The 61,764-nt window shown below is 35.6% G+C and overlaps 1 protein-coding gene across 1 annotated transcript; it reads right to left on the bottom strand.

The window, feature by feature from the left end:
- Positions 1 to 9,269: 9,269 nt before the first annotated feature.
- LOC110093637 (uncharacterized GPI-anchored protein At1g61900) lies at positions 9,270 to 41,122 on the bottom strand. The gene is made up of 8 exons (XM_020818585.2): positions 40,693 to 41,122; positions 33,471 to 33,674; positions 32,770 to 33,375; positions 32,094 to 32,339; positions 31,601 to 31,612; positions 27,266 to 27,409; positions 20,201 to 20,245; positions 9,270 to 9,679 (listed from the first exon to the last, which is right to left on the bottom strand). Exons 1-8 carry the CDS (start codon positions 40,730 to 40,732, stop codon positions 9,612 to 9,614), a joined length of 1,365 nt encoding a protein of 454 aa, XP_020674244.1. The 5' UTR covers positions 40,733 to 41,122; the 3' UTR covers positions 9,270 to 9,611.
- Between the last annotated feature and the right edge of the window lie 20,642 nt (positions 41,123 to 61,764).

The raw sequence follows: 61,764 nt of genomic DNA on the forward strand, positions 1-61,764 counted from the left end.
TTATTTGCCTGCTTGTTCAATTATTCAAATCGGAAGGTTTTATATAAAATTGAGATAAAATTCGCTAAACGTTAAAAAAATAAAGCTGAGATGAGCAGCTTTCACTGTGGGAACGGTATCCTATCTGTTTCCGTTTTCGTGTATTGCGCATTTATTATTCGTAACTGGTTTAATTATTTAGGCTTCGTTTGGGACGATTTTTTTCTACTTTTTAAAGCGATTTTTTATATAAAAATTTTAACTTTTTAACTAGAAAGTAGTTTTAAGAAGCAGTAAGAAAGCCGTCCCAAAGGAAGACTTAATGAAGCTACTGCAAGGCTGAGATGATAAGCCTTCCAATGGACTGATTTATGAAAAATAATAATTCTATCTATATATATAGAATTTAATTTTAATAAAGAAATCAATTAAATTTGAAAAGCATCAAATATTTTTACTTGGAAGAATTTTTTTCTTAAATAATCTTAATAAATATTTATGCAATAATTTTTTTTATTTATGCAATATAAATGATTAAAGGATTCACATATATACCATACAATTTTAATATAATTGTATATCTAACTAGGGCTGCAAACGAACCGAGCCGAGCTGAGTATGTGAGTGTTCGTGTTCGAGTTCATTTATTATCAGCTTGCTCAAATTTGGTTCATGTTTGATTCTAGATTTATTGTTTGTGTTCATATTTAGTTCGTTTAAATTAATGAGTGTTTATATTTAATTCATGTTTGGTTCATGTTTGGCTCGTTTATTGCTTATCAAGCTTTAAACAAATAAGCCTTAAAGAGGCTATAAGCGAGCTCTACTTCTAGATGTTCATTAACTTAACAAACGAGCTTTATCGAGTCTCCTAACAAACGATTACATTAAGCATATTCGTGAACATATTTAGCCGTTTTTTAGTTAGCATATATTATAATATTTAATTACTTTAATCTTTCTTATTTAACAATAATTATATCATTATGTTATAATAAATATTAAATATTTATATTATATATATTTATAAATTTTATAATCAAATACTAATTGAGTTTTTATCGAGCTTATTAAAGAGTTCTGAATCAAACACGATTCGAGCTTAATGTCGAGCTTGTTCATGAGCTTTAAATGATGTTGTTCATGAACATAAATGAGCCTAGCACATTAGTGTTCAAGCTTATTTATTTACGGACCGAGTATTTAAAATTTTTCTTAAATTTATTTGTTTAGTTAATTAAATGATCACAAACAAGCATTAATCAAACTGAGCAACAAATAGCTCCTTGAACATTTAGTTTGATTGTAGCCCTATATCTAACATCTAAATTTTAATATTTAGTAATATAATATTTAAAATTTTACTCATCAAAATTATCAGTGAGATTCAATTTTCTTAAATGAACATTAAAGTACTAAACTATTATACAAGTAAATATTAAATTTATATGTTAGATATGTAAAAATATAAGAATTAGGAGGTGCATATGTAAATCTTTCTAATTTTTTATGTAATTTTTTTAGAACTATCAAGTATAAATAATTTTCTTTTAGGGGCTCAATGGTTGAATTCTAAATGAGTGTAAAGTATTTCAAATATGAAATAATATAGGGGTTTTTAAAATTTTTATATTTTGTTGGACGAAAAAAAAGTGCAAAATAAATATAGTGTAAATCATTCTGGTTCCTTTTTGAGATAAACCAAACTCCCACAGTTTTAAGTGAAACAATTTACACTGCAAACAAGCTCATTTGACTGCCATCGACCACCACCTCCGGTCTCCACTTGCCTTCGGCCGCCAGGGGCGAAACCCCCTTGAGCCCAGGAGGCGAAATGTTCAATAATTTTTTTGCTAGTAATCTCTTAAAAATTAAGCATAAAAAAAGAATAAAAATGATTAGTATAGCCAACACCACGTAATAGAAAAAATTAAAAAGGGTTGATGTTATCGTTGTTGTGATAAACAAATACTGATAAAAATATTAACATATTCACATAGGGGCCTACATATTAATTTAAATAGAAAATTACAAGTTCTTAAAGAATCAAAAGCTCTCTAAAAATATAACATTTAAAGTAAAACCTACGAGCTATTGATTCTACTTATTAAAATAAATAAGCAAAATAAGAAGAAGTCAACAAAAACAACCAAACCCATTAATAGAAGCAAAGCCAAACAGCTTCTCCATAGACAAAAAAGTTAAAGTCGGCTCAAGGGAGCAGCAGGAAGAACCTCAATCAGTAGAATTGAAGCCACACGAACCACCAACCAAATACCTGCAAGATAAAGAAAGCGCCAAGAAATACAACCCACAAAACTTGAGCACAAACTATTTGCTTATGGTTGTTCATATTTTGGTTTATTTAGTAGCACAATCAATTACAATCGTATTTTTAAACTTGATAGATTTCTTAATAGGCTAAATAAGGCTCTATTAGTTTGCTAACAAGTTCTTTTATAATCTTACTTAGGGCATCTCCAACCGAAACTATCATTTTTCACTGCAAAATGCAGTAAAATCAAAAAGTGTCGTGATTCATCTCCAGTGTAACGCCATTTTGCCCCCAAAACTTCGTTTGGTTCTTTCGCGCCTTTCTCAGATGAGTTCGGTAGAGAGAAAGAAATGGCACGTACAAGTGAACAGTGAGACGTCAATATTGGTGTTGCACTGTACAACTGCGATCAAATGGCGGAAGAAATGGCGTTCGATTGCGACGTTTGAGGATCTCCATTCAGCTGTTTGCTGAAGGGTTGGAGATGGTCTTATTAATATCGTTGATAAAGCAAACGAGCTATTTAGTAGTTTTGATCCTTATTATTCCGATAAGGCTCATCTGATAAGCTAATAGAAAACTCAGTAGTACAGCTCATTAATGGACTTGATAAAGCTCATTTATTTACTGGATAAGGCGATAAGCTACTTGATAATAGCTCAATACTTCATTGTACAAGAGTCGCTTTAGAAGTGAAGGGAGCCCACAAAGGGTTAGGTAGGAAAGCCTAAGGAGATTTTGACTGCTGCCAGCCTCTCCTATACCAACCACATTGGTGCAATATTTTGAAAAATATTTAATTGATAAAGATAATGAAAGTTATTATATAGAAATGGTTGCTCTACTTAAATTTAGAAATATATTTTTTTTAAATAGAATTAAAATTTATTTTTTGGCCACATTTTTTATTTTTTATGCTTCTATTTGATAAAATATGGTGTGAAACTATGGGTATATCTATTTACTAATAGTTTTTAAGGAAATCAAATGAAAAATTTTAATGACAAGATTAATTAAGAAAGTATGATTAAGAAATTAAAATGAGATTAAATTTTTTTACAAGGCTAAATTTGAATAAAATAGAAGATGAATAAAATTGATTGTATTTTTTCACTTAAACCTAATTATTAATTATTTATTAATCTACAAGAATTAATCTAACTCAGGGTCTTCCTAGGGCTTTATTTTTCAAATAACAACCACAATCTCATTTGCCTATTATTATTATTATTTTATTTTTTTCCTGCTTTTTATAAAATTATTTTTTACAATCAAATTAGCTAATGCTTCTTTTAGGATAGTTTTTTTGTAATTATTTTTTTAATGCTTTCGAGATATTTTTGTACTAAAAATTATTTTAAAAACTATAAAAAAACTATTCTAAATAAAATCTAAATTATTTTTTTTTAATGGCAACTTAGACTTCGTTTGGGATGTCTTTCTTATTGCTTCTTAAAGCAATTTTTTAGTTAAAAAATTAAAAATTTGTATTTAAAAACTATTTTAAAAAGCAATAAATAAGCTATCACAAACGAAGCCTTAATTTACAACCAACTTTATAGCTATCTAACCGCTCACAAGTCATAAAGTTTGGCCAATCAAACATTAGTTCAAAGATCAACAAAATAAATGAAATATTTGGTGGCCTACTCATAAATAAATATAAAATTAAAGGTGGATAATAAGTAGTACATATAAATAATTTAAATATTTTAAAGCTATATATTAATATAAATTTGCATCTACTAATTACAGATTAAATATTTATTAATTATTTTCTCATTAGAGCTTTCACACCAAGCACATGCCATGCAAACATAGCCCACAAATCGATCATCATATTTAAGAGAAAATAGGGGACAGTTTCTGATGGATAATATAAAAATAAAAAAAAATAAAAAAAAAAAATACTGCACTCAGTAGCCATCACCAGCTTGACAGTTCATACTCACAAAATCTAAGTTTTTATTTTTTATTTATTTTGAAATGATGATATTATATTATAATAGTATAGTATATAGTACATTAAGATTATAAAAAAATGTTACTAAATTAAATACATTTATAAATTAAACCCTTTACATTAAAAAATATTAAAAATTATATTAATTAAGAATGGTTGAAAGATTTAATAACAGAAGATCCAATGAACTGAGAGTCTGTTTTTAGAAGTCTTCTCATCCACAGAAGGGTCGCAAGAAATAATTATATCTATGAAGGCAAATAAAGGAAAATTCTAGAAGAATTTTTAAGAACAATTAATTATTTAGTATCAAAAATTTCTATTAATTTAAGCGTAGAAATAAGTTCTCTCTCACATTAATTAGTAAATAGTAAAAGGTAGGACGGTCAAAATCGCGTCACCAATTGGGTTCAGGTTGAATCCGAAATTGAACCGACACTAGTTGGCCCAACTTGAACCTGACCCATTTTTGCAAAAGGGCCAGATATTTCAACCCGGACCTGACCTGCGCAGGTTATCTGGTTGACCCGACCTGACTCACGAACACGACAACGGCACGATAGTGGCAGCGGCTTTGCAACGCCGCTAGCGGCATGGCAGCACCGGTAGATGCGACGTGGGAGAGGAAACACAACTCACACAACGAAGACGTGACCGGTGACTCATGCGAAAAGGCGTGACTCAACACGGGCAGACGAGAGGCAGCTTGGGCGATCGACTCGGGCAGTATACGCGGTCAGCGGATTTGGCTATGTCATTCTGGTTCATTCCAAGTTTTCGGGTCAACCCAAACATGACCCGATTTTTGAAATGGTCAGATTTAGGTATGAAATCTTGTACCGATTAATTTTAAGATTGAGTTGGGGTTGATTTGAAAACTCAAAATTTATTAGAAATTGACTTGATTATGATTCAGGGTTAGATTAAACTGGTTGTGTTCGAGTTAAATATATCATTTTCGGGTTAAACGGGTCGTATTTGGATTACATGAGTTGTAATGATCTATTATACAATCTATATAATAAATGCATTACACAATTTGGGTTTGAGTTAGCGAGTTCGGATTGAGTTGAGATCAAGTCAAACATTTTGATTCATATGAGAAATGAATTAGATTCAAGTCAAACATATTCAGGTCAGACTCGAACCCAAATCACCAACTTGATTTGACACCTCTATGCATGAGAGTATTTTCATATTTTCAATAATAATTTATTATATAAGAATTTCAAAATATGAGCTATTTTCTCATAATACTCTAATGCTTATTTTATGAGATATTCTACTATATAAATACTACACCTATTGTGAAGTAAAAAGTAATGGATTTGTGAAATTTTAAGCTTTCAATGTAATATATTTTGGATATCTTTTGTGAAGATTAATGAAACCATTTATCAATGAATTCTTTCAGTGAGAAGCTTATTTTTGATAACATGCTTTCTATTCCAACCTCGATCTTACGGATTTTTTTTGTAAGATGTTTTCAAGTATATATCTTTTAATTATTTGTAAAGCAGAGGTTTTATTATAATTTTAAATAATTTCCTTTTTCTTTAGATAATTTTCTTGAATCACCTCTAATGTTAAAAGATAACTTTATAGGGTAGAGTGTCCCGTGAAAATTGATGAATGCGCTTACTAGATCAATCAGGGGTACTCTTATCCTGCAATGGAGTAAAATTTTCTCCTCCTATTGGAGGAGGGCAAATTATTACATCCAGTGTCCGGATTCGTCCGGACATCAATTCAGACGCACCACGTCACCAAAATATATCGGGCCCAGTGTATTTGGGTGACATGGCACGTCTGGATTGGGTGTCCGGATGTCCGGTGATCGGACGTAATAATTCACCCAATTTTTTATCACTGTTTTTTCTCTACTTTTAAGATATTTTTATACTAAAAAATAACTTTACAAATGAATAAGAAAGCATTCTAGATTTCGTTTGGGATAAATTTATTACTATTTTCTAAAGCTACTCCTCGTACTCAAATTATTATTTCACAAAAAAAATTATACTAAACAAATATTTTAAAAAATAATAAGAAATCTGCCACAAACACAACGTGTTTGAAGAGTTTAATAATACTCCTTAAAGTTTGCTACACGTTGTCCCACATATATTCATGTACAAGAATCGCTTTAAGAATCGCTTTAGAAGTGAAGGGAGCCCACAAATGGTTAGGTAAGCCACTTTGCATGAGGAAAGCCTAAGGAGATTTGAATTGCTGCCAGCCTTAAGCTATAGCTACTATAATTACCAGCCACATTGGTGCAATATTATGAAACTAAAAATATTTTCTTTTTATGCTGATTAAATTAATATATTTTAATGTTGCTTTCATTATTCATCAAAAGATAAGTACCATTTTTCTGGGATGAATTATTATTATTATTTTTAATTATCACAAGAAAAATAATATAGGTATTTTTGCTCTACCAAAAAATAAGGTAATCACAGCACAAATTTTGAGCTATCGCGGTGGTTTTAACCGTCACAATTTTCTTTGCAGCGGTTCTAAAACCGCTACGAATACGCTGTAATTACTATGCGCTGCAACAACATTCCACAGCGGATTTACGACCGGCGGGGTTGCAGTTGCGAATCGCTTGCTTTTGCAGAGGTTATGACCGGTACAAATAACCAGATTTGTGCTGGTTAAAACCGATGCAAATTCGTCAAATCTGGACATTAACAAAAAAGTAGAAAAATGAGAAGAAGAAGAAGAAGAAGAGGAAGAAGCAGAGGAGACTCACAATGAAGCCAGCCGGATGTGTCGTCGCGTGAGGAGAATACCGAGCAAAATGCGAGCGGGATGTACCGGTTTGGTCCTCTCCGATAGTGCAACACTCCATTCCCTGATTCGCTTGAGTCGTGCACAATAGGGAGAAGGGGGATTGGAGACGAACCCTCGAATGGTCCGCTTGAGTCGCGCGCAGCTAGGAGAAGAGGGATCGGCCGCTTGAGTCGCACACAGGAAGGAGAAAGCTAGGGATTTGTTCTATTGTATTTGCATGTAATTTGATTTGTTGGAAAGAATTGTGAGCATGAAGAGTAAGGGGTGTTCAAATATGAGTTAGGTTATGCTTATCTTAATGATATTTATGTAGGTATTTTCTTCTCAAATCATGGTGTAAAAATATGTTGGCGCTAATGTTTATGAACATTTATTAAAAGTGTTTTGATAAAGATAATTATGTGACATGATGAAAAACTTAGGCTTCGTTTGGGGCAGCTTTCTTATTACTTTTTAAAACAACTTTTTAGTACAAAAATTAAAAATTATGTACAAGAAAATTGCTTTAAGAAGCAATAAGAAAGTCGTCCCAAACGAAACCTTAGGCTTCATTTAGGATGACCTTTTTATTGCTTCTTAAAACAGAATTTCAGTTAAAAATTTTTAATTTAGTTAAAAAAATTTAATTTTTTTTTGGGACATTTAGGCCATTTAAGGCAAAATCACACACACAACGCATACACAAAGACTCGAACCTTGAACCTCTTAGTTGGAAGCCTAAGCTCTCAACCAATAGGCCATTTTTTAAATAAAATTCTATTTTAAAAAGCAATAAAAAAATAATCATAAACGATTCCTTAATCATTTATTTCTTCTATCATGATATATCATGAATATTAAAGTTTTTGTGTATGTTATGAACAATTGCAAAAAGATTGATTAAAAAAATTCTAATATAGATCCTAAATTGAGAGAAACTTGTTATGATTTCTTAAAGAATTAATTTATATATAATGAAAATTAGAATCAAAATTATACTCACATGCCTTGCCTTTACTTGATGTGATCCATTTTTGCAAAAAATAATTATATTAGATTGGGATGTGACATTACTGGGGGTTAGGATAGACCTCCTTATGGAGGTAGCGAAAGACTTGATTTAAAAATATAAAAGGTGGTCAATGATGACTTCAAAATTTGGTTAAAATTTTAGAATTTCCATATCATCCAAAGTTTATAACATTCAAAATGAGCACAAATGTTATTCATTTAGATATGTTAAGAGTAAAATTATAGCCTTTATCTTGATTATGTTGAAATTTTTCTCATTTATATTTTCTTAAAAAAATTTTTACAGTAGAAAGCTGTTTTCTACAACAGATTTCAAAAAGGTTACTAAGGTTACTCGCCAAGACACAAACACATCATTAAGGCCACCAAAGTACTCGTCAAGATGCAAAGGCACTTGCTGTAACCAACATGGTACTCATTAAGATGCTACTGCATTCATAGAGATACTCAGGATTCGTTTGGGACGGCTTTCTTACTGCTTTTTAAATCAACTTTCTAATTAAAAAATTATAATTTTTATACTTGAAAGCTGCTTTAAAAAGCAATAAGAAAGCCATCCCAAACACATCCTTAGACATTCATTGAGATGCCAGCATGCTTGTCGATACACTTGACACTAGCTGAGACCACCAAAGCACTCATTGAGACACTAATGAATACGTTGAGGCATCCAGGAACTTACCAAGACAATACTGCACTCGCCTAACCACTAAGGTACCCATGGAGGTATCAGTGCATTAACTGATGCACTTATGGAAGATGCTAGTGTACTGGTTAAGACCAATGTGCACTCGCTGAGATATCTATGTGCTTATTTTGTCTGCCTGTCAAGTCTCCTATGAATGTATCGAATTAGCCCAACATACACACTATGCAATCGGCTAAGTTTATATCAATTTGTGGAGAAATTATTATGTGCAAACACCGGACAGAGAGAACCGTCCGGATTTGCTGCGCTTTTGCAAAAGGTCAGCAAAAGTGCAGCAAATATTTAATGTTTACTAAATAATTGATTATTTGTTACGTTTTTGCAAAAGGATAGTAAAAACACATTCATAATTAAATAATTGCTGTCATTTTACTATCTTTTGCAAAAGCGCAACAAAAAGGTAGCAAAAATGCAGCAAATCTGGACGGTTCTCTCCGTCCGGTGTCCGCACAGAATAATTTCTCCAATTTGTGTCACGAGCGCAGAAATTCCCCCCCAAAAAAAGTTCAAACAAAGTGAAGAATTACATATAGCGAAGCTGAAATTCCAACAAGCTGAAATTATATACACTACTGCAAATAAGCTAACGTGGAGAAGAAGCTTCAAAGAAGTTCTACATGTTACAATGATCGCATACTAAGCATTAGGAAGTCGCTCTTCTGGCGTTTTTTTTTTTTTTTTACAAGAATGGTTTACAGACAAACAAAATGATGAAACAGACTAATCAGCCCTGCTAAATTAACAAATTTGATCGTGTATGCAACTCAACTTTAAAGAAATTGCTTCCATTAGCATAATTGAAGATTATCTTTGTTGCAGGATGTGAAATTTCTTCAGAAAATTGGCTCTTTATGGGAGAAGAACGGTGAAGATCATACAAGAATCAGAAGGAACAATGAGGTAAAAAGCAGATGAAATTTCATAAGTATTCCTTGTTTACCTGCAATAGAAGAATCGTTTTTATTCTGTATGTCGATGACTTCTTAAATAAGCAGATGAGCTGAAGTAACTTAGCGTAAACCAGAAAAAAAAAAAATTAAAGCAGAATCATGAACCAAATCCTTACATAAACTGACTACATAACTCTAGAATGAAGTTAAAATTAAACCAAAAAATGTTAAGAGTCCCATTTCCCATTTACAAATGAGAGATCCTCTTGTCATGGGAAGACTTAAATATACCCTCTCTCTTACTCTTTTCTAGCCTCCATTCCATGCTTCCTAAATTTTGAACCCAAATCAACCTCCAAAAAATCATCCTAACCTAATTGAATTTGGAGAGTGCTAACCATGCCATAAAAAAATACCAAATAAGACCACTTTCTAGCTAAACCATTTGTATAATCCTTGAAGAAAGTCCTTTCCTTGAAATCCTCAGCAAATCATTCAAAGTTCGAGTTTGAATGTCCCATAAAGACCGATATAGCGGACAATATTACTCACATTCAATTACAATGTAGGCCATCCTTAATTGATTATCACAAATAAAAGAATTCAAATGGAATCAAGGCTTCGTTTGGGATAGCTTTCTTACTGTTTATAGTAGCTTTCAAGTACAAAAAAATTTAATTTTTGTTCTAAGAAAATGCTTTAAGCAGTAATAAAGCCGTCCCAAACGAAGCCCAAGTCTGACAACCATGAAGAATGTATTAAAATAATATTTCCCACAAATTTGTCTTTGGGCAACTAGTTGAGCTTTGCACTGATCTACCAAATGAGTAGGAAAATTTTTGATTTGGAACACCCAACAAAAAAATCAAATGTATGAAGACTGAGTAGAGCAATCATTTTAACATTTATAGCTTGTTTCTATAGAGGACTATGCAAAGCTTCTTGATATGTCATGAGATTATATAAATATGATTGGGAAGAGACAAATGCATAGAAGAATGCGATAAATGATCAAACAATACATAAGAGGGAGTGGGATGAGCAATAAAATGTTTTTTTAACTCTATGTAAGGCAATTGATAAAAGTATTATTACAGAGCTCATCAAAAGGAGGATGCTCAATCAATTATGATAACGTGGATGAAGATAATGTTGTAGAATATCTCAGTTTTTATGAGCAAATCTTTAGAGGAGAAGAGGTAGGCATAGGAGCTTTTGGAGGAAAATGAACTTGTAAAGCTATGAAAGAGGAGGAGAAAACAAAGGGGTAATCATCTCATGAAAAGTAACTTCAGCCTCTATGTATAAGTTTAACAAGGGGACCATAACAATATATTATTTCTAAGTGCGAGTATACTTGAAAAAATATACACTTAACAACATGAGGAAAAAGCTAGTGATGCAAGTGAAAAGCGTGAAACAAGAAAACAACAGAAAACCACAGGTGTTAAAAAAATGTAGTTTAATCACGATAAAAGTACGTATGAAATAATAGTGAGAAGAGCAGAGAGAAAATACAATTGAGGAGACAGTGGGTTGTCCATATTACATACCCCTAAAATTGATAAGGGACTTCCATAAAACATCAATGGCCTAGTAACATCAAGCAAATGATGGTTTTTACATTTAGCAATACTATTTTGTTGAGGTGTATTAGGAGAAGTTTATTAAATAATACCATTTTAAGAGCAACAAATTATGGGCGGCCGGAAGGTTGCCATGAGTAAGGTTGAGAGACCGAAGGCAGTTTTTTGTTCGGACATCTCCTTCGCTTAGCGCATCTACCTGAAGCTTTCGAGTTCCCCACCAGCTTTAGTCGCACCGCCCGCTCATAGATCATCATTACTCAGTGACGGATCTTAGATCTTTTATTGGAACCGCTCCGGGGGCTTATTCAAATAGAAACTCCATCTTTGCTCCGCATCTTTGCCTTCGTTGTTGGGTACACAGCTGCGACAAACCCTAATCTCTCACAAGGCGGCCCGCCGGGCTGTCCGGCCGATCATTTCGCTGGCATCTTGCATTCACACCCCCGTAGTCAAACTCCTGTTCCCGTTCGTGATCCCCGGACAATGAAAACTTCCGGATACTCATGCCCGATCGTGAGACTGTCTGTTGAATGTTGATGGCATGTTGCTCCGACCTGAGCTATGAAACAACGAGATTTCCCTTGATCTTTGCCGGATGTGCTTGACGGTCCCCCATAAGACGCTAACTTGGGGACTTCTTACTCCAGCTGTTCCAAGAGTCTCCACTAGTAATCTCGCATTCAACCTTGTTTTATCCATCTCCGTCCGAGATGGCTACCCCTGCCGCATGTGTATGAAATCAAATAGGTCTTGCATTGGTCTTCAATTAGTCAATAGCTTAGTTGTTCCCGTATCCTAGCTTTCATAGATGCATGTCACCCTACTGTGGTTGTCATCCCACTTTCTTCCCGTCCACTCATCTTTCTATTCACTAATATAAGATTTGTCTAAATTTTAGAGCATTATTTGTGCATAAATTTTAATTAAAGTGGACATAATAAATCTTATTATTTGAAAAAAAAAGTATGAAATACATCGAAAACTTTTGATCGAGTTTTGACAAAAGTAGACTGGCGATCTTTGGAAAATCATCAATCAAAGTGACAAAATAACATAATGATAAGTATGAATAGGAGAAGGAACCCAAAGGTCTTAGTGAACTAACTCAAAAAAGGAAGATTATGCCTAGTGGTAAATGAAGTAGAAGACAAATGATAGTGTATGGAACTCGTAGACGGGATAACCAAACTTGGAGAGAGATAAGGAGACAAAATCCAAAAGTCTATACAAAGGAGGATGAACTAATCAATAGTGTCATTAATAAGAGTTATATTAGAAGATTGGTGGAAGGTTCATCAGTAATCAAGTAGTGAATTTTGCCAGCTTCAACACCTCTATCAATTGTCTTCTTTACACTGAAATACTAAAGAATAAAATGAGGAATAAAAAGTTATGGAACAATTATAAGTTTTAATATGATAGTGAATAGATACTAGGTTTATAGGAAACTATGGTACATATTGTTGAACCCAGATTTGTTCGGTGGATGATGCTAGGATACTTTATGCTACCTGTAAGCTTGAGAGCCTGTGAGCGAGGATGATGAAGGCAAAGAAAAAGATGGAGAGAGGAAAAAAGAACGAAAAGTAGATGCAGACAAAATTTTTATTAACCCAACCAAAAAGAACAAGAATAAAAGAACGAGAGCTTAAGCTAGAAAAAGGAATATTGGCATAGTATCTCTCTATATATTTTGGCATACTCTTAACTCAAGCTTTGATTGCTTTTCTCTTCTTCTCCTATCCCATATTTATAGGGTTTGGAGAGTTATAATGGAAGTTGCACGAAGTACAGGAGTTGTACTATCGGCTTTCGATAGAGCTCGACCGGCTTTGTAAAGTGACGTGGTGATTCTTGTGAAAGAGTAGGCATTGAGTAGGAGGCCGATTATGATGTCGTCCTGTTAAGGTGAGAAGGAGCGAGTAAGACCTTCATGCGGGTCTTCTAAGATCGAGCTGGCGTTGAGTGGGATGCTGGTTTGGTGTCCCTCCGTTGGGAGTGAGTAGAGAGTTGTCGCAGATCACTGAGCTCAGTGGCGATCAAAAGGAGATCTTGTGGATGAGATATGTGCCTTTAACTTGATTTTTGATAAAAGACTTGACTTTGGTCGAGATGAATAAAGATTTATCCGACTGGGAGAGGAACTTCCGTGGTCGCCCTCACTGAGGACTGTTGCCTGGAGTATGTGGTCAGAGGTCGTCCATCATGCTCTAGTGATCAGCACATGCATGTGTCCCGCAATCGGATCCTCCTGGCGGGGGAGAGTGAATCTCCTTCCGCACAACCCAAACGTAAACTGTAAGATACCTGCGAGAAAGTACTTGCACAAGCAACCATGGATGCACACATATTATGTCATCTCTTCTGCTAGATCCATTGCTAATGTTTCAATTTTTATGTCTTGAATTTTAGATTCAAGCGCTTTTTCTCATATGGTAACCGCCAACCACTTTTCTCTCTTTATATGTCCTATTTACCCCACTTTCATTTTTGTTAATGGTCCTCGATGCAAAGAGAGTTTAAGCAGACAATTATAGACATCCTTCAAGAGAATAACATATCCGAAGTTGGAAGCACTAAAAGGAGTAGGTCGGTCTAAACTGATTGTGAAAGCATGTTGGGTATGGAGCAATAACTAAATTTTTCCTAGTAATGCTCAAGAGGGTGATTGATTCAGTTGTAATGATAGCAAGTTGAAAAGACATTACAAATATAGCCACTGTTAGCACATGTAAACAAACGGCTCTACTACACCATAATAAAGAACGCATGCACCCTGTTATTCCAATGTGCAGAGCTACACGGCACAATGAACAGCTTAACAAACTGTACTTAGTCATTCTATATATACACTATTACAAGCACTGGAATGAGACGATTTTGTAATGCAAACGTTACAGTTTTTACTTCCCTTCTACTTCTATTTTTCTTGCTCAGCTGCTCTCTGATAATCAACATGGTATTAGAGCACTAAAGGCTACTGCCACTTTTCTGTCAGATGGAAGAACAGGACTTCCAGCACCCAACAAGCCTCCTCTCTCTCTACATCAATGGTCGAATATACCATAACTTCTCCTCTCAAATTTCTGATGTCCAAAATCAAACTCATTGTCAATCTTCAACTAACAAATCACAATTATCCTATTTAGCGATTGCAGGTGTTTAAACTGTTCTCAGTAAACGGATTTGAAGGCAATCTAACAGAGTTTTCAGTGCCCACCCGAGCCCACCTCCTCTCTCCCAATCCCACCTCAGAGCTTATCAACTATCGCTTATGGCAACTAGTCGACCAAAATATAGTTTCATCTCTCCTCTCAACCATCTCCCCATCTATTCTACCCTACATCCTTAATCTCATAATTGCTCATGAAATATGGACAACTCTCGAACTTCAGCTTCAACTTACAAACTGATCTTGTGTGATTCAATTAAAAAACGAATTACAACATATTCAAAAGGGTGATAGCACCATAACTCAATATCTTACCTAAATCAAAGCACTGGTGGACAACATTGCGGCTACTAGCACTCATGTTGATTTCGTAGACTTAATTCTATACATCCTTAATGGTTTGCCCTCTACCTATAACTCCTTCAAAACCTCCATTCAAACGACCCTATCAACGTAGATAAAGAGACGTGCTTTAATCATTACTTTGCTGTGAGGAGATACACCAACACATTGAATTGCTTATAGATTCAATCCCTCCCAAAGATCATCAGGCACTTTACAATAGCAGACCCTCAGCTACACAGAATCGCAGTCGTTCATTGTCCAACCATTCTCGACATCCTCATGGCCAAGGATCCTCACCCAGACCATCCTTCTCCCTTGATCGCGGCCAACAAGCCTCAAATTCTCCTCAACCAACCTGCCAAATCTGCAACAAACTGGGTCATGCCACCATGTCTTGTTGGCATTGCTGCAACATCCAACATGAAATATGCTCCCACAACCACCTGGCCAACCTGTGCACTCTTCTCCCCGCAGCTATCTTCCACCTCCTCCAACTAGGTGCTAGACTCCAACGCACAAATCACCTCACAGCTGATGCCTCCAATCTTCAGCAATCTGCTCCTTATCAAGGCGTATACAGTGTTTCAATTGCCAACGACAACTCTCTTCCGATACACCACAGTGGCCAAGGCATCCTACCCCTTCCTGAATCCCTTCGTAACCTATTTCTTCGTAATCTTCTACATGTTCCCTCACTTTCTCATAAATTGCTTTACATTCATAAACTTACATCTAACAACAACTATTCCGTATCTTTCGACTCCACAGGCTTCATCATCAAGGACCTTATGGACAACCACATTCTCCTTTGTGGTAGCAGTCGTGAAGGTTTCCATCAAGTTTAAGCATCTCCCAACAATCCTACCATAGCATTTCATAGCACCCTCTCGTCAACCTTCCTATGTCATGCTCACCTCAGACATCCACATCAGGAAGTTATGCACACTATAACTAAACTTCAACCATCTCTATTTATCTCTACTCTTTACATTCTCTGCAAGTCTTGTAAAATGACCAAGAGCCACAAATTGTCATTTTCTTCTAGTTCTACCACTATAAATTCTCCGTTCTCTTTAATACACATGGATGTTTGGGGTCCGATCGCACTTTCATCCCTAAATGGGTATCGGTATTATGTGACATTTATTGATGATTATTGCAGATTATGTTGTCTTTTTCTCACTCATAACAAAGCAGAAACTCTAACCAAACTCCAATAATTCATTAAACTTGTCGAAACCCAATTCACTTGTAAAATTAAAAATCTTCGTTCTGATGGAAGTGGCGAATACATCGGCTCCACCTTCATGCAGTTTTTGCAAACTCAAGAAATACTGCACCAACTAAGTTGTCCCGACACCCCAGAACAAAATGACATTGTGGAACGTAAAAATTGTCATCTCTTAGACACAACCAGCATGCTCCTTCACGCAGCTAACCTTCTGCTTCAATTTTGGGCTAAGACTGCACTCACTTCAAACTATCTTATCAACATCCTCCCTACACAACCCGCAATTTTCAAACGCCCTTTCAATTACTACATGGCCATCTTCCTTCATACAGTCATCTACGCATATTTGGTTGTCTTTGCTTTCCCCATCTGAAACATCTTTCCACCAACAAACTTATCCTGGCTCTCAACCCTACATCTTCCTAGGCTATTCTACCTCACACAAAGGATATAGGTGCTTTGATCCTCATACTAAGAAAATTCATATATTTAGACATGTTACCTTTCATGAATTGTATCCCCGCCAACATCTCCCACTGTTTCGTTCCCATCAGCGCCTCTTTCTCCTCTGCTACTTATTCCAACTTCCACTATCACCTCTCCACACTCCACTAAAGCCCGCTCTACCACAGTTTCTCCATCCTCTTCCACAACCATCCCTTCTCCCTCCTCGTCTCACCATATTGCCACCGAACCAATTATGTTCCACTCAGCATCTACTCCCATCTCTGTCATCCCATAATGTCATTACCTATCTCAGCTCACCCATGCAAACTCATCTTAAAATAAGACATCTAAAACCCAAACAAATCTTTGATCTTCTAGCCACCTCTCAACCCACTCCCACTCCCACTCCCACCAATTACACTGAAGGTGATGAATCCGAACATTGGCGTTTCGCCATTTCCTTTGAGTTTCAAGCTTTGCAAAAATAGGGCACGTTGTCACTGGTCCCAACTCCCACCAACAAGCCAGTGCTTGGCTGCCGCTGGACCTTCCGAACAAAGCTTCAAACCAACGGTCAGATTGATCACTACAAGGCTCGTTTGGCAGCATAGGGCTTCACTCAGGAACAGGGTGTTGATCATCAGAAGACCTTCAATCCGGTTGCAAAGATCCCAACAATTCACATTCTTCTCATTATAGCTCTTCAACGCAACTGGCGAGTCACTCAGCTAGCTGTCTCCAACGCGTTTTTGCATGGTGAACTATAGGAAGATGTTTATATGCGTCAACTGCCAGGTTTTCTTGATGCACAATTTCCACATTACGCCTAGAAGCTTCACAAAGCTATCTATAGCCTTCAGCAGGCTCCGAGACAATGGTTTCACAAATTTACTACGATGCTCATTCGTCTTGGCTTCTCCTTCAACAAATTAGATCCCTCACTCCTCATCTACTCTAATGACAAGGTACAAATTTATCTACTGATGTATGTAGATGATATGTCAAAGAGCTCGGCTCTATCTCGATGTTTGTGAGCATTCAAATAGTTCACAACTCTCACGATTATTTCCTTACTCAAACACACTATGCTCGCAACATCCTAAAGGAATCCGACTTTGATTAATGCAAACCAACACTCACTCCTATGCCCACCAAACCTTCTCAGTGTCAACAAGCTGATCATCTATATGAAAATCCTCGACTTTATCGTCAACTCGCAGGGTCTCTACAATATCTCACTTTTACTAAACCAGATATCGCAATCGCTACCAACCAGATCTACCAACATATGCACAATCCCACCAACCGTCATTACCAATCTCGCAAACAACTTCAAAGGTACATTCGAGGAACTCTCCAATACGATTTTCCCCTCGTTCGCAGCAATCTCTAGCTCAGCACATTCGTGGATACTAATTGGGCGACTGATCCCTCCGACCGCAAGTCGGTTACAAGTTACTGCACCTTTCTAGGGCTTATCTCCTGGAGTGTTAAAAAGTAACCTACGATGGCCAAATCCTCCACAAAAGCTGAATATCGAGCATTGGCTTCAACAACTTCAGATATCATCTGGCTTCGACGTCTTTTAGCTGACTTCAAGCATCTCAACTCTCTCCTACGTTTCTACACTGCGACAACGCTTCAGCTTTGGCTCTAACAAACAACCCTGTCTTTCACGCCAAAATAAAGCACATCGAGATTGATTATCATTTTATCAGTGACCACATCAAGTCTAAGGAGATTGCAGTTCATCATATCAACTCTCTCGATCAGCTTGCAGACATCTTAACAAAGACACTTTCAGAAACCCATTTTCATGCCCTCTGATGCAAATTAACAATCCATTCCATGGATCATTAATTTGAGAGAGGCTATTAGCACATGTAAATAAATGGTTGTACTATACCATAATAGAGAATGCAGGCACTCTGTTATTCCCATGTGCAGAGCTACATGGCATAACAAGCTGTACTTAATCATTCTATATATACACTATTACAAGCACTGTAATGAGATGATTTTGTAATGCAAACGTTACAGTTTTTACTTCCCTTCTACTTCTATTTTGCCTGTTCAGCTGCTCTCTGATATTCAACAGTTTTTACTTCCCTTCTACACCATTAGTTTGGATACCACATCCATAGTTCTCACGACCACCCTTAAAGCTAATGGCCAAGGCTAATTGGTCAAGGAATCGAAGGTTGAGGAATTAAGAGCATGGAAAATCCAAGAGAGAGGAATCACAATATTAGGAGCCAAAAAAATCTTCCATCAGATATAAGCCCAAGATAAATTTGTTTACAAGAGCTTCTAGCTTTTGTTTCTGCATAACAATCAGATTAGTAGTAAATGGGCGATATTGAAGTAACTCATCCCACTTTCTTCTAAATATTTTATAATATTTTTGAATATGCATATCATTTTGCTAATGAGGAATTATCTTAGAGTAAAAAATGTAAACATACTAAATGTTGCTTTCTAAAAGTAGGGTGTAATGAAGAACGTCATGAATCATTTTGATAGAGACCTGAAACATGATAATGGAGGCAATGGATGGTTCAAGATAATTGAGTAGCCAATGTAAGAACAGTGTAATCGGATGCTTGTCACCTTCCAAACTTGATAATCATGGTGGTTTGGAAGATAAACATCAAGTTGATGGAGCTTGTTTTGAAAACTACTAAGTGAAAGCCGCTTAACCATAGAACATGATTTATACCATAGAATTTGATAGCATAATTGATATTGGAGGAAGGTTTTGAATTCTTGAGAGCCAATGACACTTTGAGAGAGAGAGAGAGAGAGAGAGAGAGAGAGAGAATTCGAAAAGATGGGGATTGTTGATGTAAGAAGTGTGTGGATGGTAGTGGCAACATCATCAATGACCAAGTGCAATAGTGGGGGTAGGGGGAGTACAACGTACTTTGGGAAAGATTAGGAGTGGGGGCACAACAATAAGACACAATCATGCGGGTGAGGCCGATGATGAAGATGTATAGAAGAATGGTGAGGTGAGAGGGCGTAAGGCTAGGGACGATCTGAGAAGGGAGATTGGAGGGGGACTGACTGGAGAAGGTATGAGTGGTGTGCATGTGTCCTAACTAGGATTAGACCAACTATGCTCTGACACCACAATAGAGGAGAAAAGTCTTTCTTATGTCTTATTTATTAGAGGACCCCTCTATTTATAATAGATGAACAAGTATAATATTCCAAGGAACAACTAAATAAGCATATACTATTCAGCAAATATTAGGTGCTTTCCTAATTTGATATTTCCTACGCTAATACATAACACATAACATATGCTCAAATAGTACAAATTGAATTAAAAAGAGTTGGTCTTTATAAAGAAACAACTGGCAGTTTGATCTTCAGCTATATTAAGTCCACAGCATGAAGCTGAGATTTTTAAAAATAGTAGCATTGATTTAGTTAATAGATTGCTAAGAGACAAATCCCGGACTATATAAAACTTGAAAGATCAACTCCAAAGTACACTTTTTGGACATAGACACTTGTTAACTCTCATATAAAACATCAAAAATCAGATAAAAAGTAGATTTTTTCTAATAATTTTTATCATCTTCATCAGTAGATTTATGCCAACTATTTGGGATTGGCTAAAATAAATCTTATCTAGTTTGTAAACATATAATGTACAGCATGATTAGAAAAAAAAGAATAATATTCCGTACGGAATTCTTCTGAGATGTACATGAAGTTTACTGTGATAACAAGAATTTTTTTTTTGGGGGGGGTGGATGCGGGGGCTTAAGATCCTTACCCATCTGCGCAGATGTTGCAGCTGGAAGTTCTGGATAATTAGTTGCTGCAGAAAACAAAATGAAACAACAAACAAGTTCATTAAGTACCCCGGAGGCAGAAAAAGTGAAGATAAGAAAAATGAATAATAAGAAACATGTACTAAACATGTTATTCAGCATAGCTAATTCAACTAGTTTTCATCAATGTATAGCAGGTGGCTTCAACTAACCAATCAAAAGAAAGCATAACTGGTGATTAAATTGCCTAATGTATACATAAATATATGACAGCTCACAACGTCAACAATAATCTCTAGACACTTCAGAACAACTATAGCAAAATCAACATCGATGTCAAAATAATCTTTTGGAAGCAGGATATGTCATAGATATAGCTACACTTCCACAGAAAAGCAAAAAAAAAAAAAGGAAGGAAAGCTTCCAAAGCATAACGTGAAAGGGAGGGAAGAAAGGGTATGTGGGCTTCGATTCAATCCATTAATCGTGGTTCGGCTTGTTTGAGCTTGGATTTAGGTCTTATTGTTGTCATTGGAATCATTATGTCAAGAAGATTGTTTCAACCATTAGCATGCAAAGGAGTCCATTTTTTCTTCAAAATTTTTTTTGAAGTTTTTGGACAGCCGTCTTAGTGTTTTGAAGTTATAAATTCACATTAATTTTTGTGTGTGACCGTGATAGAATGCTTAAAAGGTCACTCCAATGGTAGATAAGATTGGAGAGAGACGCCTTAGATGATTAGATCACATAAAACACCAGCCTTCCGATGAAGTAGATGTCTTAGATTTGGCTTATGTTAAAAAAGTTAAGGTAGACGTAAAAAGACTTTGTTGGAAAATATTAAAAATGACATTTATTTATTAGACTTAAATGAGAATTTGACTTTTAACATGACACAATGGAGAAAAGGTATTCATGTAACCGACCCCACATAGTGGGATAAAGGCTTCATGTTGTTGTTGTTTTACCATGATGAAATGTTGATAATACATTAAGCATTATAGTAAAACCAAGGGCTGGTGCAATGATCTGTCACTTGGAGTGATTCCAAAACCACCCTTGTCTACACAAGTGAAATATGATTGAAATTTTGTTTACCGGATGTTCTCCTCATATTATTTCAACGTCTAGAGCATCTATATGATGAAAGAAATGGTGAGAGATTTTGACAATGTAATTCTAAGCTTTGGTTTGTGTCAAGAAGAAGCACTCATGATTCCTACTTTTTCACATTCTAAACTATAGAATTATAGAACCCTCTAGTGTTATGATAACTTTTACAAATCCAAATAACCGTGCTGATGTTCTCTAGATCCTCCTTGTATTACTATTCATGGCCAATTGATCATCCAATTCCTCCACTCAAAAAAGGAATTGCCTCGATCATCCCCATCCCGTTCACTGCCAAACAATCATCCAATTCCTCTTTCCAAGAGAGGAATTAGGGCTACAAGCGAACCAAATGTTCGACGAACTACTCGTTGTTCGGTTCGATTAAAGCCACAAATAATAAAGCTCGAATCAAACACGAACCAAACATGAACAAGCGAATGTTAAACAAACACAAACATGAACACTCACATACTCGGCTCGGTTCGGTTCGTTTGCAGCCCTAAGAGGAATTATCCTGACCACCCTCCGCCATTTATCATTAAATAATGCTCTTATTCCCCCTCCTTCTAAGAGTAGAATTTCCTCAACCACCATTTATAGCATTTGTTGTTTTTCAGTCATGCAGCCTTTTATGAAGATGACTTCACTGATTACCCTTTATCACCCGCAAACTATCACTGTCCCAATCTCCCACTCTTTCAGGAGATGAATATACAAACATTCGTCTATCTCTTGCTGACATCTGATCGCATATTCTCCCCTCCCAAAAGAAAGACTACACTGATTGTACTTCATTGCCCGCCTATTTTCAATTGCCTAGTCTCCCTTCCTTTTTAGAGAATGATTGCATCGGCTACCCTCTATTGCCCGCTGATTTCTACCTACCCAATCTCTTCTTTTTCCTTACAAGTGAGGGATTTTCCTAATCTCCTTCAATTATTTGATGCCTCCTAGCGTTCGGCTCCTCCATCCCTTTAAGAAAGGGGATGTCTAATCTTCTTCAATCATATGATGACCGTAAAACATTCAATCCCCTATTTCTTGTAAAAGAACGATTATTCTAACTGCCCATTGCCACTATTCATGGCAAAATCTCCAAATTTCAACTAAGTCTATTGTCGCTCTCAAATCGTGTCATCTCCACCATTAAGGGAAGATCAATTCAACTATCTTTAAAAACCTTCATTCCATTCTTACGCTGCCCAAATCTTCCACCTAAAGATCATACTATCATTGCCCCTACGAAGACGATAAATGTGATCACCTCCATCCACCTAATCAATTTTATTACATTTCTAACCAGAAGAATACCAAGAAAAACTTAATTTAAATTGTATTTTATTGTATAGCACCGTCTCCAAGTCCAAGGAAAGACAATCCTCTACAACGTATGCCAAAAAACTTAGTGAAAGATATTTCAATTAGGGAAGCCCCTATGGTACTCTTTTGGAATTTTCCAAATAAATTTTTTTTATCATATGCTCTCTCGACTTTCCTTCTTTGATTATGTATGAGATCTCATACATCACTACGGCGATCAAATCCTCTTTTTACCAACTCAGGTTCATGCAGACAGTCATACTCTTAAGTTTATTTGCGCCTAAGTCACATCATGTCAAATGTCACAATATCTAGCTTACATTTGTGGCTAATTAAAATTCAGGTGTAATGATTTCAATAACATGGAGTTTAGCAGAAACAGGCCAAAGCAAATTGGTCTTATTTAGCTACGAGATCGTGCATCCATCCCCCCCTAAAGTATAGTGGAGAGCTTGGGCATCAAGTGGTTACTGAAGATAGAAGTTGTTCAGTGCCATCACTATGAGTTGAGAAGAATTATGGTGCAAAAATCAAACAGCTTGAATAAGAACTATTGGATGCAAATTAATTTACCTTCAATCGTCTTTAATTGGATAATGCGATAATACTTACAAATATGCATAAATCCCAATTGAATATTTATGACTCAACTTTAAAGGATTAGAAATTAATTAGGTTTTTCCTTAGTTCACTTAAAATTTGTTAATTTTGATTGAAATAATATCCGAGCATGAAATTAATCAATTATTTAAGGAATTAGGAGTAATTTCATGCTTTGGGATGAATTTCAAAAATTTATAAAAAATTCTTATGAATTTTGAAATTTTAAGAAAATAAAAATAATTAATTATTAGATCACTGTCATTAATGGTTTTTAAATGTTATCAGATCATTACTACGACTTTAGAGTTCATTTTTTTTAACATAGGTCAACATGAGAAGTCATCAATATTTTCGAGAATCTAAATAATCTAATTTTGTGGACATCTTATATTGGTAGGTGGAACAATTATTTTATAGAAATTTGGAGTTTCTTCGCTCCAAATATATTAATACTAGTATGCTATTCAGAGTCGGAACCGGCCTTAACTCTTGGGAGGCGGGGGACATACAAAAATAAAAATATATATATAAGACAAAATTCAAAACAAAATCTTATATTGCATTATAATTATTAAATAAAAAATTACAAGCTTAGCACTCTATTTTGCATTTGCTGATAATATTGTATTACAACTTCATTTGAAATCAAGTCAAATACTTCTTTCTCAATATATAACACTAGACAATCGATGAGCTAGTCATCACACAATTTAGTGCGTAATCGATGTTTAATAATTTTCGTTATAGAAAATACTCTCTTCACTATAGCAGTGGCAACTGACAAAGTTAATGCAATACAATAAGCCTATAAACTAAGGAATACACTTCATTTTTTTAGCCTTAATAAATTATTTTGCAAAATCAGCAATGCTACCCAAATATGAGAACTACTCTCTTGTACACATATCAAGAATGTATGTTGAATAGCTGCTCTCTTGCACGCACGCACGCGCACACACACGCACACATATATATATGTATATATATATATATATATATATATATATATATATATACTAATATAATTATAATAATATATATATATATATAGTAGGGGTGTCAATTTCGGGTCACCGGGTCGGGTTCGGGTCGAACCCGGAAATGACCTGGCACTAATCGGGTTCAACCCGAACCCGACCCGCTTCGGGTTCGGGTCAACCCGACCCGACCCGCGGACACGCAGGCCAGGGAGCAGCGGTCACGAGAACGGGATGCGGTCACGCGGCGATTCACGATCGGATTCGGACACCGGGGCGGGATTCGCGATCGATTCGCAGCGCCGGGGGCGGGATTCGCGATCAGTTTCAGCAGCGCCGCTGCGCGGGGCGGGAATCGGACAGGGCCCTGGGGCGGGGATCCGCATGCGTTCCGCGTCCGCGGGTCGCGGGGGTTTCACGAAGCGGCAGCGCCTCGGGCAGCCAGACCGCTGGCAACGTCACGCGCCAGCGGGGGGAAGCCGGACCGGTCCTCACGCGGGATTCGCCGATTCGGGCAGGGGCGGGATTTGAAAAATGAAAAATTTTAAATTCAACGGGTTTCGCGGGTTGACCCGACACCCGTCGGGTCAACCCGAACTCCGACTCGTTTTCAAACGGGTCAATTTTTGGAAACCCGAACATGAACCCGTTTTGAATCGGGTCGGGTCCAACCCGAATTTTCCCGGGTCGGGTTTTCGTTGTGTCAAATATTGACACCCATATAATAATATATAATATATATAAAAATTATTATATATATATATATATTATGATATATATATATTATATATATATAATTATATATAATATAATAATATATATATATAATATATATATATATATATATATATTATAATATAGTGTTATATTGTACTGATCGTGGTGAGGTATGTAATTGTAGGAGGTTGCCGGTGTTTTACTAGTTGGTTAGTCGTTATGCGTGAAGAATGCCTAGAGCCCTTCTCAAAAGCGTAAAAGCCCTAAAAATATCGCAATCACAGCCTTCCGTAGCACCCGCAAAGCCCACATATTTGCAAACTACACATACCTTATTTTGATTACACACCTCGACGCCTCCACAGGGTACAAGAAAGGTGCATAATGATCAATAAGAAGCTTTCCTTAGGGCCTCGCGCTCTAAACACATTGGGCAGGTGAAAAACACCTCGAGCTGTCAGTGCTCGAATCTTTTCTATGAACGCTTTAGCTGCTTCGTCAAGTCTGATGAGAGAGCCCTGATCTTGAGACGGTCGAGCCTCGCCTTGCTGGTATGAGGCGTACGCCTATATATATATATATATATAAACTTACTTAAATCCTAAACTAAAGCCCAAACAAATTACGCCTTCATGCATCCCCGAGTCACAACAACTTTCTATCAATTACCTCGACCTCCAACCGAATGCCTCGACCTCTATCCATCCTCCTTCGCCACAACCACCACTATTGTAATCGACGTCGGGGATCACTTGAAAGCTACACACTACCACCACATCCTCTAAAAATTTGGGAGTATTACTCTCATCTTTATTTTGATGAAAAACAGTTATGAAAGATGAAGATGACTTAAATAAATGAAGAAGCATATTGTGGGCATTGGACTTCACAGGATGAGGCAGGAGAGTGACCAATTTGTTATGACGTCTCCTCAAATAAAGGCCTCCATCAGTGATAAAAATACAGATGATTTCTGAGTTGTCGACAACTATCACATCTTTCTTAAAGAATTAAATGTGGTTGAGTAGGGAACTTGAAAGAAGGAATTTGGAGTTGAACTTGATGTTATATAATACTTATATGCAATTCTTTTATTTTATGTTATTTTGCTTTTCTAATATTTGGGTTTCAATTCTATTTCGCACAATTTATTATTTTCCACTTTACGTCTTGTACAATTTTTTGTTTCATATATATGTCAACTTGTCGCTTCATAGTTCAATAGAAATTATCATCTTTCAACATATTATTTGGGTATTATATTGAAAATTGCTTTTAACATTTCTTTTCACTTTACTCAATTTTTTTATTTTAAGGCTTACACCTCAAAACTGCTTAAGGCTTATGCCCCGCCTTACAAACAAAAAATGTCTTAATACCAATTGTGCAATTTTAAACCTTGATATATACTATAAGAAAATTTCAGTTATAGCGCTATAATAAGGAAACAATGGAGCATTACACGCATAAAAACTTTTAACCTTAACATGGGCAGATATTTTTTAGAGCACATATTCAGTCCAGGGAAAGTTCGAATTTTATGAACAGATTGCTACTAGTAGATCTCTATATTAAATGCTGGTTTCTTATATCTCTTCTCTGTTAAGTGGTGGATGTAGCGGCATTACCTATCAAGAAGATTATCCTAAATGACTGGTTTCCACGATATCTTTGCACAAAATTGTTTGAATTTCATTATGCTACATCAATTCTGGCCAGAACAAAATTTACAAGAAAACCCACTATAACATCATCATGATAGGAACAAGAAAAACTTCCACCGCAGGAAAGGCAGAATAGAAATGTAGACTTTGTATAACAATGATGTCCAGCATCTCAGGATTTACACAAGCATGAATTCTGTGATGTGTAATGATCATGGAAGCAAACAAAAGATTAAAAATTTTGACATAAAGGAATTGTATTATCATGGCAGGAATACATACAACATTATTTACGGTTCCAGTAATTTTATTCAGATATTAATTCAGAAATTTATCATCAACATAGCCAACACCTTATCAATCATTTGGATTAAGCTTATTAACTCTCAGAAAAAAACAAAAAAACAGTCGAAGATTCTAATGTTAACCTAATAATGATTTTGTTTACTCAAATAATTAAAAGAAGAATTTTTAACAAAAATATATGCAGTATACATGTAATTATATTCAAGCATCGTAAAGGTAACAAGGTAGCAGGTCCTGACACTTATTTTCTTTCAGTGATACCAGAGTTATTAAGGGCAGCATAGATGCTCTATAATTTTGCAAACCAGACAAAGTCAGTAAAACTAAGAACTTGAACAACTTTTGAATAACAAATAAAAAAGCATACATTTATTGCAGGAAGTTGAAGGTGACTGAAAAGCAGAGGGCCACGGAGCTGCGATATTGTCATTCAGATCACAAGTGAAGCTGATCCCAGTAGAAGGGTCAAGTGTTGCATCTGAAGGCAAACTTGGCAGGAGACATCCAGATTCTGTAGAAATAGATAAAGCCTAGTCAGATCTGGAAAGAGCACCACTTAAGAAATTTAAAAAGAGTTGGAAAGCTTGTTATTTTGTCATAGAGTGACCACTAGGTTGTTTATTGCTTCTATTAGTGAGTAAGCTTATAAAGTAGTTTATATAAAGAGTTCCAAATCCCTCTTTTGAAATTAAAAGACGAAATTACAAAACACAATTCAAGGTCAGCAATAAGAAGCTTAGCAAGGTAAAAGGACCAGGCATTCTCCTTTTTTTAAACTTTACTCCGTGTAAACCATTTGCATAAAATTCACCATATATACAAAAAAATTCAGTAAGTGATATACAAATGTAACTAAGATGATGTGGAGCATGCTATCATGCAAAAGAAAATAAAATATTCACATATTACAAGTATAAATTTAAAAAAAAAAGAAAAAAGAGGATTCACATTTAAGTTATAAATTATATCAAGAAGTTATTTTCTTTAAATGAAAATAAGCGTTCGTAGAGTTTGAGTCCAATTGATAACCAAATAATCATAAATATCCAAGAATATCAGGAAGAATATCGAAATAAATAAAATCAGGGAAAAAATATATTAATTTTCATAAGATCAAATTCCTAGTCTATTATTATATCAATAATTTTGGAGTTTATGACTTGAAATTTTTCACCATATATTTAAAGCAAATGATGGGGGAATGATGACGGACCCGATCAAGATTCCATAATTCTGTCGTTCCGGGCTATCATGGTCCCTAATCTACTTAGTCAGAGAATATAGTCAAAAAAACCTAAGAGAAGGATCATTGTCAGCAACTATAGGTTGTGTCGTCCAAGGGTCTAAGGGGGTGAATTTAAGGCAACCTTAGCTGACAAAGAGCTTTACATCTTATCGAGCGTCCTATAATTTATTACTTAAAGGGGTTTTTAACCATTAGGGAATACGGGCTTTGGTCGTGACTATAATATAGCGGTGCTATTTTGGGACAAAACCACTTCGTTAGAGGGCATGCGCCACATCTCTACTGGCAAAAAATCAATTGATAATGAATTGTGGCAATACATTTAACAAGACATTTATTCTTTGCAAGCTGAATTATTCTTCAATTCCTCATCCTCGCCAAATTGTTGTGAATGTGGATGGATTTTGGTTTTTTTTTTTTTTTTAGAAATGGATTTCATTTGAAGAATTTAAACTTTTAGTAAGATTTTAATCTGTGAAATGGATTTCATTTATTCTCATGCCTTCATAAAAACTGAGGCTCAAATTTAGATGCAAATGATTCTTTAGCCTAATTGTGCAAAAGGTGATACTACTTATTCTTACTTATTACAAGATTAGCAAAACATTGCCGACCTTGTCTATTGCTAGGCGGCCAGAAGCAGAATTTAAAAATACACCTTGCTCGGAGACCTTTAGTCAAGCATAACTTCTATTATCCAAGGGGTCAAGGATCAGTTAAACTACTTTGTTACCCTCTTTTTAATATGAGGTATAGCTACGTTACTATTTCTTTCTATACTATCTATCAAGTCCAGTGTAATATATGTTTTGACATGATATATTCGGACTTTGATATCCTTATTGACTATAATATTACTTCTCTTGGATGCAGTAAGAGCAAACAACTAAACTTGATTATTTTTAACAAAATGATGCACTCTCATAATATGTATCAACTCTCCTAGAAACAGTGAATTTTAAATTTACTCAAAATATAATGCAAATTGAAAAATATGCTTGGGTCATAAAATGTGGTCAGGTGCATCATTTTTCCATGATATCAACTATCAAATTAGACATAAACCCACAGTGTTGTTTTAGGGCCTTCAATGATCTCATAACGCAACAATAATTCTTCTAAAGTGTGCACGTATTTAATGCAATTTTTTAATGAATCAAATTCATCAAGAAATCAATCTATTCATGAACGGAAAATATTATTCTTTTAATTATTATTTCATTTCAACCCATGTGATAATATGTTCCCTTCCAAACATCTCTATACTCATCCGCTAAATTTTAGCTTGAACAATTAATTTCATTTTTGCAAATCACATTAATCACTCATCACACATAGTTTAGCATTCAAGGAAATTATTTACATCCAATAACTAATCAATAATAGCATTAGGATCAATTTAAGCATTATAGGGAGACACTTCCACTTTAATATTTATTGTTATGCCATTACCTATATCTATTTTTTTACATAAATAATTTCCATAAATATCATCAATAAAGACCATGAATTGTCAATGAAGTTGATTGCACTACCTCCTATCAAAATTAACATTCAAATGAATTGCTTCATCATTGTGATTGTAATCTACTTCAAGTTCACATCAATGAACTCGATTAGGTTTCAAATTATCAAATTCATATTTCAGTTGGATTAATGTCATCAAATATTTGATTTTTCTTGTTCAGCAGTTCAACCAATTTATTTGTAAAGTTGTTAAAATTCCATGCCTTTCGAACTATGTTAAAATGCCCTAATGATCAGCCCTATTTTTAAGGGATATTATGAAAAACTAAAGCTCTGGTACAAATTTAATCTAGGATGAATTAAGGTTAGGCTTCCTGATGTAAGTAATATGACATTTAATATGCTTTCATATAAAGGAAAGCAGAGGATTCATATATCACAAGTTATTAATTATACAAGCAACTTTCTTCCTTTAAATGAAGATAAGTGACAGTAGAGTTTAAGCCAAATTGACAGTGAAATAATAGTAAATATAAAAAAAATTTAGCAAGAATTTGAAAATAAATAAAATCAGCAAGCAAATGAATTCATTTCCATAAATTTATATTTTTAATATAATCAAAGCACTAAATTAGCCAATAACAAATTATGTATAAAAAATAGATAAAGAAAGAAATAACCCAATAAATATAAAACTAGGCCTCACACCTGTACAAGAAGATGGCTTTCACCATAATCAAGTAGTCTCACTTGAACCATAGTTTAGAGCTAACAAGATTCAACAACAACAACAATAACATCAAGCCTTTGCTCTACCTACGTGGGGTCGGCTACATGAATTTTTTTTCCTTTGTGTCCTATTAAATGCCAAATTCTTGTTTAAATCTAATAAAGACATATTTTTTCTAATATTTTCTAACCAAGTCTTTTTAGATCTACCTCTACCTTTCTTAACATAAGTCTAATCTAATACCTCTATTTTCCTAACTGAGTCATTGGAAGGCCGTCGTTTTATGTGACCAAACCATCTAAGGCACTCAAAAGATTGAAAAATAAAAAAGAGAAACTTTATTCAAGCCAAAAATTGTGAGTTATATGTTTAAAACCACTATTTATAGACTCTTTGTAACCAAGATTAATAAATATGGTTGGCATAGGATCTTTCTCAACTTAAAACCACTATTTATAAACTATTCACAATTGTAATATGAAATCATCAATTTTATCATTAAAAACTAAATTTGAACTGCCAAATTCATGGAATAGCAGCAGACATAGATCATACATGCTAATTCCGTCAAACCCATGCCGCCTACGGCCTACCTATGCAATTCCTTTCAAATCAAACAGTATGTAACAGGATAAGCGCAAAGCAAAAAACTTGCATGCCACCACCGAAACTCAAAGCCCGCAAATTGGGACAGGTATCAGCATAAGTAGGAATTCCACATGCCACTGTTGCTTCCTTATTTTTTTAAAATGGATAATTCCAACACCATAACACAACAGTAGTTTCATTCATATGATGCAAAGACCTATCTCTGCTTTTATATATATATATATATACTTAAAATGATAAATAAATTCAGTAAGTCGCATAGCAGCATAGTGTCATACGTGATTAGGTACACTTTAATATTTTCCACCATGCAATTTCTGATGAAAAAATGATAATACTCATTAAAGATTATGTAAGCAGTTTAAGAAACTCCATCTCTATGCATCCAACCAGGTCATCATCTGTACTTCTGATTATTTAATATGCCCGTTTGATTGGTTCCAATAAATGGTATGGAAATAGCTAAATGAAAAAGCTAATACAATATCATACATATAGAAGTGCTTTGTGCCATTTATAACAAGGCATCTCTAGATGTGGTAGTATTGTAGTAATAAATATGAAAGGATTGAGGTGCCAGCAAACCACTTGTTATGGTTTGTCACTAGAAAGAATTTCAAATGATACTAAGCTTAAGATGATTATCTTACCTTGAGATCCGACTGCATTCAATCATGCAATTTGAGCAATCAACCATCCATAGCAAAGGAAAAGAAGAAGAAAAATCATTAGCAAATCACTTAAACTTATTGAGTCAAAAGCTGCAAAAAATAATTAGCCGATATAAACAGAAACATTTCACAAATTATGAAAACAGTTCTTAAAAGTAGCGGTTTAATGGCTCCATTATGACCCCAAGATCACAGGTTCCAATAATGACAAGAAGTTGTTTGGAAATTTATAATACTAAGGTTGCATGAATCAACTTTGTCTTAGGCTTCGTTTGGAACGACTTTCTTATTACTTCTTAAAGCAGCTTTCTAGTAAAAAACTTTATTTTTTATTAAAAAACTATTTTAAGAAGCAATAAAAAAATCATCCCAAACGAAGCCTTAGTTAAGAGTCTCTTGCACCGAGAGTATACCATAATTCCTAAGAGTCCAAGCATTTATATTATCTTCCTTAATGTTCAATTTCACTAACCTTGGAGAGAAAAATCTTTCAGAGTGATTTGACAGAGTCTGTAAACGTCGGTGCTAACATTAGCATTTTGCAAATGCAGAGCCAGTTTTGAAGCGCAATCCACTGCTTGCAAATTGGTTATGAAGCTTTGTTTCTGCAAGTGAGCTACATATTTATTCACAGCATGGCAGCATGTAGTATGGTTTTTTATCTTATTTCCGCATTCTTTAGCAATATTTTTGGTATCTGGGAAGACAAGCGGACAAACTGTGGCAAAGAAAATAAAATAAATGCGTTACTTTAAGAAGTTGAGTATCGTGCACATCCAAGAGCATCTGAACAACATACCCAAAGTTAAAAAAGAAAAAAAACTAGCAAATAACAAATAAAACCCATATGCAGTAATGTGAGAATGATGAAAGAGGTAGAGACTGTTCACAATCTATAGATTTTTGTCTAACTCAGGCTTCATTTGGGACAGCTTTCTTACTTCTTCTTAAAATCGTTTTTTAGTTAAAATATTTTAATTTTTTACTAAAAAGCTGTTTTAAGAAGCAGTTAGAAAGTCGTCACAAACGAAGTCAATCAAATCAATTTCACAATTAAACAAAATAAATTTTGCACAAGGCCATAAATTCATCGCATCATGAATCAGCTGTCAAAAAGTGCCAAATAGCAGCACTACATGTAATCCTACCTCCATTGACATTACAGTTGGATACCCTTCGAAGTACTTTTGTAGCAGAAAGTGTGTCAAGCCTACTTGATAACCATCTGAGGGCAATACTTCTACAATCATCAACACTTGATGCTTTATCTGCCAAATTCTTTGTTATTCCCATCCTCGTTAAGGCTCCACCTCTCATGGAAATCTTCTCAGCAGCATCAAGAATAGCGGTCTGACATACTTTGCTGCAGCACTCATTCACCGGGTCAACTTTTTTGCATGCAGCAAGGAATTTAGAGGAGTCAATAGCACTTTCAACCCCATTAACATCACTAACAGGGCAAGAACCTTCACTAAGATTAGATGGATAAATTGAACAAATTTGCTGAAGCTCTAAACTGGCTCCCTGACTTCCTAAAATCTGCAGAACATCTGATAGGCAATAGTTTGCATGCCTTGAATCAAGGGCAAGCATTCCCGTTTGCTTGCTTGATTGGCCTAAAAGGATATCAAGGGTAGCATGCAACTGAGGGCAACAAATCACATTGGCCAACAAAGGAGCGAATGAAGTCAAGCAATCAACTGCGGTTGTTTTCATCAAATCATTGATAACACTGAAGTTTAGCCCGCATCGCCCTACAGAAATTAAGCAAACCTGATATAATTTCATAGGAACTAGCAATTAAAATAAGTAATCTGCAAAACTACAAATGATTTTCTTCCAGTGCTACCTGATAGTTTTGGTGCAGTACTGTTCATAAATGGTGCCAAAGGAGAAGGTGCAAGCAGTGGAATAAATGGCCGGGGAGAACCATTTGGAGAAATATAAGGCAGAAGTGTATTCTCCTTCTTCGCATTCGTCAAAACAATGGCATGCTTCCGCAGCGAGCTATTAGCAGAAACATAACCCAATATGCAGAAAATATCTTGTAAACCTGAATGAACTCAATATGTTACTGTTCAGATAGGAATACCAGATATTACAGTATATGAAGCATAATATACTTGATTACAACTGCAAGAAACCAGCATCATAGAGCTAAAAAATAGAACAAAATACAGTTAAATGACAAAAGAACAACACATCACTATAAACAAAGGCAGATTTAAGAGAGGGCATAAGGGGGCATGCATAAATTTTAATTCATATTAAATAATAAATATATATTAATAAAAATAAGCTATTTGAAGTTTCTAATAATAAAAATGTAATTTCTAAGTCTCCACTAAAGAAATTTTTCTAACTCTACCACTACCTATAAATGAAAGCATCTAACAATATAAAGCATGCAATAAATAGAGCGCACAACCATTTTCAGGAAACTCATTGGTGTATACTCCTGATTTTTTTCTTGAGAAATAAAATTATTCGAGAATTGCATTTGCTCTGATAGTGGTAAAACTATCTAAAAAAAAAAAAGATATTACTGACAAAGTTTAAAAAGAGGCATAGCAAGAACAGTATCAGAATGTAAAACTTGTCAACTAGATAACGTTAAAAGAAATAATATTGGAGTTCATAATCACTTATCTATTTCTTATAAATACTAGGAAAATGTTAGGATAAATTTCATGCTAGGATTACGACTAATTTCAAGAATTATAATTTTACCCTTGTCATCTAACTTGATTTTATCAAATGAAATAATTTCTTCTTTTTTTTTTAAGTAAAAAACTATCCGTTACATTTGAGGGAGGTAGTTAAATGGCATGAATTAACTAAAATTATGATGTGATATTTTATCAGTGCTACCTAGGAAGCTTTATGAAAAAATGATAATTCAATTAAAATTTTCCTTATCATCAACAAAATAATGGTAAACTAAAGGAGTTGATAGAAGTTTAAGTGATCCATTACAATGTTCGATATATACAACTAATTGGGGCTGAGTTTATATATAACTCATCAATCAATGGGTCTACAAATATGCATCATTTTAGATATGGGATTTCAAGCAAGAAAGATGTGATTGGCCTTTCTATTATGTTTAGGTCTAAAGAAACTCATGGTTAATTATGGTAACTATAAAGCTATTGTAGATGGGAAAAAGATCCGTGAAATTCAAATATGATGAAAAAGTAATGATTTGTCTAAATCTAAAAAAATTAGTTACAAGAATCCAAGAACTTAACAGCTATAAAAATGGGATAGGAAATTGAAATATAGGTATTCTTATAGACAAATTAATAGAACTAATGAAACATAGAAAGATAAATATTCTATGTATTCAGAAAGTTAAATGGGTTGGAGAAAAGGTCAAAGAGATTGCATGTATCAAGTTACTTGAATTTGAACATTTTTTCTAAACATTTCTACATAATCTTTATTTTAAATAAACTAGCTTTACCAACTCCATCATGATCATTAGACTCATTCAAACCAATTGGGTTCGTCTTTATGAATCATCATTTTTTATTTATTTATGCTAAGTGGTGCCTAGGGTGTTAAACCTATTCTTCGTAAATCATTTTGAACAACTTTTATCCATGCAACCTTAGGCGGTTAGGCCTGTCCATTCTCTTCCCTAATCCCTTGACACAAGTTTTATCTACTCATAACTTCAGTACATTTTTTATCATTCTTTGTATATATCTAAATCACATAAGTCTATTTTCAATTATATCATCTTCAATAGACCTCACTCCAACAATCCCTCTAATAATATCATTTCTTAATTATCATATTAGACGGACGGTCGAAATGGTGTCTATTAAAGATAATGTACTTTGCTACAGTCTTGAATAACTCCAAAAAACAATGTTTAAATTTTGGATGAGTGTAAAAAGTAAAATAAAAGTAGGTGATTACTTTTTTTTGTTTGGCTTGAAGTCAAATGATTGCAGTGTAAAGCTCAATGATGGTGGTGGTCAGTGGCCGACAGCAATGCTGATGACGGTAGTCGAAGGATGAAAACAATAGAGAGTGGTCGCTAGGGGTGTCAATTTTTGACACGACCCGAAACACGACCCGGACCCGACTCAGAAAAATCCGGGTTCGGGTCGACCCGGTTAACAAACGGGTCGGGTTCAGGTTCGGATATTTGACCAGTTTGAAAAAATGGGTCGGGTTCGGGTTGACCCGGAACCCGAAATCAACCTGAAGTTGACCCGGGTCCTGGTCTGTTAGCCCAGCCTAGCCGGCTTCTCGCTTCCGCGGTTCCGCCCTAGCCTGCTTACCGCAGTCCGGCACGACCGCACGAGCCCACCTTTGGACTCCCAACGCCCAAGGGAACTAGCTCCCCACACGGCCACGCCCCCACCTCCGCAGTCTGCCAGTCCCCACGGACCACGCGGCGCACCTCAGCAGTCCCCAGGTGCGGCCCGCGGCACCTCCGTAGTCCGCTAGTCCCCATGAGGGCACACGCGCCTTCGCTGCTCCGCAGTCCCCATGTGCGGCGCCGACACGAGATCCACGCGGACGCCCTTACCTGGCACGAGGCCGCAGTCCCCAGACTTCCCACGCGCGCCTACCTTCGCACTCCGCAGCCCATTTTTGTGTCGAATTGTATCAACCCGACAACCCAGCGGGTCGGGTCCAGGTTACATTTTCTGACCCGTTTGCAAAAATGGGTCGAGTTCGGGTCGTGTCAAATAGCACCGGGTCAATTACGGATTCAACCAGAACCCGACCCGTTGACCTGAATTGACACACCTAGTGGTCGCAGCCACAAACGGTGGAGGTGGTGTGAGTGGAAGATGGCAGCATTGGTTGGCAACTAACAGCTCACGATGGCCGACATAGGTGATTTTGGTGATGGCAGTTAGCACGGGCCAACTGGCAATGGCGGCAGTAATGGCAAAAAAAATCACAATGTATTTGAAAGTTAGTCAAATCTAACAATTTTCAAATACACCAAAATTGAAATAAAATGTGACTTCCAAATACTTCAAAACTATACTCTGCATTTCTTTTACTTCAAGTCAAACATCAATATTTTCAAAATCCTTACACATGGAATAATTTACACCCTTCTTATTCAAAACAAACAACCCCTAAGCAAAACCATGGAATGCAACATCATATATACTATTTCTAATCATAAAGAATGTGCAAAAGAAATAAAAAAAAATATGGCACGAAAAGTAAACCGGAAAACTCATGTTTGGAAAATATAAAACAAGAACGTAAAACATATAGTTCAAGATAACATATCATGCTACACAAAATGCTAGTTAAGAAGTTTGCTGTTTGGGATATATTCAGCCATCAACACTGAGAACCTTCCTTCACCTTCTAACTGTTGGAAGTTTCTTGATATGATTATTCGGTAATTTCTTTTTTCTTCATGTAAGGACGAAGATGAGGATAGTATTAGACTTTTATGATGAAGAACAAAAATTAAATGCATGTTATCTTATGCAGGATGTCTCGCCCTTAATTCAATAATCACCTTCCAAGTCTCAATACATAACCGCAATGCCAAAAAAATATTTCATATTTTGAGCCACTAGTTCCATTAAAACCTAAAATATAAATTAAACTTTCAAATCCCCGACCACGGCCAAAACATCAACCTTCCTTTCATTTCAGGTCATTATCAGCTTCAACTATACTTTTTTGTTCTGCAATGCATTGATAATGTACCATGAACCATAGAATACTATTAACTAAAGGTGAAATCTCACCCACTGAACTTATATCCTTTGTTTTCTTCGCAACATGAACCCAAATTCCATAAAATTCATTAATTAGTTGATGCCGACTGCTTAAGAGAACCCAGTTAACACACTGCTGTTTGTAGTTTGTACAAATCTTATGTTGCTCTTCTCATCTATGGAAATGATTCACTTGTCGAGTCTGTTAAAAGAATTCGATCAACAAATCTACTAAATAGTAATTCATGTGAAAAAACTCATAGCCCACCCAAATAAATTGACCATAATGCATGGCTTTCTGACAATCTTTTTGGTAGTCAGAATTTAAGAAGGAAGAAAGCATTGCAAAAAGAATAAAATGGAATCCACTGTTTCATAGCTGTATTAAACAATTAAAACGTTTGTTTTGTGTATTTAAAAAGCATAATTTAAGAAATCAATAAGCTAAAGTTAGGTACGTTTATACTGTAACACCCAATTTCTAATTAAGCATCATATCTTGCTAGAGTGAAACAAAAATTGCTCATTAATTTAAGTTCTTATAGGCTCAATCTAAAAGCCCTTTCACAGATCTTACTTTTATCTAAACCTAGGAATGAGATTACCATAAATATCAACCATTAAAAAAGAGGCATCAACTACAAATCCTCAACTGCTAAATAATATGTATATCCCATCAATTATAGAAATTAAGCTCATCATGAGTCATTCGATCAAAAGTTTTTTAGGGACCTCCATAATATGATAGTGGGTTAATAGTTACAAATTTATAATAGATAAATTGGGTTGAGTTTGGATTATTAGGCACTTAATAGGGGCTTCTTGAGTTTTTAGTAGTCTTATTTTTTTTATAAATAGTCTCTATTTGGAGATTTTAGGGTATGAATGAGAATGAGTAAGCTTCTACTAACCTGAGTTCTATTAAATAATTGTAATATATAGTATGAGTTAAGTTTAGGTTACTAGATACTTAATATGTGTTTATAGAGTCTTCAATATTCTTGCTTTTCTATAAATAGCCTCAATTTGAATGAAGATGAGTTGAGCATCTTTTAACATGAGTTATGATACCTTTCTCTCTCCCCCACCCAATTTCTGGTATTGCTGGCGAACTAGAATCGCCTTTTATCCCTCACCTAGAAATGGGTTCAAATAAATGGTCTGCTCGTTGAGCCTTGCCACTAGATACTTAGCCACTGTTCCAGCTGCTTCGATTCCACGTCACACCAAATTCGCTTCATGAACAGCTCTCCACCTTTATTTTACCAAAAACAAGAAGAAAAATAAATCTTTATCACTGCTCTCCATCTATCATAATTGTTTGCTCTTCCACCAACATCGCTGCTCACTCTGCCTCCAATTGCCCCAGCAAGCATTAAAAGAAAAACAGAAAAATTAAGACCCTCCAAATACAACTCCATCCAAGATCTCCATTGCTAGCTCCCATTCTCCAAGACAGCTCCACCTCTAATCTGCACGTCTTCACCTTCAATTCAAACCTAATCACCATCATCAATCAACCCATCCGACCTCAAGATCCCAATGCAAGATCCAACATCATTCATCCGACAATTGATCATCGTTGCATCACGGATCTCATTCAATCTGCTACTCCCACATCCAGATCCAAAAATCCTTCAAGATCTCTGGTTGTACCAAATCTCACTATCACATTTCAGTATTTCACTGATGTCTCCAGCCATATTCAACATTAACTTTGCTCACACCTAAACCTCTCATCCACATCATCACCTTGGTCCAACTCTAGCCACATCCGTCTATCTATTTTTTCTTGTATTTCTTCAACCTTGAAAGCAAGGTCGATTTGAATGGTTGGGTAAACTCAGGGATCCATAATAGGTTAATGGGTATTAAACAAATAATTATACAATATAGCTAGAGTCGAATCTGGATTGAGTTTGTGTTATCAAGTACTTAATATCTCTTATTGAGTCTTTAGTAATCTTGTTTTTCTATAAATAATTTTTATTTGGAGACAGCAGAATATGAATGAGAATGGGTCAACCTTCTTCTAATCTGAGTTTTTATACCTCTCTCCCTCTCGCTCTCACCAAATTTCTGGAGTTGCCAGCAAACTAGAATCACCATTTATTCCTTTCCTATCAATGGATTCGCATCAATGTTAATACTAATGTTATTATCATGATAGAAAACCAAATTAAAAGGCTTAAGTCTACATGCTTTGCACCAAAATTTATTTATTTTTTAATTTAACACAGACACGCATACTCAAGCAATGAACTAGGCACAACAAATTTGCAGCAAACAAAACACAGCATATGCCTATTAAACCATATGCTACAACAAAAACAAAGAATGGCAAGAATCGTAAGGAGGACCTATAGCTTAGAAAACATGACAAAACCTAGTAACACACTAAACCCTAAACAAACAAAAAATTAATTTTATACAATATAACATCCACATTTCCTCACATTTAGGACAAAATCATAAAATGTAATTCATGATAATAGATACAGCAGGTGATGGTAAGAAATGAGGCACCCAGCAGTTTTTCAAAACGAGCCCCACTCAATAAAACTTTTATATCCTATCAGAGTTCAATCAAAGATGAAGTTTGTTTTTGGCATTTCAGTGCTAATGTCAAATTCGTTTCTATATAAGCTCCTAAAACTTCCAAGTTTGAAATAAAACTCAGATCATAGTTTCCACAAACTCTTTGAACAATCCAAAATATGTTCATTTCAGAATATAATTAAGAAATAATAAAGTAAATAAGTGAATCACTAAATTAAGTATTTGCATCTCACCAAATGGGCAATCAACAGAACATTCTTTCCAAAATAGAAGAATTTGAGCATTTAATATGTAAAATCCGTATTAATTCTCAAAACTCAACTAATGTAAGTCCCCATCTCAAATCTCCTCGACAAATAGAATGATGCAAACTCCAACAAAGGAACCAAACCAATTCCTTAGGTTTCAGAATCTTAAAACATTATAAGTAGAAAATTCAAGTAAGAACATAAGCCCTAAATTCCATTCAGAACAGCCGACACCTACTCTTCAATCGATGAGGAAAACTCCAAAAGAGAGAAAATTCTAGCATAAGACAAGTTCAGAGCTCATTCTGCAAAACAAACTACTTTTTTCCTGAATAAGAGCACAAAAACCCACTCGGCCACTCGCCATAAATCACCCACTACCAAAACCCCAAATCTCCATATAATTTCCACTTCCATCTCACAAAACCCACTCAATATATTAAAAAGAAACAAGCTTGCATAACCAAAACCCATCTTACAGGACAATTTCCAAAAAAAAGAATACGATACACCAGATCATGAACAAAAAAATAAACAAAATAATACTCACACAGGAAAATGAAAACAAGAAAAAGTGTGCGCCTTCCCATTCCACCCCGGACTTCAGAAGAAGAAGAAGAACAAGGGCTTCAGCGCAAGCAGCATGGCTATTTTGCAGAGGAAGGGAGGTGGTGGGTGTATCATTTAGTACGAAAGGTGGGGAAGTTGAAGGCACAAACCTTCTCTCATTTCACTCACAGAAATAAAAGCTCTGGTGGGAGAGAGAGAGAGAGAGAGAGAGAGAGAGAGAGAGAGGGCAATGAATCATGAATGCCGGGGGGCCAGTGTAGGGACTAAAGAGCTGGCTTTGGGGTGAGAACACTAACTCCTCCGTTTTTTGCCCACCCCCCGTTCGCATTCTAACGCTAACTCCTCTCTTTGCCCAAATGACCCTGTGCACTCTCTCTGTATCTTCACTCTCTGGCTCTCGGCCTCTCACGCTCTCGCTCTCGCTCTCTACTGTTCTCTTGCTCACGGTAACCACAAGTGCCAGGTAAATCTCACGCTGTAACTTTATTTTAAGATGCTAATTAGCTCTCAATAATTCTTGAGAAAACTCTGTATTTCATCTAAATTTTATAAGACTGGTTTAATTCTGGGTAAACTTTAAACTAATTATCATTAAAATTTTAATTAGTTATTAAATCAAATGACTTTGAATTTTTTTCTAATTCGTGGTTTAATAACTAATTAAAGTTCTAATGATAATTAGTTTAAAATTTTACCCTTTAATTCTTCATTTGGCATGTCAACCTAGACGAGAAGTTCTTTTTTATTATGTCTGTTAGGCAGGAATAATAATTAGCTTTGCTGCATCTTGGAACATTTTTAGCGGTTGAGAGATATAAAATTTAGCACTTTAATTTTGTACTAAGATCTAGTACACTTGTAGATAAAACAGTTGGGTACAATATTTATAAGAGACATAATTTCACATAAAAAATCCTGAAAAAGAAAAAAATCACGGGTCTTCTAAATTGAAATGATTTCACTAGTATTGATGGTTGATTACAAATAACACTCCTCGGAGGAGGAGGGTGTTGGCTTAATGTAGAGCACACTACATGGTTGGAGAATGACATAACAGTTGTTCTCAAGAGAGTGTTGGCCTATTCATTTGGTAGGTATGATCATAGTAGAATGATAATTGTTGGTAGAGGTGTCAAAAACAGCTTGTGGGTCGAGTTCAGGTCAAACCTAACATTGACCTGCAATTGTTCGACCTGACCCATTTTTTGCAAACGAGTCAAAAAATCAAACTCGGGCCCGGCCTGCAAAAAACTCGGGTCAACCCGACCCAACACGTCGTGCAAGCAGAGGCGAAAGATGCAAAACGCGTGGGTTGGACTTGTTGGCAAAGGCAGGGGCGTGAAGGCCTGCAGACGCCCGGGCAAAATCCCATGCAAGAAGTGTGGCCTTGCAGGTTGGACTCACGGCTAGCGAGAAGTCGTGCGGGTGAGCTTTGAGAGTCCTACGACCAAACTCACGCATGATGGGTTGGACTCGTCGCGATTAGGGCTTGCGGTTGCGATCCTGCGAAGATGCGAGCTGACTCGGGTAGGACGGGAGACTCGAGCAGAACGCCTATGTTACTGTGCACCTATTACGAGATGGATCAAATTCGGGTCAACATCAGGTTAATGGGTTGACTCAAACCCGACCTAATTTTTCAAATGACTCGAATCCTTAAACTAGCCAAATTAGTCGACCCTAACATGAAATTTTCGGGTCGAGTTCAAGTCGGGTTTTAAGGCCGTGTCAAATATGGACACCCCTAATGATCATAGGGATCTTGGTTAGCAAGCAACAGAGGTCGGAATGATAGTAGTTGGGAGAGTGGTTCAAGGGACCATAGTCCGCTGGTGACAGATGTTGGAAGTACCGTAGTCAGGTGACAATGGTCTGAGGAAGCATAGTCGACGAGCGGCGGAGGTCAAAAGGAGGCGATAGTAGTTGGAGGAACTATAATCGGCAAGCAACGAAGGTCAAAAGGATTATAGTCAGGTGATGGTGATCAGAGGGCCAACATCAATGACTTGGTGGCGTGGATTTGCTGGCGATAGTGCCGAGGTGGAGTTCTAGGATTCTTCAAGCCCGATAGCTATCTTCTTTCTTCTCCTTCCTCCTCATTTCAAGTGAAGAATGATGATATATTTATAATTTTTTTAGAGTAACATGATTAGTAAATATGGAGAAAATTCATTGCAATTTTGGAGTGTTCCATCGGACGACACATATTGATTCCCTTGATCATGAAGCATTTATTGAGCTTTTAAGTGTTTTATTGATGTCAGAATTCAATGATCTTGGGCTCGTTGAATTCGTCCCCTCAAGTTGCTCGATTCGACTGTAAGCATGTCTTATTTGAATATTATTTAGTCATCCAATTGATGCTTTGAAGCTTTCAAGAATGTTTTGATCATTGAATTTGGGCTCGTTTGGCTTTTGGGTTGGGCTGAATTTGATGTCATTGATTTCATCTCCTTTAGTTGTTTAATTTGACTATAAGCTTGCTAAAATCAAATTCCGAATGCCCGCAATTTTAATTCTGGAAGTTTTCAATTCAAATTTGCATCGAGATTCATGCCCGATCAAGATGATTTTTGGTGATGTATCAATCTTAGATAATATGTGACTTAGTTTTAGTTATTATTAATTTTGGTATAAAAAAAATCCATCTTACTCACAAATGCTGCTTCATAATTTATAAGTGATTTACATTTATATAAATATATAGCACTTAAATATAAATTTTGCATATTTAATCTATAAACTTTATTATTTATATATCTTGCACTCTGTGGAGCAAGTTAAGGATCTCATCGAGCCTGTCTAAGCCTTCTCCCATCAAGCTCATGTGCAACCTTCTCTTCTTCGTCGCACGTCGCTTCCTCCTAATGCCATATGGACCCATTTATACCTTCCGCCACCATATAAATCCATTTTTTTATGCTATGAATGTAAATTCTACCTTTATGGTGATTCATGACCAACCAAAATGAGCCACGTCACCCTTTCGCTCGGTACCGCTAACGTGACGCATTATGGTTAGTCTTCAGACTTAGAGCTACGTACAGCCTCCGCACAGAATAGTTTCTCCATTTGAAGGCATCCTAAAAGTCATCAATAAAAAATATCCGGCCAATAAAGTAATTTAATTGTATGATCATAAATGATTATATACTCATTATACAGTATGACACTCTACAATCATGCATCTTTTTCGATATTTTAGATCAATAATTTGATATAAATAGCAATATTATCTATCATTTTGCATGTATACTTATTACATTATCTCATTATATGTTTGTTGAATTCAAATTTATTCGTGATTATATCAAAATCTTATCATCAAACAAAAATTTTAGAGAGGATTTTAAGGTGGAAGATATGTGATTTCATTAAATAAGCTCAAGTACAAATAACTATGTTGGTATCACATATCTGAGATCTGCCCTCGATCTTTTATTTATAAATTTGGGTTGAGACTTGAGCAAAGCAAGAATAGTTACACATAAGGCTATACTAATAAGAAAGATTACAAATAGTTGTGTTGCCTAGTTATATATGGCTTGTCAATTAAGCATTGAGCTATTGGCTTAGTTGAAATCCTAATGAAAGTCCATTCTTGATTAAGGGATGTTCAATACTTGACTAAAGTAAGTCATCAACTTGGTTAGGAAAAGTCAATGACTTGACTAGAAGAATTTGCCAATTTTTCTTGAAGTCAATAACTTATCATAAAGTAGGTGATTTTTTTATGAAAAATTGCCCTTTTTTTTTGAAGAAATCATTGATTTTACCAGAAAAAAGTCACATACTTAGATGAGTTATATTTTAATATGATGAGTTCATCATAAACTTGAGTCGGGTCGACTTAACTTGAACTAGTGGGTTGACTGAACTTTAATTAAACTTTGATATATTTGGTTATACATTTAGTTCATCAATTCTCTTATATCATTGAAAGATTATTGTGAAAAAAATAAGAGAAGAAGAAAGTAGGAAAGGAAGTGAAGTCAGGAGATGTAAAGGAGAACTTTCTACAGTTCATTACTTGATGAGTGATCTATTGAGAGGAGAGTTCAATGTTGGCCATGTAAGATTAAGTTTCTCAAATTCGAAACATGTAAAAGTTCTCTAATTTTTACAAGAACTCGCAACATGAATTATGAGTTCTCTAACTCTTGTAAAAATTTGCAACATGAATTATGAGTTCTTTAACTCTTGCAAGAACTCCAATTATTAAATTATGTAAAAGAAATCAAAACGAAAACATGAATTTACATAAATCTTAAATCCACGAGATCTTAAACAAGATGATTTTCACAATATTTTAATCGAAAGAAAACATGCATTGATTCATGTTGAATTCTAAATTACGGTTTCATTCTTTTTGAGAGTCCTACGACCGAACTCACACAGGATGGGTTGGACTCGTCGCGATTAGGGCTTGCGGTTGCGATCCTGCGAAGATGCGAGCTGACTCGGGCAGGACGGGAGACTCGAGCATAACGTCTATGTCACTGTGCACCTATTACGAGATGGATCAAATTTGGGTCAACATCAGGTTAATGGGTTGGCTCAAACCCGACCTAATTTTTCAAATGACACGAATCCTTAAACTAGCCAAATTAGTCGACCCTAACCTGAAATTTTCGGGTCGAGTTCAAGTCGGGTTTTAAGGCCGTGTCAAATATGGACACCCCTAATGATCATAGGGATCTTGTTTAGCAAGAAACAGAGGTTAGAATGATAGTAGTTGGGAGAGTGGTTGAAGGGACCATAGTCCGCTGGTGACAGATGTTGGAAGTACCGTAGTCAGGCGACAGTGGTATGAGGAAGCATAGTCGACGAGCGGCGGAGGTCAAAAGGAGGCGATAGTAATTGGAGGAACTATAATCGGCAAGCAACGAAGGACAAAAGGATTATAGTCAGGTGATGGTGATCAGAGGGCCAACATCAATGACTTGGTTGCGTGGATTTGCTGGCGATAGTGCCGAGGTGGAGTTCTAGGATTCTTCAAGCCCGATAGCTCTCTTCTTTCTCCTCCTTCCTCCTCATTTCAAGTGAAGAATGATGATATATTTATAATTTTTTTAGAGTAACATGATCAGTAAATATGGAGAAAATTCATTGCAATTTTGGAGTGTTCCATCGGACGACACATATTGATTCCCTTGATCATGAAGCATTTATTGAGCTTTTAAGTGTTTTATTGATGTCAGAATTCAATGATCTTGGGCTCGTTGAATTCGTCCCCTCAAGTTGCTCGATTCGACCATAAGCATGTCTTATTTGAATATTATTTAGTCATCCAATTGATGCTTTGAAGCTTTCAAGAATGTTTTGATCATTGAATTTGGGCTCATTTGGCTTTTGGATTGGGCTGAATTTGATGTCATTGGTTTCATCTCCTTTAGTTGTTCAATTTGACGATAAGCTTGCTAAAATCAAATTCCGAATGCCCGCAATTTTAATTCTGGAAGTTTTCAATTCAAATTTGCATCGAGATTCATGCCCGATCAAGATGATTTTTGGTGATGTATCAATCTTGGATAACATGTGACTTAGTTGTAGTTATTATTAATTTTGGTATAAAAAAATCCATCATACTCACAATTGTTGCTTCATAATTTATAAGTGATTTACATTTATATAAATATATAGCACTTAAATATAAATTTTGCATATTTAATCTATAAACTTTATCATTTATATACAGCCTCCGCACATAATAGTTTCTCCATTTGAAGGCATCCTAAAAGTCATCAATAAAAAATGCCTAGCCAATAAGGTAACTTAATTGTATGATCATAAATGATTATATGCTCATTATGCAATATGACACTCTACAATCATGCATCTTTTTCGATATTTTAGATCAATAATTTGGTATAAACATCATTATTATCTATCATTCTGCATGCATACTTGTCACATTATCTCATTATATATTTGTTGAATTCAAATTTATTCTTGATTATATCAAAATCTTATCATCAAACAAAAATTTTAGAGAGGATTTTAAGGTGGAAGCTATGTGATTTCATTAAATAAGCTCAAGTACAAATAACTATGTATGTATCACATATTTGAGATCCGCCTCGATCTTTTATTTATAAATTTAGGTTGAGACTTGAGCAGAGCAAGAATAGTTACACATAAGGCTATACAAATAAGAAAGATTACAAATAGTTGTGTTGCCTAATTATATATGACTTGTCAATTAAGCATTGAGCTATTGGCTTAGTTGAAATCCTAATGAAAGTCCATTCTTGATTAAGGGAAGTTCAATACTTGACTAAAGGAAGTCGTCAACTTGGTTAGGAGAAGTCAACGACTTGACTAGAAGAATTTGCCAATTTTTCTTGAACTCGATAACTTATCATAAAGTAGGCGATTTTTTTTATGAAAAATTGCCATTTTTTTTGAAGAAATCATCGACTTTACCAGAAAAAAGTCACATACTTAGATGAGTTATATTTTAATATGATGAGTTCATCATAAACTTGAGTCGGGTCGACTTAACTTGAACTAGTGGGTTGACTGAACTTTAATTAAACTTTGATATATTTGGCTATATATTTAGTTCATCAATTCTCTTATATCATTGGAAGATTATTGTGAAAAAAATAAGAGAAGAAGAAAGTTGGAAAGAAAGTGAAGTCAGGAGATGTAAAGGAGAACTTTCTACAGTTCATTACTTGATGAGTGATCGATTGAGAGGAGAGTTCAATGTTGGCCATGTAAGATTAAGTTTCTCAAATTCGAAACATATAAAAGTTATCTAATTTTTACAAGAACTCGCAACATGAATTATGAGTTCTCTAACTCTTGTAAAAATTCGCAACATGAATTATGATTTATTTAACTCTTGCAAGAACTTCAATTATAAATTATGTAAAAGAAATCGAAATGAAAACATGAATTTACATAAATCTTAAATCACGAGATCTTAAACAAGATGATTTTCACAAGATTTTAATCGAAAGAAAACATGCATTGATTCATGTTGAATTTGTTGAATTCTAAATTACGGTTTCACTCTTTTTTTCCTTTCAATTTCTTCTTTCTTTATGAGTTAATTCTCTATGAAACAAATTAACCCAATTATGCTAATTAGTTATAATAACCGCGCTCATCAGAGGCGGATCCAGTTTCTTTTTTCAGGGTGGGCAAAAAAACATTTTTTTTGTGGGGGATGGGCAAAGATGCTTAGGATTGATTAAATGAGGGCAAAAAATTTTTTTGAGAGGAGTGGATCTTCGTACAACGCTAAGACGTTAAACTATATATTTCTCTACCGCCGCGAATATTCCAGGACGCAACATATATATATAATTATTGTGAAATCTCGCATAATTATTATATTTAATATTCTAACAGGCCAAAATTATGTTTATAATTTAAATTAAATATTCTAGCAGGCCAATCCACCTATCTTGAACCAAGTGCTGATGTTGGTGAGAAGATTACTGGCGAGCCTAAACTTGAAGAGCCTAGAGCTTATAATGTTAATCAGGCTCCTACAGAAGACGCAAGGCAAGGGCTGATGTTCACCATGTGACTCTAAAGGAAGTAAGAGTCCTTGTCGGCCAAAGTCAATGATGAAGAACTGAGAACGTACTAAAGTCAGCCACACAGCTTCAAGAGAGCTAAAAGATGCTAAGATTACTGCACTTTGATCAACTTTTGCTTGAATCTTGTTGAAAAACCTCTTCTTATGAAAAATATTTTATCTCTTCTCCAGCATCTCTCTCTCGTGAATTGAGAATTACTGCAGAGAAAGATTCAAAGAGCTCCCTCAAACACAATAAATTTAGTTATCGATGTGCTGAAGAAGATTTCTGGGATGATCAAAATGCTGACTTCTGCTTTGCAAGAGTATTCTCAGGATGTTCGTAATTTGACTTCCTAGTCGCTAAATGAATTGTTTGAAGTCCCCCTACTTAAAAATATTTGGTGAGTTATCTATGAAATTTTTATATTGATGTCTTCTTTTATTTCATTACAGAATGACCATGAAGTTTAAAAGATTGACGCTTGTCAAGTTAAAAATATCTTTTTCTAAAGTTGCTAATTCTATGTAGTAAGAAGCCTCTGATCTTAGAGCCGAGGTGGCTTAAGTCATAGATGTTGGGGATGAAAAGGAGTAAACACCACAATGACAAAACAAACAAGAAAGTAAAAGCAATGGAAAGTAAAGGACATCAAAATTTAACATGAAAAAACTAAAATTAGGGAAAAAACTACTTAGACACACTACACTAAGAAATCCACTATGAAAATTGGGAGAAATAAGGAAAGATCTCTCTTCTCTCTCGCCCTCTCATTGCTTTTGTTCTCACATACATTATTCTCAATGTCTACTGTAATGGGAAATACAAGAGAAAAGCTAGTTTATAACAACCAATGGACACAATTCTTGAGAAAAACGAGAAAGAAAACTGTCGAGTGCGTCTCGCAGCACTGCAGTGCCAATTTGAGGTGTTGCTGCGCTCAAACTCACAGCGTTGTGGCGCCGAATTTAGAGCACTATGGCTCTGCTCTCTGTCGATCAGTGTTGGGGTGCTCAAGAACACAGTGTTGGCCGCTTGCATATTATCGGGGTGCTCGGGTGCACAGCATCGGAGCTTTGTAAATAAATTTAAAAAAAAAAACTGGGGTAAACCCCGAACCCCTAGTGAACACGAGAAACTTGAGGTTTTAAGCTACAGAACAACCTAATTGATCAGCACAATCATATTCCACACATAATAATATATACTTAAAATTCTCAAGATCCAATCAATTTCTAACTGGCGGCATTCTATTTTGGAGTGACTTATAACTTATTAATATTGAGAAGGTTTCTCAAGAAGTATCTTCTAAGCCATATTTATAATTTTTCTTTAATTTTAATATGTAAAATGTCTTAATTTATAAACATGTGTAAATTAAAGTAATTAATGATACAATTTCTGATTATTATTAATATTTTTTTCATTACAGTGTATTTTGTTTGTATTCTTCAATTTTCTTCTTCTTGATATATAACTAATTTTAATATGAGTTTTGATATATATATATATATATGATGTTTGTGTGGCCTAAATATCCAAAAAAAAAACTTATTGAGAAATAATTAGCATGTTAATTAGTAATTAATATGATGATTAGTTAATTATTGATTAATTAAATAATTAACTTATTATTAAAGTTTATAATGCATTACTGAACATTGTGTTTCATGAGCTATATTTTTGTAATCCTTGCATGTTAATGTATGTCCCACCCTCATTAAATATGGCATGAAATATATATTATTTTTTAAAAATTTACTTTATATAAATAATTCATCATGCGCACCTCGGAATTGCGCATTTTTACTGATTTAATATAAAATATTAATCATAATAAAGTTTCATGACTTTTTGATAGTATTTTTATGTAGAAACAACCATATGGCATGGGAGAAAATCTAATAGGAGAGACTCATGCATGTGTCACACTATGGTTATTTTTATATAAATATGATGTATTGTGTCATTAGAATATTCACGATATGTCGATATATATTAGATTTCATTGGGGACGGCATTTTTACTGTTTCTTAAAATAATTTCTTTTTTATTTTTGCACCAAAAAGTTGATTTAAGAAATAGTAAAAGAAGTCATCCAAAACAAAATCTTAATCTTTTTTTTATATAAAATTTTTTTAACGAAATCTTAATCTTACGTGAAGAGCTTACACACATAAAAAGAGATTAATTGAGAGCAACTTATAGGAGATATGAGAAGGGGAAAAACCCGAGGCCTGGCAACATCATAGCTTGCCATGTATTTTTAAATTCAGTTGAACTACTGAACTTTGACTTTGCGTTTCTTCTTTATTAAATCAAATAATAAAATGATCAAATCTCCTATATTTGAAATAATTTACATTTTTGTTTTTAGCAGAACAAACAACTGTCGTTGACGTTGAAGTCAGCTTGTGGTTTATATTTGAAGTTGGGTGAAAACGGGAGAGCTTAGAATATATCAAAAATATACTAAGTAGTGAAAAAGAATTCACAAAAATTGTGATCAGCAAACTTTTTTCGTCAAATAAAACACGAAAATTTTTAAGCCCCTATAGAATATCTGATTTTTTTTTTAAATTTTCGCAAATTAAAGAACCCTTAAATTCATATTCTAAAATTCATAAAAAAAAAATTATTCGAATTACTCATAAAATAAAAACATTTTTAAATTTATTAAACATTTCAGACTCAATTGAAGAAGAAATATACAATGATATTATAGGTTGTTTGTTTAAGATAAAAAAAATTATTTTATAAGAAATAAAGAAAAATATCATAAAATTATGAGAAAATAAAGCCGAATAAAAGATAATTTTTTTAATAATTATTTTAAATAATATTTTTTTAATAAAAGGAGTGAGTTTAACTTAAATTATTTATATATTTTGATATTTTCCCAAAATTTTATTTATATAACATGATTTTTAATTTAAAACTTATTATTAAGAATATTAGTGTGGAGGAATATATCTTTTAATATTTTTATAGTGAACGATTCCTTATGTATGCGACATATTATATTTTATTATTATAAAATAGAAAAAAAGTAAAATATCTAACCAAGACCAAGTGGTGCTTTAGATAAGTTCAAATTGAATACTTTGTTTGGTCTTGAGCCCTACCAAAGATGCCTCCAGTGTGCCCCAATATAATGACTCAAGAATTAGGGCTGCTCAACCCAACGTCATGGCAACTTTCGCGAGTGTATATCCAAATGAAAAATAGAAATAACAATATTGACGTTGCACGATTCAACAAAAAACATATTTTTTATGTGAAAATAAGAAGTTAAAAATGGAGATATAAAAGAATATACATAGTTTTTTGTTGTTGTTGTTGTTGTTGCGTTAGGAATGGAGTTCGATAGGAGATGAATTACTATATTGATATGACTATTGTTGCGGGGTAGAATATTCACGGCGGTAGAGTATCATATTTCAAATTTTAGCGTTATGCGAGCATCTAGCTCACAACCAGAGAAAGAACAGTAACACAAGACCTTTTTACGAGGAAAATCTTGAAGGGAAAAATCATGGGGTCAAACTCAGTTGAAATGATTCTAGTAGTATTTGAATATATTACAATTGATTAGCTCGTCATTGAGGACGATTAGATTACAATAGTCAACCGTTAGGTTGAAATATTGCAATGAACATGGATCAGATGGAAGTCTAACAGCGCTTGGTGGATGGGCGGAAATCCGGCGTCTCCTGGTGGTCGGGCGGAAGTCCAACGATGATTGGTGACCAGGTAGAAGTCCGACGATAGTCCAACGACGATTGATGGCTGGGCGGTGGTCGAGAAGGATGAATCTGGTGGTAAGAGAATTCTGATTTCTCTCTCTTACTTCTTTTCCTTGCGTGGGTCTCCTTCTATGAAGAATAAGGAGTTTATTTCTTATTTTTTGGGAGTGACATGACCAGTAAATATGGAGAAGATCAATGACATATTGGAAGTGTTTTAAATGGACGGTTGATATGGACTCCCTTGATTGGAGATTGTTTATTGAGTATTTGAGTGTCTTAATAACATCAAAATTCGATAATCTTAGTCTCGTTGGATTCGTCTCGACAAACTGTTCGATTTAACTATAAGCATGTCATGTTTGGAAGTCATTTGACCATTCAATTTATTGTTTAAATCTTCTAAATGTGTTTTGGGCCTTCAATTTGGACTCGGATTGTGTCGAATTTGGTGTCGTTGGGTTTGTCTTTTTGAGATGTTCAGTTAGATGATAAGTTTGCAGAAATCGGAGTGTAGATGATCCTGATTTTAATTTTTGAAATTTCCAACTTGATTTTGCTTCGAGAATCATGCCTCGAGATTCTGAGATGCCCTTATGTGGAACTCTTTGAGGTATATATGTAAAGAAACGCATAAAGAACAGGAAGAACACCGAAGAGATAGAATGAAAAATCTTTTTCTATATCTTATTTAGTACACAGGACCTACTTATATACAGAGAGCGCTAGTTACAAATAGGGATACAGCGGTAGAGTAATGCCATGTCATGTAATGCCATGTCATGTTTGTTTGTGTGGCTCTTTATGTGTCTGATCTAATACTCCCCGGCAAACTGATGGGTGTATAGTAACAGTCAGTTTGTCTCGAAGAGTAACAAATCTAGGTGTGGATAATGATTTTGTAAAAATATCCGCAGTTTGATCAATCGTGTTGATCGGTAGAAGACGAATACTCTTGTTGTGAATGTGATCTCGAATGAATTTTTGGTCAATCTCTATGTGCTTGGTTCTAGCATGGAACACTGGGTTATTAGCTAATGCGATTGCAGACATGTTGTCACAATACATATCGGTGGGCTCATCTTGATTAATCCCGAAATCAGCTAGAAGACGACGTAGCCAAATAATGTCGGCGGTCAGAGCAGCCAAAGCTCTGTATTCTGATTCGGTGGATGATCTGGCAACTGTATGTTGCTTCTTGACTGTCCACGAGATGATGGTGTTACCGAGAAAAGAGCAATATCCTGAGGTTGAGCGTCTAGAGATTGGGTCACCTGCCCAATCGGCATCTGAAAAGGAAGAAAGCACCAAGTTAGATTTAGATATAGGTATACCATAATCGAGCGTACCTTTGAGATATCGTAGAAGACGTTTGAGAAGATAAACATGCTGAGAAAGGGGATTGTGCATATGTTGCGACAGTTGGTTGACACTGTACGCAATGTCAGGACGCGTTATTGTAAGATATTGCAGAGCACCTGTCAAACGACGATACAATGTTGGATCGGATAGCAAAGGATCATCCTGGAACACAGTTGGTAACTTCGTGCATGAAGGGTTGGCTAGAGGATTACAAGCCGTCATTTGAGCAAGCTGAAGCAGAGACCATGCGTAACTCTTTTGAGATAGAAAATAAGAGTTGTTGAGAGTGTCTATTTTAACACCAAGAAAGTCATTGGCTTGGCCGAGATCTTTCATGCTAAACTGCTTATGTAACTTTTCTATAATCATAGAAATTTCGGTTTGGTTGTTACCCGTAATAAGAATATCATCCACGTAAATTAAAAGAAAAACTTGAGTGCAGTTAGTTTTAAAACAAAGCATGGAGGGATCGGCAGTATTGTGGAAAAAGCCAATAGACGTAAGATATGAAGTAAACGTGTTATACCATTGCCTTGGTGCTTGTTTCAAACCGTATATGGCTTTGTGGAGACGGCAAACGTGTTGAGGATGCGATGGATCTTCGAAGCCTCTAGGTTGAGCCATATATATTGTTTCTTCGATATTTCCATGTAAGAATGCATTTGCTACATCCAGTTGATGCACTGGCCATTCGTTGTTAAGCGCAACCGTAAGAAGAACCCGAATTGTCGGTAGTTTGGCGACGGGACTAAATGTCTCTGTGTAGTCAAGTCCGTACTCTTGATGATTTCCTTGCGCAACAAGACGTGCCTTGTGTTTAGCTATGGTTCCGTCCGCATGATATTTGATCCTGTACGTCCATTTGCAACCAAGTATAGTGGCATCGTGGGGAGGCTCAACTAAGCTCCAGGTACCTTGCTTTTGCAAGGCAAAAAATTCAAGAGCCATGGCAGTACGCCACTCAGATTGTTTGGCAGCCTCAGTGTAAGATGTGGGAGTGATAGGAATAGTGTTTTGACTAGTGGAATGAAGCAGATTTAGTCTAATCCGAGGTTTGAGAGAGCCAGTTTTGGCACGAGTTAACATGTGGTGATAAGTTGAGGAGGAATTTGGATGAACAGCTTCGGCTTGATTAGAGTTTGAAGAAATATCCGATTGAGTCGGCTGAGGAACTTGAGAAGAAATAGTTGGTTGAGCATAAGTAGTAGCAGAATTGTTCCCAAGAATAGTGTGAGAATTGTCCTGAGCCGAAATTGGTTGAAGAAGAAATGGAATGGACGAGGTAGGTTGGATGTTAGGTGACTGAGGAGAATTTTTAAATGGAAATACGTGCTCATTGAAATCAGTATGCCTGGATATATGAATCTTATTAGTAGTAAGATCCAAGCACTTGTACCCTTTATAAGTATCAGAATATCCAAGAAACACGCATGACTTAGATTTGGGTTGGAGTTTGTGATGAGAGTGAGGTGGAAGTAGATAAAAGCACTCGCATCCAAATGTGCGAAGATGATCATAGCGAGGTTGAGTTTTGTGGAATAGTTCAAACGGAGATAAGTTGGTAGTGTTGGGTGAGGGCATACGGTTAATTAAATAAACAGAAGTTAAAATAGCTTCAGGCCAGTAATTGTAAGGAATAGACGCCGTATTGAGAAGAGTTCTTGATGTTTCAAGAATGTGCCGGTGTTTGCGTTCAGCAACACCGTTTTGTTCTGGCGTGTACGGACAAGAGATTTGATGAGTTATGCCGTGAGTTCTCATATATTGAGTGAAGGTGTGGTTGACGTATTCGGTTCCACCATCAGTGCGAATCATTTTGATAGAGCGAGAAGTGTATTTTTCAATTTGATTCTTAAAAGCAGTAAAAACATTAAAAACTTCCGTTTTGCATCTTATGGAAAAAATCCATGAAAATCTAGAAAAATCATCCACGAATAAAACATAATAACGAAAACCATGGTGAGAAACTACGGGGGCAGGACCCCAAATGTCAGAATGTATGAGATCAAGTATAGAATTTCGACGACTAACAGACTTGTCAAACACAAGTTTATGACTCTTGGACTCTTTGCAAGAACTACAAGAAATATGAAACTTATTAAAACGACAGTGAATAATGCTGTTTGAGAGTTTTTGCAACACTCTGTCATTGGGATGACCCAACCTTTGATGCCATAGATTGGCATCTGTACTGGTTGCAGCTAAAGCTTGTGTCGGGATGCTGAGAGCAGCCGTTTGGATTGGATATAGCCCATTGTTACATGGTCCTTGAAGGAGGATTTGCTGCGTTTTCAGATCCTTAAAGACAAAACCAGCAGGGTTAAAAGTAATCGAGATATCATTGTCTCTCGTTAGTTTAGAAATTGACAGTAAATTAAACCGTAATTGAGGTGAATGGAAGATTTGAGATAGTTTGAGCTTACGAGTTGGGGTCGGCAGAATTCCGACCCCTGAATTGGCGATGCTGAGAGATCGACCATCACCTATAGTCACATTGTCGGATCCCTGATATGGGGTGGAAAGGGTCATGTTCTCGAGCGAATTCGTCAGGTGCGATGTAGCACCTGAATCAAGAAACCAGTTGTCGTGAGAGTTATCGGAAGCAGCAATCATTGCCTTGCTTTGTTGAGCCGATGCTGACGGAACGTATTGAGCATTCAGGCGATGCCAACAATCAGATGCCGAGTGACCCTTTTTGAGGCAGATCTGACATGTCACTGGAGGTCCAGATTGTCGAGAAGTAGATCCGGAAGGCTGCGATGAGCGACCCCTGTTTCGACGTCCACGGCCTCGAGAAGAGAACAGAGCGAGATTAGAATCGCCCATAGAAGGGTTACGGGACGCGTCAGATGCTATGTTAATTTCTTCACTGAGCAAAAGCGGATACAGCTGGTCAAGAGTGATCGGAGTCAACATTGTTCTGATCGCTGTTTTGAATGCCTGATACTGGGGTGGTAAGCCGTTGAGAATATATAAGATAATATCCTCGTTATCTACCGATGAACCTGCAGACGCGATCTGATCGACAAGAACCTTGATCTCAGATAGGTATTGATTCATAGTGAGGTTTTTGAGAGAAATGTGATGAAGAGAGTTCTTTAGTTGGATAACTTTGGAACGATTGGTGGCTTGAAAGCGATTTTCAAGAGTCGACCAGATAGCGGCTGTAGAAGAAAGGTTGATGACATACGGTAGAATAGAAGCAGAGATTGTAGAGCACAGGGACGCGGAAAGATTCTGGTCGGTTAGATTCCATTGAGCGCCAGCTTGAGTTGTTTGAGAAGAACCAGTTGAATGGGGAAGAGAAGGAGGCAAAGAGGGCGAGAAGGATTCAAGAAACTTATCGAATCCATTCGCTCGGAAGAGTTTGAGGATCTGCGATCGCCATACCGCATAGTTATCTTGATTGAGCTCTGTTGAAACGATGTTCTTGATGTTAGACACCACGAATTTCAGGCTGGCAGAGATGGTAGGTTCTTCTTGATGCATATTCTTCATGCCTTCGTTGAGTTCCGACGAAGCCGAGTTCGCCATTTCAGCGGTTTTGGCCACCCGCTCTGATACCATAAAGAAACGTATAAAGAACAGGAAGAACACCGAAGAGATAGAATGGAAAATCTTTTTCTATCTTTTATTTAGTACACAGGACCTACTTATATACAGAGAGCACTAGTTACAAATAGGGATACAACGGTAGAGTAATGCCATGTCATGTTTGTTTGTGTGGCTCTTTATGTGTCTGATCTAATAAATATTTTAATCTCCAACTCGTATAGTATCTTCAGTCGTCGAGCACTTGATTACGCAGCGAGCGAAACTCGATAAGCTTGACTCACGAGCTCACTAATGAGTTGAGCTTGTGTAGGCTCGTGAATCGGCTTAACTCGTTTGCACTCCTATGAATTTGTTTTATTGAAATTGTGAAGGTAAGCTATGTAGTCTTTATAGGCATCACAACTAGTTGCAAGACTAAGGAGCTGGTAGAGATATTTTAAAATTGAGATGTGGTAATTTATACAAAAGATGAATTGTTAAAATTTAAAAAATATTTAAAATTTATAGAAGAAAAAAATATATTTATTTTTATTCAAATATATTATAATTTAAACTATTGACTTTATATTATAAATATTTATAGAATTTTTATCCGCTCCAAGAGGATGAAAGGTGGTCTGTAAATTAGTCGTGCCGAGTTTAGGTCATTCCTAACTTGAGCTTGAGGTTGATTGATTAATTAATATTGATTCGAACTCGAGCTCAATTATAACTTCTAAGAGCTCAAATTGGCTGATGAGGTGACTCATTTATGAAAGAGAGAAAATATTTATGATTCGAATAATTATTTTAATAAAATGCTAAAATGATTGATAAAATTAGAGTAGAAACTTATCAAGCCAACCTCGAGGAGCTATAGAGAGAGAGAGAGAATTGGTTTAAATGGTTTGATTCAAAATGAGAAAAAAAAAATTATTTGATTAAAAATGCTGTTGTTTGTCTTTTTTTTTTAATCATACTTTTTTTAATGAGTATGATTATTGGTTTAATGATGAATTAAAACTAATTTTAAGCTCTTTATTAGGGCCTCTGTAGTTTAGAGTGTTTGGCCTGAAGCTGAACTTTAGAAAATATTTAAATTTTGTTATAATATTTAGTCAAATAGGAGAACTAATAATTAACTCAGTTCTATAGAAAAATCATGTTATGGGGTTTGAAGGCTTTTTATAGGCTTTTTTGGAATGACTTTCTTACTATTTGTATTTCAGATCACAATTACAGGTTCCGTTATACCACCATTTTTTGATGCTTTAAGAATTTTTTTTGTGCTAGGAGACTACTTTCTACAACACATTTAAAAAAATTTACTTTCTTGATAATAATTTGACAATCAACTTTACAAAAAACTGCAACAATCTCAAACAAATCCATAATCTATTTATCGAGTTAGGGTCACTTTGAGGATTTATTATTCTGTGCGGAGTGTGGAGGGTGTTCGGAGACCAATAAAAATGCGCCACGTCACTCTATTGCTGGGTACCCAGCTCGGTACCCCTAGGTACCGCTGGGTACCCAGTGCTTAACCTGATGGTTCTCCCATCCGGTGTCCGTACATAATAAAAGCTCCAATTTGAGATAGCTTTTTTGCTTTTTTTTTTTCATTGCTATCACATATATATTTCACTATCGACTTGTCATTATTTAAAAAAAAAATTATGATGAGAAGCTACTTTATCCTTTTTACTTATTTTGTTTAAAAGATAAAGCAATGCAAACAAATAAAAAATCCCTAAGCTCCCTTTGAGCTTAAATAGCCAAATATTCCTACATACATATAAGGTCAGCAGCTCCATGCCATGCATAGTCAAATGAAGAAGAAAATATAAAGAAGATTCTGCTAGCTGAGGACTTAGCGGTGGAGTTCAGATTTCTCTCGGGTTATTAATGGCCTTTGACATTTAAGTCTGGCCAACTACAACCCACAAATTTGAATATGATTTTAGGACCAGCAACTGAATATATTATGGCACATGGAAATGTACTGATTGAAGACTTTAGCTATATGAATTGAAAAATTTCCAATATATATTTTATATTATGATTGTTGCATGTGAAATATGTATTTGTGTGGAGTTGGGAGTGGGAACATAGGATTTTTTATATGAAAATCTTTAAGGGGTAATTGGAAGGCAATATCCTTGTTGAAGTATTTTAGCAAGTATGATTGGACTTGACTATAAGAGGGTGTCATATGATTCTCACAAGTTGGGAATGTGTCAAGATCTTTAAATGGGTGTGAATGATGGAAGAGATAATATATAGTGGTCTTAGGAGTTTTTAGGTTTTCAATCGGAATATAATGGGAGATTGAGAGGTGTTATGTGCGGAATCCGATTGTGTTGTTCAATATTATTGTTATGTTGTCTTATACCTCAAAGTTTGTCGTGTTCGATGGGGGGTGCGGGAGGTTCACCCTCTGCTTGGGCTTTGGGTGCTTTGCACACGAAAATTTTTATGTATAATGCCTCGACGCTGCGTACCTGAGAGCCTCTTCGTTGCGTACCCAAGTGCCCTAGCGCCGTGTATCTGAACGTCCCAGCGTTGAACAACAGAGAGCATAACGCCATGATGATATAGATACAACACTGCAACAGTGCAAGATAAATGCTTGAGCACCGCAGCGCCGCGAGACAAACTTGACGGTTTTCTTTCTCGTTTTTCTGAAAAGTGTCATCCTTTGGGGTTATTTTACTTGACTTTCTCGTTTTTCTGAATAGTGCATGTGAGAAGAGAAATCAATTAGAGTGAGAGAGGAGAGATATTAGTACTTGTTTATCCTAATTTTCATAATTGATTTATTGGTGTGGTGTGCCTCAGTTGTTTTTTTTCCCTATTTGGATTTTTCCTAGTGTCCTTTATTTTTTCACAGCTTTTACTTTCTCGCTTGTTTCGTCATTGTGGTGTTTACTCCTCAACTTCCCCAACAATCAGCTTAGCAAATATCTCTCTTGATAAAAGGGAGATAGGGTGGCGAGGATGATGGGCATCGAATGTTAGAGGTAGCAGACATTAAATGTCAATTGTGTGGTAGTTTGTGGACGACGTTTGATGGAGAAAGTGAAAAAATTTGGTGACAATGAAGACTCGGCTTGATCGTTCTCTTGTTATGAGGGAAGATGGACATTAGATGTCACTCGTTGATATATGTGTAACAATGGCGATGTTCAATATCATTGTTGGTAAAGTGCGGATGTCAATGCTGGTCCATAGGTTATTTATCAAGTTTTGATTATGAATGACATCAACGTATGTTATAAATCATAATATAAATAACAACAATGATGGTCAATGATGTTGAATGATCGAAAACATCTAGTGATAAAGATGATGATAGGTATCAATTTTGGTTAACAAAAAATCACATTTATTAATTTATGTTTGTTTATAATTGTGTTTGAAAAATACAACTAGAATAAGAAGATATTTCACATGTCCTAAAAAATCAACATTTTAATGTGGTAGTCAGGCCCAGTTAAGATGGGCTCCTAGTTAGGCCACCTTTGTGATATGTTAAGGCCCATTAACTGTTAACAATCTTTTTATCTGCAAATTGAGAAAGTTTTTAGTTGGTAATTAAAAAATTATCACGTTTAAGGTGTTTTATGTGATGCCAATTTATATTCCTAACCACTGATTTTTTTTTATATAATATAAGTTTAGCAATTAAGTGCTTGATATTATAAATTATGGCCATTTAATTTAAAAAATATGCTGAGAAATTAATTTTTTTGTTATTAGGGATTAAAGCATAAAAAATTATAATATTTGTTATTTCTCTTTGTATATTTATAATTTTCTAATATTTTTACTTCGATAACTTTTTTTTTAGTTTTCTTGAACTAGATACCAATCTATGCACTAGTTTTTATTTTTTATTTTTTATATGTTTTATAATTAATTCAAAATTGTATATACCCCTTCTTTCAATCGATTGAAGTTCACTAGTTTAAGGAAACTTTGTTTTTTTTTTTTTGAAAATACAACAATAAAATAATTTTTTTAAGAATCTTTATTTTGTAATTATGTGGATCAAATAATAGCAAAGCTCTTTAGCAAAAGAAATTAAGAACGAATATTCTACTAAAATTTTTATTAAAATGGACTTAAAAACATTAAACTTTGTTGCGTCCAAGAATATTCGCGGCGATAGAGAAAATTGATGTTTAGCGTCTTAGCATTGTACGAAGATCCAGCACGCAAGCAGAAAGAGAGAGATTAAGACACCCGATCCTTTTTACGTGGAAAACACAAAGAGGGAAAAACCACGGGTCCTCGCCCAGGTGAAAATATTCCACTAAACTTGAGTGAATTACAAGGTTGACCCGTCCCTCGATTTAGAGGTGATCAGATTACAGTAATTTGAAGAGCTAGTCAAAGAACCGATGACGGTCGGACAAAAATCCGACGGGTTTTGTACAAAAGTCTGGCTGACAAGGAATGATTCGATGAAGGTCTAATGGTGAACGGCGGCCAGACGGTGGCCCGGCGATGGTCGGGCTGAAGTTCAACTACAGTCGGTGGCCGGATGGTGGTTAGGCGATGGTCGGCGGCCGGGCGGTAGTCCGACGGTGGTCGGCGTTCTAGCGGTGGTTCGACGAAGGTCAGGCTAAAGTCCGGCGGTGGTAGGCGGCCGGGCTGAGGTCCGACGGCTGTCGGCGACCGACCGGTGGTCCGGTGGCGGCATGCAGCCGGGCGGTGGTCCGACGAAGGTCGGGCTAAAGTCTGGCAGCAGTCGGCGGTTGGGCAATGGTCCGACGAAGGTCGGGCAGAAGTCCAATGGCGGTCGGGCGGTGGTTCGGCCATGGTCGACGACCGGGCGGTTGTCCGATGAAGGTCGGGCAGAAGTCCGGCGGC

This window comes from Dendrobium catenatum, unplaced genomic scaffold (assembly GCF_001605985.2).
Source record: "Dendrobium catenatum unplaced genomic scaffold, ASM160598v2 fragScaff_scaffold_1520, whole genome shotgun sequence".
NCBI lineage: Eukaryota > Viridiplantae > Streptophyta > Magnoliopsida > Asparagales > Orchidaceae > Dendrobium > Dendrobium catenatum.

Excerpts from the sequence above, each read along its gene's own strand:
- LOC110093637 (XM_020818585.2), bottom strand. The coding sequence starts at position 40,732 with ATGGGAAGGCGCACACTTTTTCTTGTTTTCATTTTCCTGT. Across the intron at positions 33,376-33,470 it reads TACTGCACCAAAACTATCAG|GGCGATGCGGGCTAAACTTC; the intron begins GTAGCACTGGAA and ends TAATTTCTGTAG. Across the intron at positions 20,246-27,265 it reads TTCAACTTCCTGCAATAAAT|CAACTAATTATCCAGAACTT; the intron begins GTATGCTTTTTT and ends TGTTTTCTGCAG.